The 72089-nt window shown below is 40.2% G+C and overlaps 1 long non-coding RNA gene across 3 annotated transcripts; it reads left to right on the top strand.

Moving 5' to 3' along the window:
• The first annotated feature begins 15169 nt into the window (after nucleotides 1-15169).
• Nucleotides 15170-59658, top strand: LOC120750704 (uncharacterized). 3 transcript variants are annotated; one of them, XR_005700110.1, is made up of 10 exons: nucleotides 15170-15343; nucleotides 16431-16547; nucleotides 17825-17952; nucleotides 30918-31016; nucleotides 33866-34032; nucleotides 37548-37705; nucleotides 47909-47992; nucleotides 56650-56739; nucleotides 56968-57027; nucleotides 59446-59658. It is a non-coding gene; the product is annotated as an uncharacterized LOC120750704 (long non-coding RNA). The 3 variants fall into 3 exon arrangements; XR_005700112.1 differs by lacking the exon at nucleotides 30918-31016; XR_005700111.1 differs by lacking the exons at nucleotides 47909-47992; nucleotides 56650-56739; nucleotides 56968-57027; nucleotides 59446-59658 and adding exons at nucleotides 46440-46531; nucleotides 46623-47187.
• The last annotated feature ends 12431 nt before the right edge of the window (nucleotides 59659-72089 follow it).

The following is a 72089-nucleotide window of genomic DNA, read 5'->3' as shown; positions in this document are numbered from 1 at the left end:
GAATATTTAGAGCATTTGGAAGAACCCTAGGTCCAAAACTGGACTCTTATGTTCTACCTTTAGTTTGCTGCTAATTTTCATCTCTCTGTTTAATGCCATTGTTTTCCTCAATGACATATCTGCATATAATTGCTATGTATATGTTTTTCAGTCTGCAGCACAACAGTATCAATGCTCAGAATGGCTTTTTTCCTCAGCAGTATCGCTCAGAGTCCTTAAATTTAAATCTTTCCTTTACTAGGTAAGTTCATTACTTTTCCTTAAAAAGAGATCTATTGCGCCTTTTTTTTTTTTTTTTTTTTGTCTCTAAGCTTCTTTCAGTTGCAGCTGACTTTAAAAGATGGAAAGCATTTATCTTTCTTTACATGGAAATCAACCATATGCTTTATTTGAACATAGATTATTTCAGTTTTTAAAACCCCCAACAAAACAACAACCAAATACCAAGTAAAAAAACCCATCCGAATCCCCAAACTTATGAAAACAAAAAGTGTCTGCAAGAGTAGATAATTTGTATCTCTTTTCTTGCTGTTGAACATACGATAAACATAAAGTGCCAACTGTCCTTATTACAAAAGAAGATTTCTAGGTTTTTACAAGCGTGAAGCATTGTGGTAAGAGTTACTTATTTTCCCTTGATGAGTTTTATAACTTATGAAATTTTCACTGAGATGCACAGAGTAAGCTTTCATATTATGGCTGAGTGCTGGTCAGCAGTCCAGGCAGAACTTCTGGAGACTGGTCACAGGAAAAGGTCATCCTCTCGCCCTTCAACCTTCCCAACTGGAGCAAAGGCTAGCCAAAATGCATTTGGAACAGCTGTTCTTTTGTAGCAGCAATTACTGTAGTTGTTGCAAGGAAGTTAGATGGTCACAAATGGGAGGAAGATCAGTTTAACAATTGTAAATCCTTGCTGCCACTCATTTCTGGGTATAGGAGCCTTGAATGAATGGAATTAACTTCTGTTTCTTTAGAAAATACAATTGATGGAATGTTTTACCACCAAGATGCAGAAGCTCTTGTTAGTAAAAAGAAAATCAACATAAATTCCTTCCTGTCAATTGCACAACAATTATATTCCAAGTTTTTCCCATCTCGTTTGATGATTTGCGTGTAGGTGCATAAAGGTTGGTTGGCCTGTTTAAACGGTAATGGAATGATCTGGGAAGTTTATTGCCTTATATAAAAGATTTTTTTGACAACTTCTGTAGCCTCTTTGGCCAGTAGTGAGCTTTGCTATATGATGTTAGTGGACCAAGACTTCACTAGCCAGCCTTGCTAGACACTGGAAATTTGCCAAAAAGTCACCGTGGATTTCTGGCTCAAGTCAGTTTGAGGTATCTGCGGCCCTTGGTAGAACAGGGGAAAAAAAAAAAAAAAAAAAGCTTGTGCTCGGACAGATCTCCCTGACTTTTGAAGAGCATCTCGTCTCCTTATCTTGTGCAGACTGTGCCGTAAACACTTCTTTAACTACTTCCAGAGCTCATTTCCACAAGCACAACAACATTTGGCTGCGTGGTTCGATATTACTGCCAGAAGAGAGGGCAGCAGCGCTGCCTTTGCTGCCTGCCTTGGGCTCTCTCACGGCGCAGGCAGTGTTTGCACAGTGCCACGGCTAACGCTGCCCAGGTGCTGTACCAGCGGCAAGGCCGGGAGCCGGGCACGGGGCGCCGATGTTTGGCAAGGCCGGGAGCCGGGCATGGGGCGCCGATGTTCGGCAAGGCCGGGAGCCGGGCATGGAGCGCCGATGTTTCCCAAGCCCGGGAGCCGGGCATGGGGCGCCGATGTTCGGGCAAGGCCGGGAGCCGGGCATGGAGCACCGATGTTTGGCAAGGCCGGGAGCCGGGCATGGGGCGCCAATGTTTGGCAAGGCCGGGAGCCGGGCATGGGGCGCCGATGTTTGGCAAGGCCGGGAGCCGGGCATGGGGCGCCGATGTTCGCAAGGCCGGGAGCCGGGCATGGGGCGCCGATGTTTCCCAAGCCCAGGAGCCGGGCATGGAGCACCGATGTTCGGCAAGGCCGCGAGCCGGGCATGGGGTGCCGATGTTTCCCAAGCCCGGGAGCCCGGCATGGGGCGCCGATGTTTGGCAAGGCGGGAGCTGGGCATGAGGCGCCGATGTTTCCCAAGCCGGAGCCGGGCATGGAGCACCGGGCGCGGCCGCCTCATGCAAGGCCTTGTCTGCGTGTGCGGGCGGGTGACCCCGCGGCCGGGCTGCGCCCGAGATGTTGGAGCTCGTGTTCTTTAGGCCGCTTGCAGCTTTTCAGCAACATTTAGAACAAAGTGAGGGTGTTTCTCTGGCAGCTTGTGGGACCTACGACCGTTTTTTTTCCACGTAAGGCTTTGGTAGGAATACTGCCTCTAACTACAAGATGGTTTTATGCGGTTGCTAACAAAGTATATGGACTTTGCGGGAGCTGCGTGGTTTCCAGGCTGAGTTTTGCTCTGACCATTACTTTTCACGTTTAGGCGTTCATCTTTTCCAGTTTTTCCATTTCCCACATATGTCGATGATTACTAGTCAGTCATATCATCTTTTAGACAATCAGCTTTCTTAGGATAGCTTGCTCTTCATGGAACACACAAAATAAGATCTGTTTGTTTTTGTGGCAGATTTTAGGTTGCGCATATTGCATGAATATGTCAACTAATCCTAGGATCTGGAGATGTAAAACTATTTTCAGCCATGCTGAGGGGATATTTGAAGCAAAATACACATCTTCCTCCATATCTGGAACATAAGAAAATATGAATAATTTGCAGCAACTTTATATGCGTCCCACTAAGTGTATACAAGGCACAGAAATCTCTGGTCTATACAACCATTCAAAATTATGTACCTGTTTTTGTGGCTTTTAAAAAGTATTTAAATTTCATAATGTGGTTTTTTAAAAACTTTTTTAAATGGGTTTCTTAGTGTTGCATGTTTCTATTTAAGAAATTTTTTTGTTTGTTGTTTGTTTGTTTCCTGAGGAACTAATTTTTTTTTCCTGAATACTTTTACCTTTTTATACAAGGAACTTTTGTCTACAACACACAAATGACCCTGCTACCTAAGGTACTACTATGATTTTTAAGTGTATGAATAAAGGGTTTTTTTTCCTTTAAGGGCTGGCGGTAGGGTTCTTTTAACTGCTTCATATCCACATTCCAAAACCTATTTAAAAACCTGAGTCTAAAGTCCAGCTGACAATGAACTCTATTTTCAGCTAAAACTCCCTCCTCCCCCACTTCGCCACACACTGTTTCTGCTGCTGGTCCACTTGTGATAAAGAGCAAAACTGTTGTTTGGCTGACATGCAGAAGGAGTTGTTTATCAAAAGGAGGCTATTCTAGGAGGATATGCTCTTTAAACAGAACAATGGGGATTTTGAAGATAACCAAATCAGTACTACATAGGTGTTAGATCTGTTTTAAATTGTTTCTGTGTTGGAAAGTAGGAGGGGGCCCTGGTATTTGGCTTTGAATCCCTGGCTTGCAAGTGTGAAATGGCTAAATCCAAATTAGCTGCCAACTGTGCTTTGTACTGCAGTTCATGCTGGTCTGTAGGGCTTGAGCACAGCACCTGAAGAGCACAGGCTGGGGGTGCAGGGAAAGAGGTCCCACAAAATCGAATTCCATTTTGTGATCCAAGTGTACCTTGCACTTCACCCAGGGTGGTTTTTTTTTTGGTTTTTTTTTTAAACCACCCTTGGTGCTGCCTAGTTGAAGCAGCATTACCTAAAAGCAGCCCTACTGGCAGACTCATCTTTGAGTAGTTAGATTAGGTTATAGACACACCCTCATCCTGTTGATATAAATTAATTGGTTTCTGGATGTGAGAGAAATATAAATAGCTGATAAGTGGGAAGAGAAACCACGGAAATTCATGGGAAACTTAGTGCAGTACAAAAGCTCAGCAGACACATATGAAGCGTTTTTGTTTGCTCACGCCTTCTGCAGAGAGAGAATCTCATCAAGAATAAAGGTGACCTTCAAAGGCAAGGGAGAAGAACATTACATGTTCTGTCAAGCTCGTGGATGACTGTTTCTATTCTTTCTGAGTTATGACAATCCCTAATTTTCTCTAATGAAAGCTTTTCTTCAAGTATTTTCTCATATATTTTTGTTATTTTGGAATGTCACCAGGTAGAACTGAAAATCCTCCTTTCTCCCTTACTTGTAGTGGTCTTTATGGTACTTTTAAAATCCTCGTCCCAAAGTTAAGACAGCGAGATTTCCTATAAATAATGCAGTATAAACTCCGCTCCCTGCCCCCCCTGCAATGCCTCCATACATGGAAAGAAAAGGAACAGAAAACTTTCTTCTTCTCTAGTGCTGACCATATGCAAGTGATTTATTCAAGGTCGCACAGTGAATTGTTTGCAAGACAGGGATGATTGTCTCTGCTGGGCATCTGATTAAAGCTCAGCCTAAATATGCTTGGAAATTTACAGGTGGTTCAGGAGAACATCTGGGAGTGCCCACTCTCCCTGAAATATCTATTTTGATTGATTACAAAAGGCAAGAAGTCTTTTTTATTCACCTGGTAGGCATTTCCTACCCTTAAAATTCAGAATTAAACTTTTTCTTTTCAGGTGTAAGTTTCCTGCTTTCTCCCTCCTTCAATACAAATGCAAGCTTAAATTCTTTCTAGTGTGAAAAGGACACCTCAGTGACCCCTGCCTAACATCACTGACAACTGTTTGGCATCCTCACCTGAAGCCTGGATTTGTTTTCTTAAAGATTCCCACTAGGTAAACCCCATGGAAAAACTAACCCTTGACAGTTCTTGCTGTTTTAACCATCACCTTTTAGAGGCAAGTGTGATGATGTGTAGATGAGGAGGGGCAGTTTGTTTATGCCAGAGCCAGCCTTGCTGTTTGTTTTTTGTTCTGTCATCAAGTGATGCATTTTCAGAAGCTTTATCACACAACCAGGAAGAAGAAGTGACCCTGTGGTTATTCAGAGACGCAGGGATGAGCTCTGTGCAGCAAGGTAATGGGTATAGCCTGATTATTGCAGTAAGTTTAGATAGAGACAGTGCTGTCAAGAGTGGCAAAAAATGAACCGTCTCCTATGCTTGCTCAGAGAAATTGCACTGCAGGGGGACACAAGGATATCTCAGCCAACAATGCACTTTCCTGTGTTGTTCAGTCCTCTTGGAACTATGTGTTGTGCTCTGCCGTTAAATTTGCAGACTGCTTTGTAAATATGTTGCTGGACACTTAAACTTATTAAACTAAAATGATCCTCTTTAACTGAAATGGATTCCTAAAGAGGGTTGGGGTTTAAATTAGAGTATCCCAGTACAGACTTAGAGGCATATTATTTACTTTTATGTTTGAAAATGCTGTCCTTGACTTTTTAATTTTTTAAATTTTATCTAAGTCAAGAAACCATACCTTTATTTGGCTGCATGTTTTTTTGGTTTTCTTCTAATAACTCTTCACCTGCCCATGTAGATTTAACTGGCTGGGAATGAGAGTTGTTCCTGGTTATCACAATAGCTCATATACTATAGCTATATTGACAGAAGTGTTGGAAACCATGTTTTATGACAACATAAAGGGTAGAAACCCAACTTAAGAGGAAATACATTCCCATACTTGAAATAACAAAAAATTTCGTGGAGGAAACTAAACTTGCAGTTTAAAACTGACTATAACTTAAAGTATAACTTGCAGTGCTGCAGAGTCCAGCGAAAAATTCTCTGTTTTGTGTGTACGCATATCTGAAACTTTCTCAGTGTTGAGCTCCAAGCATCAATTGCTGCTGCTTGAACTCTGGTCTTGCTTTAATGATTGGTTCTTTGCTTTCATTGCTGTGCTGGATGGAGTCTTTGGAGACTATCACAATGTAAATAAATACAATCTGTTTGTTTCTAGCCTGTTTAAAAAAAAGTAAGTCGTATGTGTCAAAAAAGGGGAAAATGGGATTCATTTGCATGCCTTTGAGATGCAGGAGGTACAGGAAGCAACGGGTTTAGGGGAGGGCTAGCAAAGTCATTCCAGAGGGGTATAACAATAGGGAAACATGTAGAGTGGTTAGACGCTGTTAGATTAGATTAGATTAGTGCAGATTTATTTGGCAAGTGTTGTTTATTTTTCTATTAATCATATAGAGGTATGAGTTTGCAGAAAAGGTCTTATTCCACAAATCAATCATTGTGGAGAATGGTTAGTTTTATGGGTGGTTTTTTCTTTTTTTTTTTTTTTTTTTTTTTTTTTTTTTTTTAAAATTGGAAATGCTAGATTAGAACTAAGCATGGAAATGGCAGTAAAGTAGTACAGTAGTTCAGGTACACTGAATTTCTCTTCTGCCACCGTTGTCCCTAGGCTGGATTTTTGTTTGATTTTTGCATTCGTGATTTTTTCATCCTGCCTTTGCCTATGTTATTATAATCTTAAACGTGGTGAAATATGCTGACTTGTACCAAATTTTATGTTTCAGCAAAGGAGAGCAAATAGAAAGAGCAAACAAATTCACAGTTGGCTAGAGCTAATTTTGTGTAGTTACTAGCTTACATCATAGATTTCTCTGTCAGCTGTTTGAAAGTAAAATAGGAGGCATAGCATGGCCTGAAAGGAACAGAAAGTTTGGAGTTTCAGAGGGACAACCTCTTCACACCATTGCCAAATCACCTCTCGTTTACTTTGCATTTGTAGTTATAAACTAGGACACAGGTCTGATGGCTGCTGACAATCCTCCTCAATATTTGTGGTTTCCCTTCAAAGCTTTTGTTTGCTGTAAACATTTTCTTGATGAAATTTGCCGTGAGGGAGAAAGCTGGTGCAAGACGTGGTCGTGGAGCACCCCAGAGCTGGACCAAGCGGCCCACGGTGAGGCTCCCCACCTCTGGAGTGCACCTCCTGCAGCTCGCCACGCTCCCAGGAGAGCCTGGCTCAAAGCAGCTACCCTGGCTGTAGGAGGCAATGCTTGTAGCCCTTGAGAACCTCTCTCAGAGGAACTTTCCTGGACTAGGCAACTGCTGCTCTGCACTCTTGACCCTCTTCCCCTGCTTCCTTCTTGTACCACACTCTTACTCCCGTTTTCTCCTGGTTTAGCTGCTTTTTTTTTCTCTGAAGACTATGTAGGCGCATAGTTCCCTCTTGTTTACAATCTCTCTTAATCCTCCTGTGAGGGAGAGCTTCTTCCAGAGCTTTTCTCCCTGGTAATGTAACTAGAGCCACCATTAACTTTACCTAAGAGCTGATGGCTGGCCATTGGAGCTTCTCCTGACCTCCAGCCCCCTCCTGCTCTATGCCCTCTGTCAGGAACCGTTCTGTAACATGCACCTTTAGCAGATAAAGAGAAAACAGGTTTTTACTCAAAATAGGTAGAAAGGGACTTGTATTATCTGTGGCAAATATTATTTAATTAGCATGGCCTTTTCCTGAGTCCCAAATACTGGCCTATTTGCCCATATTGGGTGACTGTTCTACTTTCTCTCTATTAATTTCCGGTGCAAATTTGAGCTATCTACTAAGTGCTACAATAACTGTGTGTAGACTAGTACTTTCTGACTTTAGTTAAACTGTAGGATGGATTTGTATCTTTCAGCATTTCCTTTGACCCACTTTTCTGAATTAGTTTCCACTGTCCCTGAAAAATACTGTCTTGCCTCCCTTCTGGTTTTGCTATTTCCTTTTGTTTGCTGAAATATTTAATAAAAAACTTGCAGCAAGTAAAAACTATGGATAAAAATGTAAGTGGAGGGAATTTCACTGTCTGGAGAATACAGAAGTTTGGATTTGGTAACCTTGATTTTCAGATGTATTTTACTTAATTCGTAACTGAATGCAATTGTAAAGATTTATTTTTCTTTGCTTTAGGCTAGCTGAAGATAAATCCTTTTCTTGTTCAGTTTTTGCTTTCTTGATGCTTGTGATGACGTAATTCACAGAGTGTTCCATACTAGAAGTGTTGCCTAGTCAGTCCCTCTCTTGGAATTGATTTTTTGAGGGCAGAAATGGTACACTCTAAATTATTTTACAGAAAGAAGAAAGGAAAACGAGATGAATACTCTCCCCGTCCCTTCATAATTATCTCTTAAACATGTGGTACAGTGTTGGAAACAGTGAGTAATCCTCACCTTCACAGCTCTGCCCGCCAAAGTGTTTCATGGGAGAGAGGGTGTTTTGCTGACGCAGGGCTCTGCTTACTCCAGTGGGTTTCTCTTTGTGCTTATTGAGATGCCAGAAAATCTACTGCATAGGTCATGCAGAGGGAAATTAATTTGGCGCCATCTCGTTTCAGCTCCTGCTTATCCTTATCATGTGCCTGTGCCCTCCTCCAGAGGCTGGCAGGGGCCCTGCAGAGTGGCCTGTGACAGGAATAGCTGGGAGAGTGTCTTCAGGAGTGGCCTGTGACACGAATAGCTGGCAGAGTGGCTTCCAGCACACTGCACTGCCCCGAGGCAGCTGGCTGGCACCATGCCTGCCCTTGCCACGTGTGCCAGCCTTGTTCTACTCCCTCTTCTCTTGTCTCATGCTCTCAGTGTTCATTTAAATAAGATGGTCTTGAAAATGTAACATGGAAGGTTTGGAGGATGACTTTAGGCAGGATTTACGTGGTAGACACCAGATCCTGCTTGTCTCTGTAAGATAACACCTGCTCTGAGTTTACCTTAGCTGCAGGGAAGTGCCTAGAATTACAAATGTGACCCAGAGGAACAGGGCTTGCCTGTGGTGTTTGGAAGGGAGGCATGAGAAGGGTGCATAGGATGGTTGTGTCAGGATTTGATGTCTTGGGGCTACCTAGAGCTGTGTCAGTACAAACCATATGTAGGAGGCTGGGACAAGTGTGGTGAAAGCCACAGGAGAAGATCCTCCCTTCTCAGTGAGATGCAGCTATACCAGGACTTTGCGGTATTGCAGCTAAGTAAATGTGGTTCGAGCATTGTAAAACAAACCCCTTCCAGATATCACAGATCATTCTCCTTTTGAAAGTTCTTCATTGTTCCAGTCTTCCCACACCTCGCAGCCTCAAATGCCTTACCTAATGCTCTAGACAAAGCATAATAAATCTCACCCTTATTTTAAAATCTTCTGTTGCACTCACTCCCTGCACTGTGGCATTCCTTTTGTATTATTTTCCTGCTTTCAAGGTATATCTACTGTTTAGCACTCTCCTCATTCACACCATTACTTAAAACTGACATCTTTCTCTGTTTTGTGAGAATTTGACAGTGTGAAATATGTGCACCAGAGACTTAACTGTAACCACCTGCTGTTTTCTCTATAATTACCAGTAAGCAAGTCCACTGTAAGTATGTGTGTCTCCACTTTGGATGCCAAAAAGACATTGATAGCTTCTGAGTCAATCATCTGTTGGTCTGACATGAAAAAAATACCTCTCACTTGAGTCGGAACTTTGTCCTTCTCTCGTCTCTTTGCTGTCTGAGATTTCATGCAGTAGCTATGATAGCTTGGGTATTGCAACACTTTTGGGGGCCATATGGAGATACCCAAACTTGTCCTAGTCCTAGGTTTGAAAATAGCTTAATTTCATAGGGCTAGCCAGCTTTGAAAATGGTCAAAGTCTACACATGCCTAGATAAACTTTAGAGGACCTCCTTTAGCTTATTTTAGCAGTATATTTCAATGGTTATGCTAGTGGTCTTTTTCAGTACAAGAATTCATGTCAATTCATGGAAACCTACAGCGTTATTATAAACCACTTGACTGTTCCATTTTTTTGGGCTTTGAAATGTAATAAAAGGTGGATTCTTCTGATACTAAGAGAAGAAACAGTTACCAGCCTTAGGTTTCCTCCCTTATTTTTGTAGGAGGTTACTGCCAGAGTAAACTGAAATTGGAGGTGGTTTATGATCATGCTGCAGCCTGTACACTGCATTTGCTCAGGAGTTTATCCAGGAGGATCAGCTGATCCTGCTGCAGGATGGTGACCTCTGGCAGAGGCACAGGACAGACAGCTGCTTCTGCTCTCCCAGCTAAACCTGCTTAAGGCGGTGGGTGGGAGTTGTTAATGCCATTATTTGTTTAATTGTAGGGCTAATAGGTTTGTGTGTGCATGCACTTTATTACAATAGAATACGTTAAATAGAAGCAGAGGGAAGATTGAGTGTGCTACTTTGGGAGCTGGTTTCCAATCATTATTCCTTTTTATTAATGAGACTCTAAAAGGAAAAGTAACCAGAAGCATAGTCTGCTTTAAACTCTCCAGTAAAAAGGCAGCTCACTCTGAAATGTCTGGTGCCATGGGGGTGTGCGATGCTTTTAGAAATACAGGGCAAGTGTGAATTTTTAATTAGCCTGGTCTTCTTATTTTCTTCTTAGTATAGATAGGCTTAGCTTTCTCAGCCTCAGTACTTGAAAATAGGCAGCCAAGGGTGCTTTGGGAATTATTTGCTCAGGAAGTCTGTTAGAAAAATGGGAATCTAAAAGTTATTTCCATTTTAATAAAGAGAGGATAAAGTTTTTAATGATTATAGCCTTATGGAAGTGCTGTTTTTTCCTTTTCCCACCCCCCATCTGTAATACCCTTAATAATAATAATAAAAAAATAGAGATAAAACAAATACTTAACAAGCTACTGCAGGGATCACAGTGGTATTTTGTGAGGTGCTGTGGGAGCTATCTCCTATGCTCAGGCCCACTGTGAATCTGCAAGTGATGGTTCTCTCAGGAAAGAAGCTGAGAGCACTTGGCAGTGGAAAGTATTTTGCCCATAGTGGAGATGGTGAGAGAATTGGCAATGAGGAGGTGACTGGTCTTTCTGCAAGGCCTGGTCTCTGGCCAGTTTTCATTTTCATCTTGTTCTCTTTCTGTTTTTCTTTCTCTCTCGCTTTTGTTATTTATACCAATGAGCAAATGTTGCTTATTTTTAGCAGCCTTTCCATTTTGCTCAGGCACTGATCCCAAGTAATAGAATGCCTATGGCCCTCCCTCAGGCACCATTCCACCTCTAATAAGACCAAACAAATGCAAGCTTTGGTGTAGGGAGTTATTGACTTGCTTCCAGGCAAGTAGGTGTGTGTGATATATATAAAAGATGCCCATGCATACCATGTGTTAGCACTCCAGCATCTTGTGAAATGGCCTGGCATAATCTGCCTTGGGCCCTTGGGGAGAAATTGTGTTGTGCACCTCCATAAAGAAGTCTTGCAACTTGCTTATTTTAGAGGATATAAATCTCCCCCTAAGAGTGCCAACACCCCCAAATATGCACGCCCATTTCCTCTACTAGAGCAAAAGGTTCTACCTCAAGTGCAGAAGTGCGGACAGTTTCAGTTCTGGGAAGCAGATGGATCAATTAATAGAAGAAGAGGTAAGAGTTGTATAGATAGGGGTCGATGCTGTAAACCCCATTATTTTCCTTTTCTAATTTGAATCTTATATCAGATCTTAATTTTATTGCAGAGATGCTAACACTAGGGTAGTAGAGTCCTGAGAGAAAGAGTTATGGGAGGGCTTCCACCGAGGTGTGGAGGTCCAGGGAGCCCCTGCCACATAGATTAGCAGCTGGCAAGCCACATCTTCCATTGAGTCTCCCAGCAGCTTTATGCCTTCTTTCCAACGACCTTAGAAATTACTACCCCTTGTCTAAACCCCTTTAGGCTGGGGAAAAAAAAAGGTAAGGAAGGTTGTATCCAATCCAAGACAACAAAGCTTATCCTTTCCTAGCTCTATTCAAAGCATATCCAAAATAACCAGAACAAAGAAGACACATCTACATATTTAAACTGCATGGTAGGAGATGCAGAGTTTTAGGTCTTTCCCATCCATGCTAGTGCTGCATCCCCCTCAGGTACATGGGATTTGTTGGGAGAGCAAGAGCCCTTGGTCACTGCTGCCTACTTTGCATCAACAGTGCTTTTCTCTCTCCTAGATACATTTGTATTGATGTTGATGAAGTGGTTTCCAGCTCATTCAGCTATTTCAGTTCTATCTGGAAGTTGAGGAGATTGTCCCACACCCTCAGTGTTCCTAAGATCCCACCTAGTCAATAAGTATGCTTGGTTCTCTCAGTAGGGTCTGGTTTAGTTAAAACACTTCCTGTATCTTTTTGTCTTCCCAGTTTTCAGGCCTGACTGGTTTTGATAGGGTTAGGAGCCTACTTATGCTGGCAGAGGAAACGAATTTTCTGCTAATGGAAGGAGAAGAGAGGCTGGGGAAACATTACTCAGGCACAGCCAGAGCAACCGGTGGTCCTGTGCTTAATTTACTGATGCCATTCACTTTTGCCACTGCTTGGGAGTTACCATTGACTGCAATTTAAACATATTGGAGATGGGGAGAAGAAACCTTGTTTAGGTAACAAAGTAATGCTGTCTTTGAGAGGGACCTAAATACCTTTTTTTACCATAGATCATTGTAGTCTTTCCACCTTTTCCACTGTTCCAGTTGCTGATGGTTTTATCTGTACTCTGGCGTATCTCTCAGCTGAAGCAAGTCCTCTCTGTGCCAAGTCCCTGTTTTGGTACTGTCATTCAAGATCCAGCTCTTATTAACTATCCTGGACCCAGTGGAAGGTGTCTATTCTGAAGCTACTCTTTTAAATTTAGCTGTATTTGTGTGCTATGATCTACGCGCCTCTGCCCCCAAATTACTAAAATTGCAGCACAGTTGTCCAGGGCTTATTTTTCATTAAATGACTGTTATAACTGGTATTCCCATTAATGACTATCTTAGTCTGAAATGCAGCAAGACATTTAACATGAGTGGGATATGATACCCACCTCAAATAAATACAGAGCTGCATCAGTAGATGGTTTCATATTTTCAGGTAAGCAGGCTGGTGTTGGGGAAAAAGGTTAGTCTATTAACACCTCTGCTCAAAGCAAGCCAACTTCCTTTCTACATGGAATAATTATTTTTTCACATAAGCCCTTAGTGCCTCTGCTATGTTTGCATTTGTAAGTCTCAAACATTGCAGTACACATAGCCCTTTATGAGTGAAATCTGAGGTCATGTGTCTGCATTTCAAATTTAAAATCACTGTGCATGGGCTACCGTGTACTGGCTGTGAATGCCATAGGTGTAAGGGCTATGGACCCATATTTCAGGTGTGAAGAAAGCGGGGTCTTTTTTAGCACTTAAAGCACCCGAGTGTGCAACTCACAGTTATGAGTGCCTTTGGCAAAACTTTGTAAATTCTGTTGATTCATTGCTGGCATCTCACCATCCGTATGGTCAGGATTGCACATAAATATGTATCTGTCCTACACATAACAGAACCATTTAGAGCATCCCTACAGAATAAAGAAGAAGTGAACTTGGGCACAAAATTCACTCTACCTTTGTGAAAGACTTGCTGGGGAGAATACTGAAAGGCCTTTTGTCTGCCCCAGTCCAGGGCTCACTGGAGATTTTAGGTGTCTGGCAATCCCCATATCTGTTTATATAATTCCAGCAAGGATTAAGGGTCTTTACCAATCACAATTCAGACATGGGTGGTGGTGGTGGTGGGAGCAGTGATTGTAACCAGCATGCCAAGGAAGTACAGAGATAGAAAGGCTTCTCTCCTGGATCTTGGATCCTGGGGCTTTCATGGATAAAATGTTGCAGCTGGAGTTGGAGAGGGTGTAATGACACACAAATTTTTGGTTTAATCATCTTCTAAAGTCATGCCCAGGGCTGGCTCACAAAAGATGAAAAAAGATAATGAACCCTGAGGAGGACTGATCTGCAGCTGTCTTCAATAGCTTCCTTGAAGGAGGTATTTTTTTCATTGCATATATAACCACTGCATGTTGCTGTTTCAAGCAGCTGTGTCTTGGCTGCTCTGATATGCTCATTGCTGGAGCTATCTGTTAAAACTCTGGCCAGCACCTGAAAAAATATTATTATTTAAGGTGACATTAACATCCAGGTTCTGGCCACAATTTTGAGCTGGGTACACCACAGTTGGAATAGGAGAGGCTGTCTGTGCCCTAGAAAGCTTATTTTTCTATCTGCAGACGCTTAACTTTGAAAGAGGAAATGGGTGAAGGTAAGCTAGCTTTTTTCATCCAATGTGAGCTGGCTAGATGAGTCAGGGGGCTTCTTAAGAGGTGTGAGATTGCAGTAAGATTGGAGCAACCTGGCAGAACTGCAAAAAAATCTGATTTAGAATTCCCAAACTTTTATCATTCCACACTCAGTAGCAGGGCTAGGAGAAGGAGCCCGGGAACGGAGCATAAAGACTGAATTTCAGCTTCTCTTGGTGCTGCTGCTACAAATTCTTGAGTATAGTTAAATTTCACTGCTGTGCTAGACCCAGAATTTATATGTTGTGCTGCTATATTCTGGAAACTTCTGGTCTTGCACCAATAGCACGATTTACAAGGAACATGCCCAAGTGATCTAGAGTGACTGTGACTATGCTGGTGCAAGAATTTGAATTCAGAAATTGAAAGGGCACATTCACAAAGAAAAAAGTTGCATTACCAACATTTGTTAACCAAAATATGATAACTAGCTTGGGGTAAGAGCTTAAGGCTGTCCTCTGTGCTAACAGGCCCATGGAGAGAAACTGGGGTGAAAACTGCAAGCAGCTGAAAGCAATGTTCAATACTATGGATATGTTTTTAAATTACTTCAAGTAAGGAGTCCTTTTGTCCTACCAAGTATGAGGTATTGAGATGCTTTACAAATATTATATATTTGTTTCTGTTAATATGTTACTGGCTAGTTGGTATTTTGAATAAAAGTAATCATTGCCAGAAGCTTTAGAAATGAACTCTTTACAGCTGATGATTTAATAATTAAAGGCAATGAAGGAAACCTGAAATATTCAGTAGTTTTAGCAGTAAAACTGAGGAGGGTATCTTCCGAAATTCTCTAATCTTTTTTTTTTTGCAAAAACTGAGGCAGGGAACTTATCTTAAGCAATTGCTTTTGGAAAAACATCCTTGCTAGTAATTTTTTTTTTATTCACGGAATATCCAAAAGAAGGGAGAAGTTCATGAGAGGAAAAAAAATTGCAACTCACTGCTAAAGGCGTTAATACGACGCTAACGAACCATAGCCTTTCCAAAGCATAGCTGGCAACATTACCACCCATCTGTGCCGAGTGGGATGTGCAAGCAGAAGTCAGGGCTGAAAACCCTCCACCTGTTTTCAGAAAGTAAGTGAGCACACGCTGAAGTTACTCAGCGTATTCTCTCTGTCTTCGGCAGTCTGGGTGATGTTGTTACTACTACTTTTCTGCTGTCTCATATCTCCCACCACCATGTGCCAGCTGATAGGGGAACTGTGACATATCACACCCCCGTGGCCAGGAAGGGGGTCACATGGACTGGTCTCATCCAGAGCACTTTAAAGAAACTGATAAGCTCTATCTCATTTAACTTGGCCTTTAGAAGACGCTTGTGGAAATTTCTGCAAAGGAGGTGACATCAGTTGTTGTCACAGCTGCTGTGTAAGTCTGCAAGCCTGCGTCTGTTCAGTATCTGCCTGGGGTGTGTATGCGTGTGCAAGGAGATATTGCTTGTAGATTGTATTTAAATCAAAACTCGTCCATATGAAGCTGGCAAGAATGTTCACTTGCTCAGAATAGGTGCATTACCATTGAGACTTAAGGCAAGGATGGAGCACGTAAACTTAATAAAGCACAAAGACGACCAGCTTTGGAGGGCTGGCGTGTACATTTGAAACAAATTCTCTCTGGGGAATTCCAAGTGTTAGTATGTGGGACATACTCCAGCTGCTAGCTGCTCAGACTTAAAATAAACTAGGCAAAATCCTGTATTCAGACTCTCCCAACTGAGGCAAGCTGCTATTGCAAATATTTCATCTCCCTTTTTCTTCCAGTAGGGTCAGAATGACAACAAATATTTTTGAAAGGGCATTTAAAACCTTAGTATTTCACACAGCTTTCCTTGTGCTTCTCTGTAGTGACATGTTTCTCAACACAGTTGTAAATTTAGCAAGGAATCTGGTTTGTACAGGTTGAAACACTGTCCCAGGAAGGCTGGAATTGAAAAACAGGGTGAGAAAGAGTGTTTCTAGCTTGTGTGACAATGACAGTGCTACCAATACTGCTTTTCTAATCCTAGGTGCTTTAAAAATCTCAGCATGACTTCATTTACAGAGAACTATTTGCCTCGTTGAACTGTGGAGACCCTTTTTCTTAAAGAGAAACACGTGTGACTTAAAGATGGTTGCTTCTTTCTTCTTTCTTAACATATTGAAGAGGAAATAATTTAATGCATCTGTGAAAGACTCCATAGCAGGATTTCAGGGAAAAAATAAGATGTCTGGGAGTTGTTTGATTGTTTCACAACTAGAATATGAATAACTTTGAGGATGTCTGAAAATAAACTACAGAACTCTTTGCTTTGTCTTGTGGTTAGACATTTACTTCAGGACTTTTAAAAAATGTTATTTTAATAACCCTCTGACTATAATTTGTTTCTAAGGTACGAGATACTTGGGAGGGGTGGGAAACAATCAGCTTAATGCAATCTATGCAAATAATCTCTAATTTTTTTTTTTTTTTTCAACAGTAACCTCTGTGGAACTTCATTCATCAAGACTACTCAGTTTTTCTGTGATAAAACCTGTTGTGCAACGTAATACACAACATTTGGAAATTCAACACTCTTATTACTGTCAAAGCATAGGTATTAAACTCTACCAGTCAGCTTGAAAAATTTATACAAGTGGCTGACATGACCAACCTTCCTGTTTCTTCTCTTCTTCCTTTAGACACAGACATACAAATTCTTGTTTAAACCAACAGGCTTATCCAGGATATATTTATAAGGGTGAACTGTGCCAGGCTTTGGTTAATCATATACACTGCTGGGAATATCTTTTGAAGGTATCCCAAACACTGTGACAGAAGTATTTGTCACTCAAACTATTTATAATTCTGGGAGTTTGGAGGGCAGATAGATGCTTATGTTTTTTCATATGAAACGGCACATTTGCCTTTTGCACAAAAGGCATTGGCCATGCCTGTATGGACACATCGTGCAGATCTGGACCATGCTGTTTTTTCAAAATGCCATGTTTACAGCCCGGACACACTTCTGGCTTCTTAATTGACCTTTCTGTCTCACAGATGACTTTGTAGCTCTATGAATGTCAGCTTGTTGTCAGCTGGACCTCTAGTTTCTGTGGATGACTGGAAGAGGTCAGTGCAGGGTACCTCAAAAACCATGAAACTGTTGCCCATCTAGCACGTCTATCAAAAAGCCTTTAAGGGCTCTCAAGCTGAATAAAATTATGAGCTCTAGAATTAACCACAATTTCTTTTATTTTATGATGTGTAAAACTATACTAAAGCCAGTCAGCCTTTGAGAAATAAGATTGATAAGCATCACAGGCTTTTTTTTTATTTTCATAATCACCTCAAGCAATTAGTTTTGAGGACTTCTTGTCAAAGTTTACGTGCAGGTTTTCCTTTCCTCCTAGTCCTTCTTATGTGTCTTGAATTATTCTTACCTCTGTGTTTCTGGGAATCGTGGGCAATGTATAGACACAACACCTTCAGCAGGCACGCGAGGAATGTTATGAGGGTAGCAGGCTTCTCATTTCCCTGGTCACTCAGAAGATTTATGTGCCAGTATAATGAGAATGAATGATTAGCTGTTGTTCATTGGCAGAGACCTTGTGGGTCTGTCTGTGTGCAAGAGGTTTTGGGAGTTGATAACCTTTGTGCTTCAGGTTTTGTTTTGAATAGATAGAAGTGGAGAAAATGCTTATTGGTAGATGTAAAACTGGACAAACAAACCTAAGAGTACTAGCCAAGTTCTGGCAGTAAAGCTGAAAACCTGAGTTATTTATACAGCTGGAAACAGAATTGGGTATTTTCATTATTTTGAGACACAGTATTGACTTTTATAGAGTTACGGGATGCTCCTGCCTAGGATTTCAGTCTCTTCTATTTTTTTAGGACTCTGTGACACACTGTGATGTATTACATCTTCGGTCTAAGCACTGGCCAAGTATAAAAGGAGGGGCCAATTTTGAACTCTGAAACTGAGATGTCTCTAGGTCACTCTAAATTTGCCGGGAGACAAGGTAAGTTAAAGTATCTTTTTTGACATTCGAAAGCAAGATAAAATGTCCATAAACAGAGCCACTATTACTACTATATAAGTTATTCACTTCAACACCTTTCTCATATCATATCAAGTTAATGACCATTTTGTGTCTGGTATACATCCAGAACCCCTGTTGTAAAGTCAAGTTGCGTGAGATAACCCAGTGTGCATTAGTAAATGCTATAGAACACTATATTGTTTTGACAATTATCATAAAGCTACATAAACCATACTTTTAAGATTTTTTTTCTAAAGGATAAGAAGTAAATGTTAAATAATGAACTCTGATTTTCAGATATGTTACATACACCTCCTTCACCTTCATATCATAATAGCAAATTATTGGGAACCTGAAAGATAAGAGCCAGATTTTTCTTTGCTTTTTTATACCTAAAATGTAGCAATCTTTAGAAGAACCCTAAGTTTTATCTCTACCGCAACCACATGAATTCCGAAAGAAACCTCTGCTTTTCCTAATATCCACTTCTTAAAAGTTTTGGTTTTCTCAATGGCTCCAGCAGCTTCACATTATAAGGTTTTGATGTTGATTTAAAATTTCAACATGCATTTTTGCATTTTGATCAAGAACTCAAACTGGGACTTAAGGGCTTATGTCCTATTCAGAAGTTACCCATGTGCAAAAACATTCTTCTGAAACATATGGGAAAGAAATGTGTGCCTTTACACACATGCCTGGAAGGTAATTGGAAATCACTGTTCTCCATTTTTCAAAAATAAGAACCATAAACCACCCTCCTGGCATGGCACAAAGCATGCACATTTTCTCTCTGAAAGGCATAAACTCAGCGTTTCTGCATGTACCTATGATATGGTGGTTGGAAAGGCATTTGGAAGCGTTCCCCTAACAATACTCACATCACCGTCCTCCTGTCTGTGCTGGCTGTAGCAGAGTTTACCCCTGTGCTGTTGTATAGCAACGCTGGGAGTCTGAGGCATAGCTGCGTGCGGTGCTCGGCGCTGGCGCGAGCTTTATGTGTGCCGTGCACAGCACAGGCAGTGATCCTTGGTGAGCTGGGGTCTGCCGCAGGCAGGAGGCAGGAGAACCAGCCAGAACAGCCCTGTCCTAATAATGCATGGTGCAACCAGGGCAGAAGGAAGGGGAAGAACTCCTGCCTGTCTTTCCTAGGTGTGTACTGGTGCCTAAATGATTTCATTCAGCCCTGAACTAGTAATGGAAAATCTTGCATGGCTACAACACAATATATCATAGTCTGTGTTTGTGACTGAGTTGGCTTGAGTTAACAGTACCTTTAGAGATACAGTGCTTGCAAAACATGCACCACTAGCCAAAGTATGCCTTTTATCAAGATGGGTTAGGAATATCCAGTGCTTCCCTACAGGCATGTTACTACCTGTAGATGAATTTAATAACACTAGATTATTGTAGTGTGGTTTTTACTGGCTTTTTTCCTCCATTCTTTTGAATCTATTTACTTAATTTTCCTACCTTCAAGAGAAAAACACAGCTATGAATGCTTGCAAAAGCAGGGTCAGATGGTGGGGCTGGATTGAAAGAAGGTATTTAGAGTCTTCGGATGGTGCTCAAGAAAGCTATGGGCTCAGCTATGCTACACGGCCAAGTACGCTATAGAGATCCCTGAGCTAATGCCATGATCGGAAGCTCTGTTAATGTTGTTCTGTTCTCTCTGGGCTAATTAACAGAGGTGCCTCTCAGCATAGCTAATTAGCTCCGTTCCTGCAGCATCCTCAGGGGCAGGGCTAATTAGCGTGGGTGCTTTGCTATACAGACATGGCTATATTGCCTCTGGGGTCTAAGCTAGCACCCGTGCACAGCATTGCAATGTGCCGTGTAGACAAGCCAGTTTCCTCAAAGCCGCCTCAGGAACTCTAACAGCCCTTTGCTGTGCAGACTTGCCTGGTGCATTAATGAGACCCCAAAAGCTTGTGCAGGGAGAAGGATAGCAACTTGGGATGTGAGCTAGAGGGTAACATTTTGGGACACAGATGTTACAGGATGAGTCCCAGATTTATTTGCTTTTACTTTGCATTGATTTCTTACCTTCACCTCTACATTCACTTCTTACCCTCTTATTAAAAACAGTATTAAAAGTAATCACCACCTGTGGTAGGGGCAAACAAGTAGGCCTATATTGAGGCAAATGAAGTCTGAACCTGCTACCTTTCAGCTTGCCGGTTTTAGCAACTAAAAGATAGTTATGAACTAATGAACTGAAGCATTTTTAAAGCATATTTCCCTATTGCTCTGGTCAAATAATGTTGATAACAAAGTATTCTTTATGGTTTTACAGACCCTGCTCTCTCTAATCTTTCAATGCTTTGCAAGCATGAGTAAGCACAGTTTCATATGAGCCCGTGATAAGGCAATACAATGATTCCCATAGGACCAGCAGTAAATCTGAGATGTGAAGACCAGCCAAAAGTAACTTGCATTTATTAGAAAGAATATGTCCTCCCTGGTTTACCTTATTCTTGCAGCGTGCTTCTCAGAATTTCCTTGTAAGATATTTTTCTTATCAGGGCTATTTTACCTCACTGATAGCAATTGATTGCAGGTTCGGTTTAGCTGAGCTGACTTGAAAATGTTGCATTGCACCATATGACAGTTGCAAAAAGGTGGCTCATTATTCACAAAGGGGATGTACACTGTAGAAGGCTGATAAACAAAAGATCCGCTGTTTCTGTCTTCTGCTTACAGTATCAGTAGCAACAGACTGCACGGATACTTTTCCTGATAGCTCAGCCTTGTACAGAAAAACTGCCATTTGTGGCTGCAAATTTTAGTCTCTTTGTGGAGTCCTCAGGGGCTCAGAACTTCCCAGGAGCTCAGTGGGAGACTTTCCAATAAGTGGAAAAGTTCTGTTGGAAATGGCCTAATGTGCCTCTTAATCTTGTTTCACTTTATTCTCTTCATTCTTAAAACCTCAGAGATGCATGACATGCAGCTGTCCAATTTTCTCTCCTTCCCACGAGGAAAGCCTGTCGCTACACCTGTGTCGTATCTGAAGTGAACTTGGGAGTGGTTTGCAGTGCTCACTGTGTTGTTGCTGGGCAGCATTCTTGTTGCTTATAAGCTCAGCCTCCTCTGGCAAATGATGGTGATGCCCATTTGTGAAAGAGTAATTCTTTACTGGGAGAACAGAGTGGGAAGCATGGAAGTGACCTGGCCAGGCAAAGGGAAGTGGCTGCAGGAACTCATTTGCAGCCATGTATGCTTGAAATGCACAGATCAGCCAAGAGTGCACACCAGCAGGTAAAAACATTACAGACAATCCCTAGTTTGTCTTTAAATGCAGCCTCAAGGATGGCCTCTGCTTCTCTCCCTTCCGATAGGGAGAAGTGCTGTGAGACACTGAGCCTTCTCAGCATTTCTCTAGAAATGCAGGAAGGAGAGGGGTCACTTGAAGCTAAATCACCCTGCAGCTGGTTCCACATCCACCTACTAAACCCTGCTGTGGTGCAAAAGGGGCCTGTCCTCCTGATCTTCCTGCTTGAGTCAGTTGTAGCTAGGTGGGATGTCTGAGTTTTCAAACAAGAGGTGAGCAAGATCTCCTAGTCAGGGCTCTGTACAACACCTTCTTCAAAGAAATGACTTCTGGCTCTAATGGATGGTTGGCTGCCATGAGTGAACAGCATTATCTACATGTAAGGATCCTCCTTCTCAGAAATCCCAGAAACATTCCTTCTTGAGCTATATGCAAAAGAAATGTGACATTAAAAAAAAAAAAAAAAAGGCCTTCCGAGCAGAGAGGAGCAAGAGACAAAGAGATTTGTGTCTTAGCAAGACTTCCACAGAGAAGCCTCAACATGTGTGCAAGGTGAAAAAGAATAACAGGATGACGTCAGCGTTGGCTGGCGACGGGCAAGGGAGGGCCCTTTTCATCACAGTCTGGCAGAGAAACACACGGCTTCAGCAGAGGGAGGAAGTACGGATCCTTACTTCAGAAATATAAATCCTTTTTTAATAAGTGACTGAAATTGTAGGAGTTCCTAAAGAAAGACAGCTTTCCTGCGCCTTGTAGATTTAACTCTTTCCCTGCCTGATGGAATGTTGCTATGGCTTTCGCTTTCCTGCTTTACTCTTCTGTGTATTTTGGGGGAAGCAAGTGAGCTGTGTTAGCTAACACAAAGAGGTCAAAAATCAATGCCAAGACCTGCCCCAGAAATAACTGGAAGCCAGGGCAATTGCAGAATGCCCTGCAGATGTATGATCCCATGGGATCCACATGGTAGGGCTTTCAAAGGAGAAGGCACCCATGTTCTTATTAAACATCTTCCTTCCTTCCTTCCTTCCTTCCTTCCTTCCTTCCTTCCTTCCTTCCTTCCTTCCTTCCTTCCTTCCTTCCTTCCTTCCTTCCTTCCTTCCTTCCTTCCTTCCTTCCTTCCTTCCTTCCTTCCTTCCTTCCTTCCTTCCTTCCTTCCTTCCTTCCTTCCTTCCTTCCTTCCTTCCTTCCTTCCTTCCTTCCTTCCTTCCTTCCTTCCTTCCTTCCTTCCTTCCTTCCTTCCTTCCGTCCTTCCTTCCTTCCTTCCTTCCTTCCTTCCTTCCTTCCTTCCTTCCTTCCTTCCTTCCTTCCTTCCTTCCTTCCTTCCTTCCTCCTTCCTCCCTCCCTCCCTCCTCCCTCCTCCCTCCCTCCCTTCCTCCCTCCCTCCCTCCTCCCTCCTCCCTTCCTCCCTTCCTCCCTTCCTCCCTTCCTCCCTCCTCCTCCCTTCCTCCCTCCCTCCCTCCCTCCCTCCCTCCCTCCCTCCCTCCCTCCCTCCCTCCCTTTTCCCTGAGGCTTAGGTTCCAGTAAAAGATTCATCTCGCCTATTTTGAGAAATGCATTTAGTCACCTAAGCCCCGTCTATAGTCAATGAGGCTAAATAGGCATGTTTAGAGGACAGTTCATCCCATGTGAGTTACTCGGGAGTGGTGATGGCAAAAATAAGAGCCCCTGGGAAGGGTCTGCCTGCTCCAGCTGACCACACAGGGAGGCCAGGGAACTTTCTGGGGCTGTCTTTTGCCTGGCAAAAATTTGAGTATTTTGCGGCGCTGCCTATGGTTGTGATTTGGGTGAAGCAAGGAAGTGCTGGAAAATGCAAGAAAGAGGTTGAAGACCTGAACATTAATCAGGCATCACAAAGATGATGGTGAGGGTCCATGCCTCGGAATAAAGGATGCAGATAAGGCAAACACTCATAAATCTAATATACTTGTACTTGAACAACTGCTAGCAAGACCTCAACGTAAGATAGGAAATCAGTACTTGCATACTGGTTTTGGTCTGTTTCTGTTGAAATTGTGATCAGGTTTAGAATCTATAACAATTTACAGAGAATATGAAAATTACTTTGTAGCACAGATAAAACGTGAGTGACCTAGTGCTATAATGCAAAAATTTCCACTCCCATGCTTACGTTTTATTCTGATATCTGCAATTCAACACTTTAAACAAAACAATTAGTTTTTTATTTACTTTGTGCAACAAAAGCCAAGGCTAGTTTTCATAGGAATATTTAATTTTAATATAGAGATAAGAGTGACCAACCCAGATCCTGACACAGTTTTATCAGTGCAGTCTAACATATAAATCTTGTTCCAATGACATTTGCCCTGACTAAAAAGCAGGTATGCTAGCACAGATGAGAGATTTCCCAGTCTAATGCATCCCAGATGATTCCAGTCTGGGCATATCTGTGCAATCTGAGACTGGCAACTGTGCCTTGCGCTCTCCCGCTTTTGTTGGAGCCAGTGGCCAGACGAGGTGCTCAGCGTCAGGCAAGGATGAGTCTGCTGGGCTCAGATAGTGCAGAATTCTGCCTAAAAGAGAAAGACTCATGAGAACAACTCAATTCTGTGCTTTTTCCACCCGTGGCTAATTTTAGCAAAACTGTCCTTAGCATGTGTGTGTGGGAGGGCAGACATTTCCTTCTTTGCATGGCCTTTTTCAGAGCAGTGATTTTTCTCTCTCTCCCTTATTTTCAAATTTCTGGAGACTCACTGATGGGAATTAAAAAAAAAAAAAAAGAAAAAAACTCCACAACTTATAGAAATCTGTGGTTTGTGCAAAGGAACAAATTTAAATAGGAAGCAATTTAGCAGAAAGTTTCTTGCTGCAACTTGAAGCCATACCAAAACATTTGGTCTAATGTCCCAGAGCTGTTTTCCTGCTGTTCTGTTCATGACTTGATTTGAGTTTATGTGTGCCTAAAAGGTAGAAGTCTGGGCTGGGACATATATTTTGAATCAGGCTATAAATCCTTCCTGTACCCTCTCTCTGCTTCTCCAGCTTCCCATGGCATCAGGAAAATTAGGGCATGTGTGTAAAGGTGCTGTTTTCTTCCTCGGCCCATTGTGCTGGCTGAATTACTCATAAACCAAACATTGATAATATCAACTGACAGTTATTTAAACCTGAGGTTTCAGGTTAAGGAGTAACAATGAATGCAAATATAGCTGGTGAGAGGCTGTTTGCAGTGCATGCGCTTGTGTGTTAGATCTCGAGAGTTTTTAAAGGTTGTTACACAAAGTTCCATAAAGCAAAATTGTAAGATGATATAGGGATTCCATGTTAAGGTGTCTGTCTTTGTGATGCTATTGAAGTGTACCTGCTTCTTAGGTACCCCCCAAAAACTTGCAGCTCATCCCTGAGCTCAGCAGTGTGAACTCCTATAGTTCTTGCAAGCACCTTTTGTTAGTAACAGGATTGCTTGTCACTTGCGACTGCCTCCTGAAAAAGGAAGGTACAGAATACCAGTTTAAAAAGACATTACCATTATGTAAGTACCAGCAATAAGTTAAGCTGTGGCTAGGAATGTTCCCATTTGGCCATGGTGTTGTCTGCCCCAACCCTTTAGAGCATTCTGGTCATTTTGGAAATTTTGGTCATTGTAGAGGCCACTCTAACAGGCAGGCTGCGCACAGCCACCCGCTTCCACCAGCTGAAGGAGGCAGCTAATGCAGGCATGGGCCATTTGCAAGAGAGTTCTCAGATATGGCCGCAGGCAGATTTCATAGTCTCATTCTTTCAACAAAGCTGTATGAACTATGATGCTGTCAGAAGTGTTTAAATTTAGAAAATCTGCTTATTCTGTTAGGCTGTTCTGCCCCTTGCACAGGGGTGGATGGACAGGTGGCTTAAGGGTTTTTGTGTGGCCTTTTTTTTTTAAGGTTTTTTTATTATTATTATTTGATTCTATTCCACATCTTCTTTCCTGTAGAGAGGAGAGAGTTGCCTTGCTGCTGCTGAGTTATCTCTCTCTGATCTTACTGCTAATAACTGATACAGATACCTGGGTGAGAAAACTCTTGCTGTGACCCCAAGGCTGAAGCAGTGAAACACCATACAAAACCAGCTGGCAGCAGACAGCAACCTTGTCAGTTCTTGTCCTTTCCTATAGTGGCAACAGGAAATGGAAGAGGCTTTGGGATACATCCTTACTTTTTCTCTTCTTACCTTTAGGTCAGTGTATCTTTTTCCAGCAGTTCTTCACCCCTAAGCCCTTCCCTGCTCCCAGAAATTTAAATATGTATATTTTTTCTAGGAAAATCAGAGAGATTATAATTTCATGATAGTATATTTTATTAATACAGGCAGCAAGATGGCTTACTTTAAATGTTGAAATAGGTTTTTTTTTTTACATTTGCTTTCTGATTTGTGGAGTTTTTTGCCCCTAGAAAATCCATCCAAAATCTTTACATTAAAGATGCCACTCTGGACAAGAAAAAAAGTCATGTTCTGCTTAGTCTGTGGGTGTTCTAATGATAGATGGATAACTACATTCATGTCATCCTCCTGTAGTGATTTTGACTAATTTTTCTCATTTTGGGTGAAAGGTAGATTGGAGATTTTTTTTTTTTTTTTTGGGAAATTCTTGTCAGAAGTGTGAGATGACATTGAGAGGAATGGTTGGGTCTTCTGCCTATAGACCTTCTGTCAGGCTGTGATCTGTTTGCCTATATCAATTGACAGCACTGATTTCATTGTGTTAGCTACATTGCACTGAATTGTATATTCATTTAGGAAGAGAGAGACTTTGATCACACTGATGTGTGACCTTTAGGCTTAGTCTTTACTGGGGTTATTAAGTTAAATTGCTTAAAACCCTGGAAACATTTGTAAACAAGGCATATGAACACATTGAAATGTCCTAGAAGAACAATTTAGAAATAATATAATTAGTGCTTGGAGTAGCATACTCTCAGTACATTTACAATTCAGTGTTTGAAACCTAGCTCATTAAATTCCAAACTGGACACAAGGATTAATTTCAATCACCTAATCTCCCATTATGTGTTCACAGTTCAGCAGAGGACTCATGAAAAATTCATAATTTCCAGGAATAGAAAATTCTCAGAAAAAGCTGCAGCTGAACATTGGAAACTGTCAGACAAAACTTCAGCTTTATCAGGTCTTGTTTGTACAAGTCCCGTTCAGTTGATTCAATTACAAAATGTTCATTCCTGTTGTGTAAGCATGACCCAACTGAGATATGAAACTGGAGTTATTTTTCTGAAACCCCATCCCAGTGTACTTCACAGCTGTGTCTTTTTATCTTCTAGTGTTTTTTGGACAACAACCTAATAGGAACCATACCAACCTCCGTCTCTGGTTGTTAGCTGTAACACAGCGATGCCTGTAAAGTGATGCAGAATCCTGAGCGCCGCTCAATCTCCTGACTTCCTCCATGTGACCTCTCTTATGTTTCATACCGAATCTTAGTCAGCAGTGTCCTGGCAGCCAGGAGGGACACCTGCATCCTGGGGGCGCCAGGCACAGCATGGCCAGCCGGGCAAGGGAGGGGATTGTCCCAGCCCACTCTGCTCTGCTCTGGGGCGGCCTCCCCTCAAGTGCTGGGGGTAGTTCTTCTCACTGCAGTATAAAAAAGACATTATTTGGGAGTGTCCAAAGGAGGGACAAGAGAATGGTGAAAGTCCTTGAGGGGAAGCCATATGAAGATTGGCTGAGGGCACTTGTTCTGTTCAGCCTGGAGAAGACTGAGGACACACCTCATTGCAGTTACAATTTCCTTGTGAGCGGAAGAGGAGGGGCAGTGCTGATAGGACTCAAGGAAACGGCGCAAAGTTGTGTCAGGAGAGGTTTAGATTGGATATCAGGAAAAAAATTTCACCCAGAGAGTGGCTGGGTACCGGGACAGGCTCCCCAGGGAAGTGGTCGCAGCACCAAACCTGACAGAGCTCAAGGAGTGTTTGGACAATGTTCTCAGACACAGGGTGTGATTCTTGGAGTGTCCTGTGCAGGGCCAGGAATTGGATTCAATGATCCTGATGGGTTCCTTTGAACTCAGTTATCCTATTATTCTGTGATCCTATTATTCTGTGATCCTATTCACAGTGTTTTCAGGTGTTTTTCAGATGCTGATCTTGCTTGCATTACATTGCAGAAAATAAAAAGCCACAACTCTGGAAAGTAGACAAAATCTTAATGAAAATTCTCTGCACCTTCTTTGAATGATGAAATTCTTCGGGTTTTATTTAAATCTTGTAAGGAAAACCCCTTCCCAAGGACTTCATAAAACTCTGTAATCCTCAGTCTGTATAATGACAGATAGAAGAGAAAAACACTTTAATGACCCGGAGGTCATCAAAGTTACTTATCCAAATAAAGATCAATTGGATGAGGTCTGTTACATGGGATAAGTGATAAGAATAAGGTACTCAGTCCAAGTGCTTTGAACAAGTTAAGTTATGCCTTCCGCCTTCTTCCCCCTGCAGCATCAGATAATTATGATGTGTAAAACTGCGGCTTCCTCCTCCAAAGTGTTTTGTTCTGGTTTTGTGCAGTATGAATTTCACAGGCCATTCTCTCTTAGTTGTAGGAAGGGAATTTTTTGTGAAGTGGTATATTGATAGTGGATTGTAGCGATGCTGAGTACGTGTGTCCAGATAAAAGGATTTCCCCAAATTGGGACATATTTACTCCCAAGAATTGTAAAAACATAGTAATAACTTTCTATTCATTTATAACCTAGCACTGAAATAAAGGAAAAGAGCAGGAGTCAAGATGGAGTGAGAGAGTTTGGTGGTTATGCCTGGTTTGATAGATAGTACATTAGTTCTCGTAAGCCTAGTTTCTAAACCAAACAAAACTTTGGATAAACAACAGAAGATATCTAAATTTTCATCTTGCTCATTAATCTCTGTTTCTGTGCTCAACTACCTTTGCATACTTCTCTAAAATATGTCTGTTGTCTCCTTTTCAGGGGCTCTTTCTGACAGAAATGCCCTGAAGAAGTGAGTCAGTAAAATATTTACCAAAACTTCCCTAAATACCAACCATCTCGTGGGGAGTAAATACTGATGTAAATCAGTGTGACATATGATAACTTGCTTTATTTCATTATTTCAAACTTTTTCTCAACATTTCATTACAGTTCATTTGGAATCAGATTATAAAACCTTTCTAACAAGATTGTCATGTGAATTTTCTGTGTAATCAGTAATCAGTGATGGTGATATCTGAAGCAAAGCTTTCAAATTCTTTAGTATTTTCTAATCATATTTAGTTCTAAGTTTTCTGGTTGGTGTTTCCTGCAAGATGCCGCAATTTCTTGCATTTACTACTACATGTTGCAAGTCACACAGGGCTTGGATCTGTTCACTAGCAAATAATATCATCACCAGGATTGTAGTTTTTCCTTATTCCAGTTTTCGGAAAGGACGGCTCTTCTTGTGTGGCTTTGAACCTCTTATGTCAATTTTGTTATTTTTGTTGAAGGCCGCTCCTGGACAGCTTTCTGTTTGTTCTCCTGCCTTGGCTAGCAGGGATGTTAAAACAGGGGTGCAGCTGTTCATATGTATAAATAGGAAAAAATATTTCATTTTGAACGCAGCTAAATCCCTTCAAAGACTGCTGCTTCTCTGCTGAGCCAATGCGTTACATGAGCAGTAGGTATTCCCCAGAAATGGGTAGGACCTCCAAATTAATGCTAACGATATTGTGGTAGTGTGGGACCAGACTTGGAGCATACTCTGGACAGGCTCTGGCCACGTCCAGTGTGAGCAGCTCTTTTTTTTTGCTCTGGAAGGTGGGGCGGTTGAGGAGAAGAAGGGAAGAGCATGCTATCAAGGGGAAAACAGGAGGAGCTGAGTAGCACATGACAGGACTGAACTTGGCATGGTAGCAGAAATGTGAACCAGAAGAATCTCCTCAACACTCTGCCAATGTTGGTTATGTGGGCGGGAGCCCAGGTGCAGGTGCAGTGTCCATTCTCTACAAGGGACTGACACACAATTGCCCGTTATACTTTAAACAGAAAGGAAACTGTAACTTGCCCAGTTCAGTGCTAAAAGGACTCTGCAAGTGAGGAATCAGGTGGGCAAAGATGACCAGGATGAAAAATTGATTAGGGAAATTCTGGGATACTAGTAGAACAGAATGTTATGTAGAAAATGAACGAATTGAAAAACACTAGAAAGAGTGCAATTTTAATAACAGAATACAACTGCATTACGTTTAGCAGATATCTGCTGGAGTGTTCACTCTCCCACCTCCAAAATTTGCCACCAATATAAAATCTGAGAAGAGATGAAAAGATGCTGCGAGTAAATGTTCTTTTTAGCAAAATAAGACTAATAGTATATTTTTATCTCTAATGTAGTGTCCAAAATGTATTTGGTGTGTGAAAGATCTGAGACAAAATAATTAATCCTGCTGTTGAGCCTAAGAGATTAAAATCTTGTTGTTTCTGACCTTTTCTCCCTTCTCAGTGTGCGTTTAACAACACTGAGCCCCAGGCTTTGGCCAAATCCTATTCATGTTGGTGGGATGATTTCTGTTGCCTTCAGTCAGGTTTCTTAGGAATGCACCTCATCATATTCTCTCATAACATTTAATGTCAGATTTTAAGGTCAACTTCAGTAGCATGGCCTGAAAAAAACAACAGGAATCAAGTCCTTATGAACCAATTTTTAAATATTCAGGTATCAATACTGAATTTTGACCATTGTTTCTAGTTTCTTGTGTCACCTACAGGAATGCCAAGTAACTTTATACTACAACTGCAAATGCTGTACTTTGCTTCTAATAGTTCTTCAAGGCTGTGAAGTGATTTATTAGACAGGATCTGTATCAAAGAGATTACAGATCAAAAGTACTCTGATCAAAATATTTGGCATTTTGTGTTTGTTTCAAGATATGTTAAGAGACTAAAAGAATGATCTAGAAAAAAAAGAAGTTACTGTAATGAGTAAAATATTTTTCTTCTTAAGTGTTTCTAAGAACTTTTTCTAAATTATACATTTCATTTCTTCAAAGAATTAAGGAATTACATAAACACCTGCGTATTTTCCCTTGCAGAAAATTCTACAGTATTGCCAAATGAATTCCAGATAAATCTTTCCTGGTTTTCTGTCACATTGTGTATCAAGGTGATAGCTAGCATCCTATCCAGACCTTTGCTTCAACCAGATAGTTTATTTTCTGGGTAGCTTAGACCTAAGAGACATGTCATGAAACTGAAACATCAGCAAAAACATATAACCTAGATGTAAATTACTGGTCTTTGAAAAATTACTAAAGTTGTCCTTAACCTAGTATGTATAATTTTTTCAGGTCTCACAGACCCACCTATGTTTAGGTATCACAAAGGCCACCTAAATTTATAAAAGGCTCTGAGTTATCTCAAGGTATTTATATAAGTGTACCTAAACTTGTGTTGCCTAGATTCAATACAACAAACTTTGGAACGTGTGGTCACACTTTAAAGGACTTCTGCAGTTCATCAAGAAGCCAAGGCTTTGACCATGAGTCCTCAGGTGACTGGTTAGGTAATATTTGTACACCTCTACAGAAAAACAATAGGTTTGTATAGAGAAGTGTGTAAATATTAGATATTATGAGTATTATTTGTCTTTTTGCAACTGACATAATCTGTTTTATTGTTGAACATATTTATCCGTCTCTAAATCTACACTTCTGCGGTCTGCTCTTCTGTTGTCTGCAGACCTCACATTTCCTGTGAAGGAGGAACTCTGTGCTGTGCCCATATAATGGGAAGGACTTGGATGCTGCACTAGGAAGACTCTCCACCCTTAATGAGCGGGTGTGCTACACAGGGCCATGTTCCTGCAGCCATGCCAGGGCCCCCATACCGTGCCCTTATGCAGAAGGGCTGCGTGGTACAAACTGCATGTGGGCGCATGGGGGGCACTGGGTTTTCTAAGGGGAAGCTTCTGTGAGGAAGCTTTGGTCCATCCATCTTCTCTTCTAAGGTGCTCAGTGCAGTTAACCCAGAACTAATATGGGCATCCACCACGCCTGGGGAAGAATCTGCCATGTCATGCAGGACACAGAAGTGGGTTTTGTCCAGGCTTGCAGCAAGGCTGGGACAGTGCAGGGCTTTGCAAGCTGTGTGCCCCTGTTGGCTGAGGGGTGTTTGCTGGCCAGCATTCCTCCAGCCCAGCTGCCCGTGGCTCCAGGGAGTGACATTCCTGCCGGTGCCCTCACACCCTCATGTTGCCCTGGGCTGGATTCCTCTAGAAGGCAGCACTGGGCTGTCTGCAGCCATTGGGCCTGCCTCCTAAAATGAGGCATTTCTCATCCATCTCAACAGATCTTGGTTTTATTTGGGTGGCAAGTGTTTACAGATTATACCCTCTACTTAATAATGCTTCTGTGACAGCTGTTTTGTCCAGCTTTCATCGTGATGTAAATGTTTTTAACCAAGGAGCCTTGGATACCTACTAACATGGTGCACTTTTTCATGTGTTTGCCTATTTCCTCATTATTTGTCGAGGAAACTAGCTGAATTCATAAGGTATAGTTTTTGCCCAAGAAACTAGCTGAATTCATTATTTATATTTTTTCTCTATAGTTCTGTTTCAGGGTAATGTTTAATCCACTATTTGAAGCAGGTTTTTCATTCTCTTCTCTTCTCTGTAATAAATTCTGAAAGAAATGGAACTAAGATCCTGTAGCTTAAGTTTGCTGAGCTTTTGTTTTGAGGTTGAACAGTGAATCTTAGAAAGCTTGTTTTTCATTTGTCCTGAAACCTTGCCCCTCCTGCCTCCCTCTTTTCATGCCAATAAAAGGTAACCAGAGACAGCTGGGGGCTCCCTTTCTGCCTCCCCTGAATGGGAGTGTCTTCTGAATGCCTCTTTCATGTACCTGCACAAACCCTGCTCTGCTAGACTGCTACGGCCGGGGTTCTCAAAGGTTGAGTAGGTTTTCATTGCCTGCATTTCTGGTCTGAAGCAGACTGAGAGAAATGACTGTTAAGTAAACGCAGTGGCAGCCCTGCCAGCGTCAGCATTCCAGCCTGCAGTGTTGCTCCGGACCAGGCCACTGCAGGCACAGACTTTTACACATCCAGCTGTCAGGGGGTTGTTTTACTTGCTAGCAGTTGAAAAAAGCAGGGATGCACAGCAGAGCAAAGATTGGCAAGTCTAGTTTTTATGAGGCTGTTTATTTTTTCTATAACAAGTGTGGGGTGCCTCATGGATGTTGAATAGGAATTTAATACAGTGATAAAGTAAAATTGTAAACTTACCAAGCCTGTTTTCAGCTGCCTTTGTTCTGCACCTCTAAGCATCTGCAGAGAACATGTTCAGCAGCACTCAGACACTTCTGTGAATTTATATATGATTTTATTCAGCACCTTCTGCAGAGAACCACTCACCTCACTGCAGCTGATTGAAGTTAATGGAAAATGAAGGTGTCTGTCTTGTCTTTCCACAGCAAGCCTTTTGCATGTGAAGTCAATGCTCACAGGCTTTTAAGTGAAAACAGAGGCTTATTTTCAGCTTTATATCAAGAGCATTTTACAAATCTTGTGTTTTAGTTAAAAGATCAAGATTTAGGAAACACTGATATCAGTGTGGACAATGGAGGTGTGTATATCTGGCGATTTTAGCAGTCAGGGCAAATTTCAAACACCCTAATGTCCAGCTAGCAGTGGAATTTACACAGACGGATTGTGTATTCATAACTTACTAATAACAGTGTCAGGGTATTGTCTGTTGTAGCAGGCAAAAGAACCTGGATGAATTAGGCCTTTGTTTGCACAAACACCTAGCCGTTGTGTAGGCAGGAAAATTTTCCCCCTTCTACCAAAATAACCATATTCCTTTACCACATGTAGGCACTCACATCAATTCAAGACCTTCTCAAGTAAAGACAGTTTTATTCAGGAGTGAGAATGTGTATGCTCAGGTAGTTATCTTTAAATAAATAATAGTGCAGCTTATGCGGATCCTTCCTTTTTACTTTCTTCCAGTCACTGCTGCATGACCAAGAGAGATTACTCCTGTCCCAGCTGATTGTTCAAAGACTTTTGCTGGGTGATGCTATTCCCATAGCTCTGTCATGCCACTGAGGTATTGCCCTTCCTATTTCACTTCCCCTGAGCTGGTGGCTGTAGCTGCAATGAAGGAATCTTGAGCCATGTCAGGATTATTTAGTTAGGGTACCTAACACAGATGTGCTAATGATGACCAGAGCAGTGCAGTGGTGAAGTTAGTGTTGACTTCTCAGCCTAATATCTGTTGTATTAGGAAGGAAATGACAGGTGGAAAGGATTATCAGTGTAGATGTAACTGTAGAAGTATTAATGCAGCGCTGTATTGCTGTGTATTGCTGTGCCGCTGTCCTGTGTCACCCAGGACCCGTGGCAGACACAACGGGCGGGCACGCACTGATGTCCTGCAGAGGTGGGCAGGAGGGCTGGTTGAGCAGAGGCAGCAGGTGTGTGGCAAAGAGCCCCTCCAAACCCAGCCAGGCCCTCCATCGTGCCCTGCAGCACTGTGACTCCTGTGTCTCCAGCCGCACGTCAGCACCATTCTGGATGCTCCGAAACATAAGAAACATAAGCTAGAGCAGAGTAGCTCACCCTAATAATTTCCAGTGTGAGTTCTTGGAGCATCTGAAGTAATGCTTACAAAAATGTTTGTGTAGGGCTACGAGTCTTCAACTGCTGGTCCCAGAGGAAAATTCACATGCAGACTTCAGAGTGACCACTGATGAAGAGTGCAACGGCTTCTTGGAAATGGGATGTACAATACCTTTAGAAGGGCAACTGCTCTGTATACTCAGATCCAGGCCTGATACACCTTGGATTTAAGGTAATGGCAACTATAATTTCCCCTTTCCCCTTTTTTATTCTTACAAGTATATGTTACCACATCATTAGGATGTCTTTTTTGTTCTTTTTACTCCTGATCGATGTTGCTGTTATTTGTCTAGTCATTATTTTTAGTTTTGTATGTAGCTGTTTTTCTCTTTATTGAAATGAACTGCTATCCGGGCACCCTGATCAAAGCAAAAAGCATGAAATCCCACGTGTTGCACTTTTGAGAGCAACAACAATGAAGCTAACCTTTCACCCTTGACTTTCTTTTAACCCTAATTTTGAAAGACAGTGGCAAGTAATTCAGCTAACTTCTTAAGAAAAAGAATATTCAAACTAGCTCGATTGTAATGCAGTGTTCTTTTCAAGTGAATGGAAAGTCTCGGAGTAATGCATACAAATACAGAGGCTGGGTAAGTTCATTACTTTGGAGTTTCTGGTGTAGTAATAGCAGTGAAATGGTTAAAAGGCTGACTTTAAAGTGGTCGCAATTAGGCTTCAAAGTTAACACCCCACCCCACTGAGATGAATGGGAGCAGTTGACATTTCTTAGTGCTATTGTTTCAGTCTGGCTTGCTATAGCTTCTAAAATAAGACAACAGTACATCTGTTTACATTCTGCTTCCGCAAACCCAGATGGGCTAGAAACTTCATTGTTTTTTAAGTGGAAGCTTGGATTCTGAAGAATACAGTAATATCCACAGGGTATCTGTAGGAAGAAGAGCTGAAAGCCGCCTTAATCACAGACGTCTCCCCCTCCTCTGTAAACTTCTATTGTCCCAGGACAAATCTGTAAACCACAGGGGGAAAAATAAAGTAATATATATTTGAAGTACTTTTTACGTACAACATGACATGCCCACAATAACTTCTCATCAAGTCCTTAGCATACAAATTTTCATAAATGGATGCAGTGTTTTGAACTTTTTTCTCTATTAGAAGTTTGTAGAAGGCAAAGGTCCTGCTTTTACTGAATATGGTAGCCTCTCCTAAGAGAAAATTCTTCTGTCTCTAGAAAAGCTAGAGTTTCACCCAGGAGAGTTTGAGACCAGGTGTTACTTTGTGTTCACGTGGGTAGAATCCTTCAATTTACTTCTGAGAGCTTTACAAGAAGTAAGATTTTTGAGAGGAATATTTTGCATTTTTCTGATACTTTCATACAGGCAGCTACATTAGCTGGAGCAAGATCTTAGGAGCCAGAATGGATTAATAAAGGTGCAAGTGGGGCCAGAATTTGGAACAGATGGCCTCTATCACCCCATGCCTCGTGTAGGGAGTACACAGTGTCCTCTCAGACTTTTGTTGAGGGGTCTGCACAGTGGCAAACTGCCCTCAGTAGCAGCCAGAACCCTATGAGAGCTTCTCTGATAAAAGCGACCCATTAGATATGCTTAGGCTGTGGATTGGAACCAGCTGTGAATCTGTCGGAAAGATTTTCCTCATTGTGCTTTCATCAGGGTGGAAAGTTTGTGGCTTGTTTTGCATATATATGTATTTTGGGCTTCATTGCTCTGACTTTGCAAGTCCTGGAGCCTGCCAGTGATAAGAGCTCTCATGCATACAGGCTCCTTTTGTATCCTGGCACTCAGAGATCCTGCCTTCCATTTGCCCATGGACAACACAGCTTGTGCTTTGGAAGTGCCATTGTGGGCTCTCCCAAATGGTGTCTCCCAGATTTCAACCCTGGGTGAGCTGGATGGTGAAGGCAGGCATGCAATCTGTGGTTTGGGCTCGTGACACTTGTTTCCTGCCCAACTTCGAGCTGCATTTTCATCTGACTATAAAATACAGTGGCCCTGAGGCCTGGACAGGCCTCCAGGTTGTCTGAGACAACTGCGGGCATTTCAGGAGTGTAAATTGTTTCCTCTAGTTCTTCTCCTCAGTTCCTGTGTTATGTGGAAGCATGCAGCAATCTGCCCTGGATGAAGAAAATACCTGACAAAACCCAACAGTGTTTGCTTTTTGCTCAAATTTGCTTTGAAAGTTTCTCTCATGAGATTGTTTTATCTTTTTGTTAAAAAAAAAAAAAGCTTTAAAAATGAAATAATGTTAAATCATGCTGGGAAAACCAATTCTAATGTGACAAAACTCCTACAGTGTGAAGCAAGAACCACTCAATTCAACTGCATGGGGAAGGGCATGTTACTTTGTCAAACAGAGGGCTAGAGAACAGCATCAAATATGCATTTTTTATATTTGTTTCCATTTTTTTTAGTCCATTTCTGACTGGATTTCCTTGGTATTACACAGACTTGTGGGAGAAAATAGGCATCCTAGTAGACCTTTTAAATATCATTAAAATGACTTCAGCAAGGCTACAGTAGGTCAGTGGCAAAGCTCAGAAAAGAAGTTAGGGGATGTTTTTCCCAGTCCTGTGTATTTTAATTAGCAAACTGGCCTGCCTCTCTGAATTACAATGGCATTGTGATACCTAAATGTTCAGAAGCCTAAGCTTTATATATTAACCCTAACACAGAGAATTTCTTGAGTAGACTTTAAGAAAATCTTGCTAGCTTCTTTACCAGTTGTGCCCTAACCTGCTTTTTGCGTGGTATTCAAGGATGATTTTGACAACAGAATTATCTTTTAGGGAATATAAAATACCAGGGATTAAAAGAGACAGATCTGGACAGGGCAGGAATTTGCCAGAAGGATGACGTTCTAAAAAAACATTCTGAAAAATTAACACAAATTCTTATGAAAAGAATTTTTTTTAAACATTGTGCTCTTTTAGTTTTGTTTTAGAAAAGAAAATGAAACCTTCCATTATTAGACCATTTAGTTTTGAGTAAATTGTTTTTTCCCTTTTGTGGTGCATTTCTTTAGTCAATTTATATTTTGCGTACCTACTGCTCCCTGTCTCTGCTGGTCTGAGCTTGCTTGCCAACTGGTATTTGCCACTAAGAATCAGAATCATATTTTCCTTTGAGGAGCTTGGTACATTATGGCAGTCATTGTCCCAGAGAAGAGTATGAAGGATGCAGACGGTCACTCCTGTGGGCCTCATGAAAAACGAATTAGGGAAAGAGCCCAGCAAATTGAAACAATATTTTTCAGTTCATGAATACTAAAAATTGGAATGTCTTTCCAAAATAACCCTGAAGTTTTATTTCTTATTGAAAATTCTTTTAAAGAATCCCAACAAACCCAAAGAGCTGATATTTACTTAATCGTCCTAAGTTAGAAAAAAAATGTTGAATAAAAATGTATTTCATAGGATTAAATTTCTAAATTTTTTTCAGCTCTAATTATGATAAGATTGTACAAAGATTAATTTTATTCTTTATTTGCCTCATTCTTTTTCCATCCTAGACAATGAAAATAGTTTAATCTAGCAGTTTTTACATTGTGGTCTGCGCACCAGAGCTGGCTTGTAAAACTTTTTCTTTCAGTGGTTTTATTGTTCGAGAACTGATGCTTCCTGTTACTTCTGGCCATGCATTTTTATTTTGTGAATGAGTATGTTTAGACAAGAGAATAATACTAATCAAGTATATACCTTTTGTACAGCTTTAAGTTCTCATCAAATATAAATGATACCAGAACTGCTGAGGTAACAACTCTTCTGAAAGGCTGAGTGAACAGGAAAAAGAAAAGTCAGCAGTGAATAAGAGAAATCTGGGATTCCTTCACTTCAGGTATTAAGTAAGGAAGAGGAAACAGCACAGGTAAAACATAACATGGAGTGTTGCTCTTACTGCACATAGTTTAATCTTGATGCTATAAGAACTGTTCTTTGGGCTGCTTTTCAAGGAAAAGAAAACTGATGGGGTGTTGGTTCATGGCAGGGACTAGCAAACCAAGTAGGATCAATTACAATTTAAATAGATAAGTGAAAGCTGCACGATCTTAGTTTCTGTGTTGTACTGTTTTTTGTTTCCATATTGCCTTTTGCAGTTTTATTGTTCTAATGCTTCATACTTGTGGAGTTTGAAGGTTGTTGTTTACATGACTAGATTCACTCCCTACTGGGATACAGGCCAAAATATTCAAACTGATTGTCTGAGCACCCCCATTTTTAAGGGTCCAAACTGGAGAAGTTTTGGAGAAGGGAAACTCAGTTGTTTGTGTGGTTTGTCAACATGGCAAGGAAACACAAAAGAGGAAAAAATGGTGCAATCAAAATCCTTGTTCACTTTTCATTGTCTCAGTGTCTGATCTTAGGTTTTCTGAATCGAGGTGACAGGATTTGGGTACTGCTGTCCTGGAAACTGGAATGTGGACCTGGCCGTGGTCCAGGCAGAAGGAAGTAAAGCTGAGCAGTGACATCACTCTGTCTCTCCATTTCTCTTCCCTAACCTCCTAATTGCCCTAGAGTTTTACCTAAGATTTAGATGTGGTCTCTTGGTAAGACGGTGGTGAGATCAGTGCTGACTGTACCATAGGTGGAATAGGTGTAACAGTTATAGTGTATATGTATTATTAAGCATAAATAACCCATTATTACATATCTCTGTCTGTTGTGTGGGTGAATCTACCCAATGCAGGGGTAGCAAGAGGACATGCCTTCTAAAAGGACAACTTGAGTACGGTTGCTGTCAGGATACTTGGCTTAGGATTCACTTTCCCTTCAAATTCTTTCCTGTTAATACAGAGAAGTACAGTTTGTGTTGCTGAAGTAACTGCATTTACGAGAAACACTGGAGTTGAAGTAAAAAAAAAAAAAAAAAAAAAAAAAAAGTCCTGGAAGCATTTCATTAGGTTCTAGCTTTTTGATTGCCTATTTTTAGGACAAGATGTCAGCTGATATAGCTCCTTTAAAAATGCAATTTGGATTAAGGGGGGAGGGGGGGAAGCAGCATAAACTGTGAAGTCTTAATTGTTAGAAGCGCAACAATAACTTAAAAACAGACTGTAAAGCCTGGTCTGACAGCTGGAGGAAGGGATACTTTATTAATAGTTGTAAGGAATGGGTGGATAGGGCCTGAAAAAGGCAGCAGGGGATATTAAAAGAAGCCTTGTAATATGAAACCATTGCCAAAACCCGTTATTGAACTATTTATGAAAGAGCCTGCATCGCATAAGCACTAAGTTAATACACTTGAATGGGATAAACAGCTTCTGGCTGGTGTGCCTCACCAAAAGTGAAGGTGCAGCAGTGCTGCAGCCCAGCTCTACTGTGGCAGATCGTTTTATCTCGGGCTGGACACGGGCACACAGGGCTCACTGGCCAGCAGGCCCTGCTTTCGTGACTCAGAGTTTCTGTGTGGCAAGCCACAGATCACTAATCACTATACTTGCTGTATAGTCATCACATTTCAGTATTTTACAATCTGATAAGTCCCCTAAATATCCTTGCAAGCGACAGCCAAATCACTCTGCTAATATGACATGAGACATATAGCTCCAAACATTTGTTTCCTGCGGGAGGTGACAGGGAAGATCCCTCACTACAGAGATTTTGTGTTGCTAAAATCTCTTCAAATTAAATCCCCAATTAAAGCACCCACTGCATGTTTTCTGTGGCCAGGAGCTGACTGCATAGGAGATAACAGAAATGCAAAATCCCTCTTGTTGCTCCAGCCTCAGCTGCAGGGCTTTTCTGATTCCAGGCTGCCTGGGTATCCAACAGAGCAATGTCCCATATTAGACTATGATTGTCTGTTTGTGACAGACCCAGAACACTTTGATTTTCTAGTTATTTAAAAATAGAAGTCCTTAGGTAAATGTCAATAACCCCCAAAATTTGGGAAACTCTTGGAAGCAGAAGGGCTGCAGTCATGGGGAAGTTTTGATGTCATTTGAAATCATATATCCATAAAATCGCTTTAGTGCAGACTTCCTGTGTCATGCCGTGCTGACTCTGTGTGAGATCTGACATTGTTCTTCACTCTTTAATAACGAGTGCTCAGGAGGGCGGGGAGAGGGGAAACATAAACAAAAATGTCAGCCTGATTTTTAGCATTGTACAAATTTAGCCCAAGTTGCCTGTGCCAATCCTAATCCCTCCTTTCAGGTTTGTCCTTTCCATGTGGGTCAATGGCAACTCAATTCCTGATACATCAAATCCAGAAACTTGCTGAGACCATCAGTATCTCTGGCAGCAGCACATGGTGCAGATGACATTTATTATGTCTGTGGTACGCGGCAGATTTGTTCTCAGGATCAGAATTTTCTGTGGATGTGGTATCAGCGTGGTTTCCCTTCTCTGCTGCTCCCCTCAGCTACAAGTGTGTTGCATTGATAGGAAGTGTTATTTCTCTTCACTTTAGCTTTAACCATGTTAGGTTTGTTTGCTGTTCTGCTTTCCCTAGAAGATTGTTTTCCTTTTTCATCAGTGATTTTAGCCAGTTCACAGTGTTGATGGGAATTTCTGCTCCTGCTACTCTGCAGCGCATGTCCTTACTAAAGTGTTTCTTTTTGTGCATTGTACAAAGCAGGTTTCACCTTTGATAGCTATTTTTTGTTTGTAAGGGGAACTGGCAAGCTAGGTATTTTCTTGAAGCTTTTCCTGCACAATTGTTTTGTTCATCTTTTTGCCTTCTCTGGGTGGCACCAGTACTGGGAACAGCAGAGCCGCCAGATGAGCTTTTGTGTTGTGTTTGAGCTTTACTTTGGGTGAGTATTTAGAAGACCAGCCCTGCATTCATGAGAAATTTCTGGGCTTATAGGTGAAGTAAAAATGCAAAGGTAGATATTGCTTGTGGCACTGATGAGGAGAATTGGTGTTGCTAAGATGGGAGAGGAATTGCAATTCCATGAGATGTTTGGGATCTTTTTCTGCTGGATTCTTTCCTTTTCCATACAAGAAAAATGTTTAAGGGCCTACCTGTTCAATTGCTGCATAGGAACTTGTCCAGCCTACTTGCAGAAAGAGGGTGACTGCATCTGCACTCATTGATAATTTCCAGGGTGAGAATCCATTATGGTAGACTTTGTAGAATGTGGTCAGGAGGAAAGGCAGAGACAAATTCTCTTTTGTGTAACCATGGGTAAGATAGATACCCACAGTTCTGTTATCAAAGCTGTGCTGGTGTGTGACAGAAGGAGGGAGAACACCCCTCCTCCTCCCGTGTCAAGGGCCATATACTTATTATTTCTGCTGGCACAGTGTGAAGTCTGGTTGGATTGGCTCCCCCTTTTTGCTCAGGTATGCTTTTGGTAATCATACCCCCTTACACATGAATCATGGTTTGATTCCACCTGTCAGCTGCTCCATAGTGAAATTGCTCATTAGAATTTCCAGTTTGGTGTCAGGGAGGCCGTCCTTACAGTTCTCTATAGGATGAAAAAAAAAGTTGCTGCTGTTGTTGTTAGAAGAGTTGCTAACCATGCTTCTGATCCACAGTTACATTAAAGGAAATAAGTCAACCTTATTTGTTCTTTTTATTCAGTTTACGTTTGAAGGGTGTTGAGCGTCCTAGCTATAAGCGAGCATGTTATCACTTTTTTATGTTATTGCCATTGTAATCCAGGAGAAACACATCAGGACCCACTCACTATTTAGCAGACTAGAAAAATTTAAAATATAAGACATCACATGAGGCTGATACTGCAGTCTATCTGTAGGGAGACTTCTTGCTGCTGTAAGAGGGGCAAGGTGATGCTGTGCTTTGCGAAACAGCAGGACCATTACTTGCAGTGGCTGAGGCACAGTCCCAGTATACAGGGGCCAACACCCTAATTTTTTGGAGGTAGGCAGCTCCTAAAGTTATCTCTCTCTCTTTCCTTTGTTGGCCTTTTTACTACTTTTAGACATCAATTGCCTTTGTGAATCTTTTCTATGGTTATAATTGCTAAAAAATGCAACTGGTTTGGATTCCCCACCTAAACAACTTGACTGAGAACCTACAATACTTGCTGTTCTCCCTCTTCTTCAAAGGTAGACTACAATTACTGAAAACTTGAAGTGGTTTGTTTAATACAGTATTATTTTTTTGAGATTTTTTTTCTCTTCTCCCTCTCATCATTGCAACCTATGCAGCTTCCTTGTACTGTCTTTCTTTAAATATTATGCAGAATAAAATATAATTTCATTCCTTACTTAGACTTTGAACCTTTTGAAATGAAATCAAGTGAGTTTGCCTGTACTTAGCTGGTTGGAATCTTAATAGCTTCTACTGTTTTGCTGTATAGGGAGTGCCATAGCTGATTAAGATAGATTTGATCCTTTGTCTCTAGATCAGCAGATTAATTTTTGATTTTTAATGTACAGGAGTATCACAAATTTGTAAGGTAGCACTGCACACTTCCATCGAAAAAAAAAGTAATCACATCTATTTAGCCTGATTTAGGTTTGTAATCCTAGTGATTAATGCAGAACATATTTTAAGTGGGTCTATGAGTGCAGCTGGGCTGTTGACTTTCCTCAATTCTACATAAGTGAAGAAGATAGAAAAATACAAAGTACTAACAATTTCATCACTGTCTCTAAACCCAGGACTAAATATCAGAAGTGTATATGTAAATATATATGGATAGATGCAATTCTGTTCATGTTCTCCATTGGTTCTTACATCATAAGTTACTAATACGAATTTGAATTATACTGCTTATATTTACACATGATAAACATATGATAAAAATTAGACACAGGCAAAAATGCCTTGCAGAATTTATGGTTTGAATGACAAGGTTTACCCCATATGAATGCCTACAGTGTGGTAACTTAAGTTCATTCTTCATCAAATGGTTTAAGTTCATTCATGTCCTAATAAGTGCTAGCTGGTCTAGGAAGATCTCTAAGTTTGCTATAACCAGACGTGCCCCTAGTAATCTTTCCAAAATATGATGTCAATGGAGCTGCAGCTGGTTAAAGGGCTATGCAGGGCAAAAAGTTGTATTGGTGGCTACTAAAGGTTAATTCTTTTGCAAGCAAAATTAGCTTGCTTCACTAGCTTGTTATGACTTGAAGTGTCTGGCCGTTGAACTATGCATCTGGCTCATTTGTTGCTCTCAAAGAGATCCCACCCTGACTGACAGCTGTACCGGACTGGAAAAAAGTAGCCCAAATGAGTGAGAACAAGAGGACTTCAGTTTGTGGGACTTTAGGACAGTAGCAGTCCTTACAAACAATCTCCATAAGAGGAAGAGATGAACCCAACAAGGAATGTTTGTGATATAGGTCCTGGCTCTGTGCACTAAATTTCCTTAACTAACCTGTTACTACTGCAGAACTTTGTGCTCACAGATGCTGTAATCGATTCACATCACATGCAACTACCTGAAGGACACAAATGTCCAGTAATTGGTTGCACCAATCCTAAATAATCACTGGAAACTTAACTTCCAGTACATTCCAGATATTGTGATGCTCTAAAGTGATTAAAACAGCACCCGAATAGCCTAAGCTCTGTGGATGTGTATTTATTTTTACTCACTGGTATTTTGGGGTAAATGCCACATCAGAGTGTTTCTATTACAAAGTTCCCTTTCCTGCTCAATGCAGCTGTACCTATTCTGAACTCCTTCATCAAAGGCAACCATTTCCTTTTTTTTCTTAATCTCAGATCAGTTTACCAAGAGCAGTTGTCCCTGACTTCCTTAAGCTTGCCCTGCAGAAAAGCTTTCTTAAAATCTTCCCTAAGTCCATTCGTTCCTTTGCACATGCTTAGAAATGTGTGTGCATGTGCCCATGCATATTTTAGTCAGTTTGTGCTTCAGTCTTACAGCTTTGTGCATGGTCAGACTGGGAAAGGACTCATGGAAAAGGTTGCTGCCAAAGAGCAGCGAAACACTTGCTTCCTCGTGTACTTCCAAATGATTTTAACACCTTCTTTATTTATGAGATGTTTCAAATTTCTGATAACATTACTCAGACAAATGTGCACTGAGGTCAAGATTGATTATTTTTTCACTGTGGTATTGTTTTTGTGGGTGATTTGACACCCAGTGTTAATACAGGTCATCCAGAGTGACAGGTTGGTGATGTTGCCTTTTGAGCAATTAAGCCTTTGAATGTTGATCCTGGATTGAGAGTTTATAGAAACCACATGGAAATATTGGTTTATGCTGTTAAGTAAATTTTGGTTCCCAAACTTTTATTCATTATGAAACAATATTTGAGTTATAAGGAGACCTTGAACTAATGAATGAATTTGGCTTCTGTAGCATGCCTATGACATTGCTTTCTTTGCACCAGAGACACCTGTGGAACACTGGCTCCCTGTTTTGGTGACACTGGAAAGGGAAATCTCTCAAGAGAAGACCCATGAGTCCAACTTATCATGGCAAAAATGACAAAGGAGAACTTATATAGAAATTGAGGCTTCAAATTGGACTTTTCCATCTGTATTGGTTTTGTTCCTTGTGAAATTATTTTTGGATTATCTGTAGTTAGGTACAGCTTGGATGCCCAGCCTTATGAGAGGCTGAGAGTTGGTGAGAGACAGTAATATAAATGATCTTTGCTTACTGAGGATCTCAGGAAATCATGCAAGAGGAAAGTCCTACTATTTTCTTTTCCCACCAAAAGGGATTTTTCTCACACATTAAAGAAAAAGAAAAAGAAGGAAAGGCTATTTCATCCAGACACAGAGATATACTCAGGAATCTTGCAGAGGATAGTCTAACTTATGCTGTTTAATGATGACTTTTCACACTGAAATTATAATGAGAAATAATAGAAAAGAGATCTTGTAACAACAGGGATGATAGACAGGGGAACTGGAGCTAACATTGGACTCAGAACAAAACTACCCAGTCATTTGAAGATGCATTTGAGGAGGTAAGTTGCTTGCCATGGTACATGAGAGATTGGTGCTGAATTGTCCCCCTCTGCTTTGATGCCATCACAATTAGAATATGGCAGGAACATGCTAATGCTACAGACCACGCTCAGGCTGCAGGAGACAGTCACTCCTCTGAATCTTAAGTATAGAAGTATTAGTACCATGTATTACCAGTAAAGATCTGTAGAGAATTTCTAAGGCTACCTTGACTGAAAAGTCAGAATGGCCTGTTTCTTGCTGAATCAGACAGTTTCTCTGTAAGGAAACAAACAAGTGCTGAAATAATGTAGGACATGACATCTTCCTGTGATTGGCAGTGTTCTTTCTGTCAGTTTGGGTCCTCTAGTAGACGAAATCTCAGGTTCACTAAGCGGAGTGGTAGGTTGGGATGCTTTTCATCCTTTACACATTATCGTCACTGTGGCCAGTGTAGTTACCTGTCTTTTTCCTTTACCTGCTGAGGAAATTCAGCTCTATATGAATATTCTTGATGGTGTTCTGCTATTATCACTCTGTCTCCATGGTTTCAGTTCTTCTTGTTACCCCTGTTATCAAAAGTAAAAGTGCTGTTCAAACTTTGTTTTTGCTTCTTCAGTCTCCCTCGTTTCTTCTACTATAATGCCACATCTGTACTTTTTGTTTATGCTTTTCTGTCTTTAAGTCTGTGAAGCTTGTTTTGTGCAAAAACACCATGCCACAGCAACAGCCAGCAGTTGTTCCAGTGCTAAGCTGATAACACAGAGAAAGCTGAAGCATTTCTACTTTTGCGCTTTGGACTCATTCTCGGGGCTGGTTTCCTGATTTGTCTCGTTAGCACTGATTTGCTTTGTTCTCTGAATACAATTGCTCATTTGGTAAGAGTTAGAGCAACTACATCTCCATTTTTCCCTAGCTTAAGCAAAGCAGCAGTAATGGCCACCTCTCCCTGGTTTTTCCTTGGCAAACTTCCCAGAAAGATGTGTACTTAATTGTAATTTGCTCTCTGCGGTCAGAAGCAATATGTCATCTTTTAGTACCTCAACAGCACCACTGTTTTTAACTCTGTGTGTGTCTGAGGCCTCACCTGATCTCTTACAGAGTAACTCTGTATTTCAATTAGGCTGAATATATGCAACAGAGATGTTCACATTTATTGTATGTACAATTATTTCCTCTGTCATTTGCGGCTTCATCTGCTTTTCATGACTTAAAAACAAACAAACAAAAAAAAAAACAAAAACCCATCACTTTCTTTTGGGCAAATAATATCATATTTGTCTGTGCATCTAGTGTATCCTAACTAAAGCCGGTTTTGAACTTTAGGTAGACAAGCAATTTTCTGTCAAAACTCTTCAAAAGGAACCATGAAATGACCAGGCCATAAACCCAGGTGTGGCACAAAAGTGGGACTATCAGACCTGCAATATGTTATATGGGTCTTTTCGTCCAACCTCCCCTATTTTCACCCAGGTTCTAAATATACTGCTGACACCCTTGAAAGAAAAGAAACACGCTGGGCTTGGACATCTGTGTTTTTGGCAGAGCAACAGGCACCCTTAGTTTAGGCTTAGCTTCATTTCTGTAAATTTCCTTGATAATACGTGAAAAAGAACTGCCAAGTTATTGCATTTGTGACTTTGGTGGTGAAGTTTGGCAAATATCAGATCGTCTTAATAAAATGTTGAATTTTAAATCTTACACTTCAATTTAAAAATGTCTTTCATATAAATAAAACTGACAACTTTCATTCCAGGTATATGTCATTATCTTCAGGAACTCCTGTCCTGCTTAAGAACAATAAAACTTTCATCTGAAGTGCATTAATAACTGTTGCAAAGAAAGAAGGTATTTCCAAAATGTCTAACTTGCCTGCAGTATTTGCATCAGCTAAGTCAGTAATACTTTGCTAGCCACTGTTGTGTTGTATTTTTTGCAGGAGACAGATAGTCAACCCTGGAATGGGCCTTGCCCTGCTGTTGGTCGCGTGTAATTTGTTTTTTCATATCACTAACCTCACAGAATGTAAGCAAAAGTGATACCGTTGAAAAAAGCCAAAGAAACAAATTCAGGTTGAAATTCAATTAAAAACTTGAGGGTTTTTTTGTGGGTGTATAAATAGAATATTGATATTGAAACATTATTATTAGTCTTTTCCAGATTTCATCTTTCACCTATCCCTATCTTTTTCATCTAGTTTCATAATTGTGCATGGTCATCCCCAAACTAAATTTTTGGGGAAATGTGTAACTAGCCACTTTGAACAGAAAATCCATCCAGTTTTGTAAACAGGACCTTATTAGGAGTTTGTGGCAGTTTCTGAGATATTTCTGTGTTAATGACAGGACTTCTGGTTTTGAACTTTTCCACGTAACTCTACTTTGTTTGGTAGTACTTGGGATGATTCTAGAGATAACTAGGGATGATTCCTGATAAAAACATTGATTTAGCTTTACAGCAAGCTTTCCAAGATGTCTTTTAGAATATCTTTCTGTTGCCGTTCAATGAATAGTTCGTCTCTTTTACAGTCTTTTGTCTTAATATTCTAGTTAATTAATTTAAAACTCATCTTTAATGAGTTTTAAAATATTCGATATTGGATATAAGTTGCTTGTGAAATCAAATAGGTTTTGTTAACATGATTTATTTCAACCTGTTTTGTATAAACAGTATGTTTCAATAAATAATTATGAATGTATCACAGAGGAGTAATGTATTTTATACTTTTTTTTTTAATAAGACTCAACATGCTGCCCCAAAGCAAGTGGATTCCTAGCATCTGAATGTGATGCACATCCTGGGGGTAAGGACTGGCATGTGCCACAAGTCAGACACGGTGGGTCATGGCTCTGGTGTGGGCGTGCCCACATCTGATTGAGCACTGCTGCACCTCTTCTTCTCCAACAGCAGAGCCTCATGTGGGAGGATCACAGCCTTGGCTTTTCCTTCTCCCTAGCCTCTGTGGGGGACACTCAGGACACCCCATGAGGCTGTCACCTCCGAGAGGATTGTACAGCTGTGCACTCGGGTGTCTGTCTGTGTCTGTTGGGTTGAGACCCCAACTTCAGGGTGAGGAGGTAATGTTGCCCTGGAGAGGCATGTGGGCAGCATCGCTTGGAGCAAATCATGGCAGGGTGATGAGAATTGTAAGTCTTCTCTGTATTACACCAGGTAGGCTTTATAAAGTTTGTGAAGTTCTGCTTTTGGTTTTTTTTTCCATTCTAGGCCCTACAGTGACCTTACTGTTGGCCGATTCCAGAGAGCCACCTCATTATTCTGAGTTGAAATTTCTCCATCTCCAAATCAGAGGTAAGGATCAAAGTATCTTGAGACAGTACAATGAAATGTACCATGTTTATTATGAATATACTGCTCACTGTTAATATCAGAAAGGGAAATAATCTGTTCTTACATTCAGAAAGAATCAAATGCCATGAAACTAGTGGAATTGTAACAATAGCGTGAGGAATGCTGCTAAAATACCAGCATGACATGGCTTGAGTTAGAAGTATTATATTTTTTGCCACATGTTAGGAACCACTAACTCTGGTGGCTACTGTAACTTATTAAGAATTGTATAGGAATCTGTTTTCAATATCTGCAAATTAAAAATATCTTGGAATGTAACACTGGAAAATAAAAAGAAAATATATTTTCTGAAATCTGCCTCAATGCCAGTTTTTCACTGTCTAATTTCTGCTGTTCTTGTTTTTTGGCTTTTTTGGGGGGTTGTTGTTTTTCTTTTTTTCTTTTTCCTTTTTTTCCCCCTTTTTCTTTTTCCTTTTTTCTTTTCTTTTTAATTTTTTTCTTCCCTCCCTTTTTTCTTAATTTTTTCTTTTTTCGTTTTTTTCTTTTTTTTTTTGTTTTTCTTTTTTTTTTCTTCCTTCTTCCTTCTTCCTTCTTCCTTCTTCCTTCTTCCTTCTTCCTTCTTCATTATGATTTTGTATACAATTTCATGATTTTTCCAAAGAACCAACATTTATCAGAGGTCACATTTTGAAAATCATCTCTGTAGTTATACACACTTTGTTTTATTTTCAGAGAGACTATTAAGCATTTCAAGGAGAAGAATTCATCTTTCTGATTTCTGTAGTACAAAATAGTAATGAAGCTTGAAGTGTTTTCTCTGAGCTTCTGTCATGTCTATGGATTATTTTTTCTTATAAGTATTTGAACATTACAGCTGAAAGGATCTGATTAAACATGCTAGGCTTTTTACAGTTTCTATGGCCTCTACTTAAAGTGCATTAAACACTTAAAACTCAGCCTAACTAAACTGGAATGGATGCTTTAAAATAAGGATTATCTTCCATTTTGTAATAAGGAAAACTGTAGAGCTAAAAGTGTCATAATGGTCACTTTTCTTCATGAAGAAGGGAAATAGCTTTAACTCATGGACACCAACGTTTCTGCCCTGTGATCTTGAAAGCTCAGTGAGAAGAACAGGATATCACTACTGAGTCCAATTTTTAGCTTGGATACAGATTTCTTCTGTGGCTTAAAACAAATTATTTCTTCCTCATATGTTTTAGTTTACCAGCTATATAAAACCTTTGAGGTTCATGTGCTTGCAAAAATGCTTTAAAGAGATGAGGTGAAAGTTTAGAATTTCTTTTAAAGAAGCTTCTGTGAGGTCTCAGCCTGCTTCCATATTTGTCAGTGGAAGTTCTGCCATAGACTTAAGTGGCCAGACTTGGGTTAGAATAAATTTCATTTACATTAGTGACTTTGTGTAGGTATTTGTATTAACAAGGCTTTTAGTTTCCCTGACGCCTCATTCAAATTAGAACTTGACTCTCCTGAGCTGTACTAAGAAGCATTCAGGCAATTAATTAATTAGCCTGATTTTTCTCCTTTCACCCATCTAAGAATATATGTTCTGTTGTCCTCAAATCATATGTAAGAAAACTGCTCTGCCTGAAATGTCATAATTTTTAACTGGTTTGGTTTGGTCTAAAGATGGCAAGATCCAGAGTTTCTGAACCTCAAAAGAGCATTGACAGTATTCCCTTTTTTTGATAAGGGATTCTAGCCTCAAAAGCATCACTGCCCTTAAACGCGATATGGAAGTAGGAGTGAGTCTGTTTACAGTCTGTATATGATTCAGTAGGACTTGAAGGTTAGTTATCCCATCCTGAGAGCACTTTAAGCCTTCCAGCAAGGTGTTCTGGTCAGGAGGTGAGGAACAGCAGGTTGTACTAGCACCCATGTCTGCCTCTGAAATTGATACTGCCAGACTGTCCAAGGGCCTGACAGGTTCAGTAACTACATGTGTCTATGTGCCGTGGTGAGCTGATTATCATCTCCTGCTGACTGATCCTGGGTGTCCCATACAGCTGTTGGCTTTCTAAGGTGTGTGGTGGGGTACCTTGTTGCTTTGCAAGGCTCAGGTGGATAGCTTGTATGGCCAGAGGTTTGGCCACATACACATTGTCCTTAGTTGCTTCCTCAAGGTTGCCGTGCTCAACTTCTCATTGAGCTTATTATGGTCTGTGCTTCAGTCTTCTGGAGCTGGTTGAACCAGATAGGACCTGAATGATTACAGGCAGCAGCTCAGGAACACGAGGTTTCCTGCTGTCCTAACGGCCATGCAAATATTTCATGCAGGAGTGACCTCAAAGTGGCTTTTCTCTAGACTGCACATCAGTGCAGCTCTACCTGAGTTCCATCAGAGAGCAGGCTTGTCTGTCTACTTCCCTTAAAGCCTGCAGTTACATGTTCCAGGTGGACATTTAAGTATGTGGCATCCTACAGCATCCTCCAGTTATGATCTAGTGGGAGACACAAATCTAAATGCAAAACCAGGTATTCCAGCAAGTCCAAACTTTTCTCAAAGTCAGGTGGTATCTAGTGGCTCTTCAACAGAGGAGCAATATTGCTGGGTGGTTTGTATGCAGTAGTAGTGCTTAGCAGCAAATTATCAAGTAGACAGATTGAGGTACAATAAGAAAACTTGCAAGTACAGTATTCTAATTTGGGAAATTTTATCCTCAATTTCAGGAAAATAATTTTCCTAGATGGACTTGATAGCATAAAAGCCCTGCAATTTTAGTAATGTTATTTTGGACATCAGAACTTCAAAACCTAAAATAATGTGAGGTGTTGGAACAAATGTGTATGCAGAGTTTGGTCTTCGTGGCTTCACAGGATTACTCACACTTCCTTTATTTAAAAAAAGAACCCACATTTTTTCACATCTTAAAAGTGACAGTCCTATAGTGAAAAGAAGAACTAAGTGTTCCTTGAACACACTGCTCCTGATGCATGTGCAGAAGTTAAAGGGTTCAGAGCTCAGAGGAAATGTAATAGTGGCTAAAAGCTACCTGGGAAAGGTCAGCTCTGAGGCAAGTGTGAGTTTTCTATTCAGTGGTCATAACACTCCTACTCTAAAACAACTTATTTAATTGTCACTACAAGAGATGAATTTCCAGATGAAGCAGTTCTTTTATAATTGGAATTGGTTGAATTACTTTTCATGGTTGGAACTGAACTAGAGAAAATGGTCAAAAACTTTTGAATGGTCTTGGCACATTTGGTGCTGTGTAACTACTGACAAAATGTAAACAATTACATGGTAACTAGAAAGATGCATGCCAGTTTAGTAGTGTGAGAATGCCTTAACAAATTAGACTAGTGACTGCATGGGACACATTCTGGTACAGCTCCCACTAGTCATATGAGCATGTTTGATGGGAATGTGATGTGTCCGGAAACTTGAGCAAACACAGTCTGAACCAAGTGCTCATCCTGTTAGTAGAAAAGACTCCCAGAATTGTACAATCCTTATCCACCTTTCTGTGTGTCCATGCATCCTGTTTTCTGAACCACGAAGCTGCAATGACCAATCTCTTGCAGTCAGTTGTTCAAAGACAGGATAAACTTAGAGGAATTTGCAGAAGCTATCAGGTGCTCAGTACTTTTGATTTAATGATCATCTTGTGAAAATCCAACCCAGGGCTAAGTCTACCAAAGAATCTCTGTGTTCTAATGCACCCTGTAGAATTTAGCTGGAAAAGATGTACTATATTGTGCCAAGGACCATAACTGGGTACCTTGGGAGGGAATGTACAAAACTCTGCACATACCAAGGAAGAAATTGTTAGTGGGTAGGAATTGTTTGGAGGAAAGATGGGACTTAGCTCACTTTACCATTTTCTGCATTCAGGTTGCAGTTCAGCCTCCTTTATCTCAGGGTCCTCAGCCATGAACTGAGTGACGCAGCTTGGGGCTGCATGACTAACTGTCTGCTGTAGTTTTCCAATGTAGAAACAGCTTCCCAAAGCATTTTAGCCAGTTTTAGACCACCCCCCGCCCATCAACTCCTATAAGTACCTCCTTTTCAAAAATGGCAGTTCATAGCCTTCTGTCCTTTTTTCCAAGTTGTCTTTATGATCTATAAAATAAATCTCTCCATCCTCATCTTTACTTAAACGTCTTGGAGTGGTTACAAAGACACCAGCCTCCCAATTCAGTGACATTACTGATTCTGATGTACTATGTAGTTTCTTTACTCTATAGAGTCAGGCCCCAACTGTTGTCTCAACAACCAGAATAATTCCTTTTTGCAGCACTGATCTTTTTCAGCTCTGCAAACTCTTATACTTTCTAGAATGATGGAAGGTCCACATAATCAGCTAGTATAACAATTTATACAACATAATCCATGGCAATATACATAATGAGAAGGGAAAACTTTACTCTTGTTTATGGTCTTTTATGGTTATGTGCTGAAGTACTGTAACTGGTTTTAGATACTTGCTTTAAAAAGTTGTCTAAATCTTGAGCTATGTAAGAAAATTGATGGCAGGCTTGCAAAATAACGCCCATGATATGATGTTGAAATTAATTCAATCATGTTAATTCCAGGAAGTTTAAAGTGACCTCCTATTGTCTGCAATAGAGAGAAAATGAAAAAGAGACTATGTTTTATTATTCTTATTGGTTAAGAAAGCAAGCAAGCAAACAAGTGGTGGCTTGAAGGACTATGAGGAAAAATTTAGAGTTATATATCTGGGAAAAGTTTATAAACATAAGAACTCATAGCCAAGGAAACCAGCTGCCAAATGAAGCTTTGAATCAGCACTGTTGAAGATATTCAGGGCTCAGCTAGACATCCGTCTATCAAAAAAGGATAAAGAAATCGGTCCAGCCACAATGTAGGGATTAATACAAGAGAGTTTTCTGCCAAATTTCTACCCCAAATAGTGTATTATTTGGTTGGAATGGAAAAGGAAAGCACTTGGACTTGCTAGATCTTTCATGGGTATTATCTTAAAAGCACAATTTTTCTGCCTTTTAAAAATATTGCTAGTAACTTAAAAAAAATTCTTTAGTGTAACTGGAGTATGTAGGTATTCCTCTAGTTTCAGACAGTGACTCTAGCTTAGAATGTTTTTAATTTTGTTAATTTAAAATATTAGTATCTTTAGAATAATAATAATAATAAAAAAATCTCTTGGAATGATAAATTGTTTCACAACATCTTTTTTTTCACAGTAATTTTCCAGATGTAGTCAGATTACTCATACCAAGCCTGAGGAAAAACTGTCAGTAAGGTATTTATTTTTTGCAGGCTTAATTAGAGGTATGAAGGCTGGTAAGACTGGAGGGTTAGGATAATAAGGGTATAAAGGCTTGGCTAGCTTTTTACCTCTATGTCACAACTTCAAATACAGGCCAAGAGGGATATTTCCCATCCACTACTTCTGAGTTCGGATGGGTGGCAATGATCTACTTCTAGTGGGTAGGCAGGCAACAGTGGAGAGTTCAAGACTGAACTGAGCTGGCAGACTGATACTACTGCTCATCAAAAGTTTGGGTTCAGATTTTTAAGCATATCTTAACATTCAAGTAGTTGCCTCTTGCAGTATTGAGGAGTTTGAAAGCAGTCACCTTGAGCTGAAGTAAGCAAAGATACTTAAGCTTTTTACAGAAAGCTAAGTACACGTTTATCTGGACCACTGAACACCTTCAAAACCATAACCTAGCACCCTCACCAAGCTTTCTGTGAACCTCTGGTTCACCACTTTTCTGTGCAGCCTGAGTAAGTGTCTGATTTCCCCATTGTTTATCCTAGCACATGCCATAAAGGAGAAGATGGATGGCTGTTCGCTGGCTTTCAAGTGCTCTGCTGAAAGCGTAGTCTCCTTTCAGGGCAATGTCTTCCAAAGCATCAGTCATATCAGAGAGACCAGCCTGGCACAGAGATGAAGCAGATACAGTTTTAAAGAGGCTGTTTCAGAAATAGAATTGGATTTAAATAACAAATGAATCCTCAGACTGCTTACTGAGTTTCTACAGCTGTAACACATAATTCAATATTTTAAAGCCATAAATACCTTTCATTCCCTAATTTATACTGTAAAAAATAGTGCTAATTTCTAAGATATGCTGTAGAGTTGATCAAGGCTAGTTCTCAAAAGCAAGTCTGCCATGTTATCTCTGCATTATGAAAATGTGTCACATGACGTAGGGAAGTATGAATATCTATTATCTGATGTATATGATTGAAAAGGAAAATCACAGAGTGAAATCATCAAGCCACATTAGCCAAAGAGAACAGATAAGTAAGGGTATAACACTGGAACTGTAAGCAATCAACTGGAGATTACACCTGTGTGGAATTGTGCATGTTTTTTAGAAGTAAAATGCTGACAGTAAAAAATTAAAAAAAAAAAAAAAAAAAAAAAAAAAAAAAAAAAAAAAAAATCTAGCACTGCTTATCACAGAAAATTTTCAAAATGCTATATAGATAGGATAATAGTCATTGATGTGTATTAAAAGAATGCTATTTTTGTGTGTCACACGAAACTTCTCTACAAATGGCACAACTTGGAAGCAAGGAAATGAATTGCCCTGGGCTCTGATTTGGCTCAGGTACATGTGTGCATTTTCTGCCCTTCCACCCAGCTTCTTGCCACAGCCGTGATGGCATCTCCAGCTGTGTGCTACAGCTGTCACTGCTGCCCTACCAGCCTGGCCTGGCACCCAGCACACCTTTCTCAACCAACACAGGAAGCAGCTCATGCATGTGCTGATCATCTCTCTCTTCTCTTTTGAATGTTTCTGTGGAACCGCATATGCTCGAGTTTGTAAATATGGAATTCAGATAAAACTCTGGAAACGCTGACCGTCAGAAAACTTGCCTTTAAATGTATCGGAGTCTCTATTTGCTGTGTTCCTTCCCTGTCCACCATTGAGAAACCATGATCACAGGAAGAGTGCACCATTTCCTCCAAAGAGCCTCATTGCTGCTCTCAGTATCTCATATTAACCTAGAATCTGCTCTTTCAGTGTGCATGCACTTTCAGCTGCACAAAATGTGAGTCTGACCTGTATGTTTTAAGTCACTGAAATAGGACATTTTGGTAGAGGAAATAGTCAAATCAGGTTATCACAAAACAAGAGCTTTTATAGTTGACTATTCAGGCAGTGATGCTGACTGCTGAGCTAGCTCTTAGTAAGAATGTGCAAGTTGTGCTATTTTTACTTGCTATTTTTCTAGTACTGGACTCATTTGGAATAATTTATTCTTGTATATAGAAGTATATACCTAGCAACAAGAATTAAGAGGAATTTTCTAATTCCTAACAGAATTTTCTAATTCAGTTAGGAATTAGAAAATTCTGTTAGGAATTGTCACAAGAATCCATTGAGGAGGAAGAAAAAATACCTTGTTGAAGGAAGCTTTGAATGGACTTTAGAAAAAAGGCCCAAATACATTTGACATTCTCCTCAAAATACTTACATTTTTGCCTGTGAAGAACACACTTCATTACCCTTGTCATGCCACTTCATAACTTCTTGTTAACTTGTACTTTGCCCACTCATCTAGTTCAGTGGTTTTTATTCCCTGGTTTTCAGTCACTACCCTTTCCCCATTTTCAATCTTTGCAGTTTGCACACAGACACCATCTGGCTTCACCCCCGGGGTTTCCTAGACAAGGGCAATCTAGTTAGCCTTGTGAAATCTAAACCCCAGGCAAAGCAAAAACTGTAAAAAACTTCCACAAGACAGGCTTTGTCGCTACTCTGTGAGGGGAAACTCCATTACCCAGAGAAGCTGTTAGAACTGAAGTCACATCTTAAGCACTAAGTTATCTTCTCAACCATCCTACTCTTTCCCCCAAACTCTTCCTTTCAATTTGCTACAATTACTGCCAGTCTTTTCTGGTCAAGAGAAAGTTTGACCACTGTGTGTGTAATTACAGAACTTCAGAGTAGAACATCATGTAAGAAACTGTCTGTAAAATGCTTGGAGTAAAGTAGATTAAGAACAGATTTACTAAAGAAATTAGGAAGTCATTCCAGTATTCTTTTCTGTTCTAAATAACATAGTGAAAATAAATCTCTGAGGCAAGATTCTGGACAAAGAAATTCCTTTGAAAAGAGACCACAGAATTCCTGGTCTTCTTAATGGAGAAAACAGAAAGAATTGGTCTTGGTTTGGGACTCTCAAGACACTGATCATTTTGAACAATGTGGACAAGTACAGAATGTTGTCCAATGAATTCATCCTTGAACAGAAAGAAACCAAATTTCTGTGTTCTCTGACTGTCTCACAGGAGCGGAAGGAGAACCCCTCCCTTTTTTTTTTTTTTTTTTTTTTTTTTTTTAATGTTTGCTATGTTCCAAAGTTTCTAAAGGAATTTATTTGGGCAAGACATTTTGATGCGTACATCTGTTTTGCCCTGAGAAATAATGATCCAGTTGCACAGTTCAGTGGTTTTGAGCCAGATATTCTTTTATTTCAGGCTTGGGAATCTAAAGTCAGTAGGCAAATGCACATTTCTCTAGGTGCATTTCACTAGTGATGGCCATAGACTGAGGTGAGTTCTCCATAATAATACAGCCACTCCAACTTCTAACCTCCGTCTTGTAACTGCCCAACTTCTAGCTCTCTGTTTTTCATTGTTGCATTCTGTTGCTTCTCCTGACTTGATAGTTACTCCTGTGTGTCTTCACAGGAAGAATGCACACCACGGTCCTGCTCTGACAACACAGGCCCAGGGAAAAGAGGAAGAGCAATTTTTCCACTATTGTAAACTGCAAAAAAGGTAAAAATGCAATCAGCTCTTTCTCCGGTAGTCAGAGGATTGAAGTGTAACAGTGGCTGGTTCCCAGTGATACAGATGTTAACTTCCAATCTTGTTAAATGTCCTGGGAAAAGCAGCACATATTGCTATCTGCCCTCATTAGGACCAAGGCTGCATGATATTTAGACAATAAAATACTCTAATGTAAGAAGAAGGTAGCATATTAAATATGCTCTTTTTGCTTTACAGTGTTCCCCAGTGAAAACCACAACTACACTTTGGTTTGATGAGCATGCTGTGATGGCATTGGTAAGTTTACCTTTTGATATGATTGAAGAGTAGAAGTAGACTGTGCACTGATAGCAGGGAGCAATGTCTGATACCAATTATTTCAAAATTTGCAGTCTAGAACTGGGTTTTTTGCTATATTTTGAGGTTTCTTCTAAAATGGTGGCATTTTCAGTCAACAGAGAAAAGTCTTGCCAGTGTTCTTGTGTCAGCTAACATAGTTATTTATAAACAATCTTAGAAGGGTGACTTTTAAAGGATATGAGATATAAATCAGCAATCTCTGTTTCTAATCACAGTGGGTGCACAGGTTCCTTTTGAGCTGTCATGAAGAAGTTTGGAGATGGAGACTGCAAATATTTGAAGCAATTTTGATGTTAATTTTTAAAATTTCCAAGGTATCTAAGATGTGGCTGATAATAATAGCAGGCATTGTCTGTTTCTCCCAGCATGTGTCATGAAAGTAGTGTGGTCACAGCGCTATGCATTATTTACACGGTGTCAACATGCCAGAAAGTGGTATGGCAGAGAGCCAGATTAAATCACTTCTGATTTTTAAATAACACTGAAAAATAACGTTGTGTCACACTTGAGGACACTGGAATCTGGCAAATCAGCAGTAGCTCAGCGTGTCAAGCTCATTTGGATGGCTTCTTCCCTTCCTGAATGATCACAGAATCAAAATCAAGGTGTAAGGAAGCTGTATAATGTTGGCATTTTTTTATTTCCTTCCAAAGCAAAACATTGTACCCAGGAAACAGACACTTTTTGTTTGCTTTCTATAAAGATGTGTCATGAGGTCACTGCCCTCATGCAGAATGTTTGCCCCTGAGAATGGGCAACCACCCCATTGTGTATGTTTGCCATTAATCTTTGTTTTCTCTGTAAGTGGCAAATCTGGTAAGATTACTTTCATCCATTAGTTTTTTTGCAGAATCTACTGCAACAGGTCCACCATCTCAAGAAGGAAGCGTATTTTTAAGAGGCAATCACATTATTTAGAATAGGTGCTTTAAGGGTTTGAGGTCTTCCAAGAAAACCTCGAGTGCTGTTCTCAACCATTGCTTCTGCACCAGCTCTGATTTCTGTATAACCCCTAGAGCTGGTTCACCTTGCCAGCTGGTAGGGAACCAAATCAGCAAAATAAAAACAAGGATAGCTTTCTGTTGGTTTAGTAATCCAATTACATTCATCGAGGAACCATGTGAAAATCAGAAAGTGGAAGGAGAGGAATGGGCCTACGTGTCAGGGAAGAAAGGATGCAGGGGAAATGGAGGGAGCAGAACTGTTAGATGAATTTTACCATATTGTGAAAGCTCACCCTAGAATATTTAATGGACAGGGAGGGTGCTTTTAGAAAGTTAAAAGGAGCATCCAGAATACTGGGATTCATTTTGCCTTGTCGCCATAATATCCTTTTTATGAAGCTAGAACTATGTATGCTCATAAAAACCCTTTGCTTTTTTAATTTTAAAGTATAATGCAACCATTGGAGTCTGTGCACAGTTCTTTCAAGTTAAATGCTTAGTTCAACATTCCACTTCCATTTCCTGGTAGAAAATATTTTATATGAAAGCAACTTTAACCTTCCAGAAGGGTTCATTTACTGTTACATTTGGTATCAGCTTTCCAAAAAATGCAGTCTGTGTTTGGCATATTATAGATTCTGGTTTTAATATTGGTTTAGGGAAAAAAAGTCATATGGCATCAGAAATAAAATATTGCAACAGAATTCTCTCTATACATGAATGCACCCCATGAGCAAGTGGTTTAAAGTCAGTTTGATCATATAAAGCCAAGACATGGGCTCAAGCTATCCATGAACCAGCTGGTAACAAATAACACATTCAACTCTCAGTCACAGGAAACTGTTAGGTTGCCTTTTTATAGACAACTACAGTTCTACAGCTCCTGAAGCACAAGGGAATATCATACGGACTTGGAAAGAATTGAACACCTACCATATGCACATAAAGAAGGGTAATAAAGATGAAAGGCCAGAACTGAGCTTTAATTTCTATTTTTCTTCTTTTGATTTATCATCTGCTTCTGGACTGCTACAATTTTCTTTGGCCTAAAATTAGGGAGAAGATGCTTGAATTGCTTAATTTGATCAAATCAGTTAAACTTAGGCTTTCCTCTCAGCCAGTGTAACAGATGCTAAATATGAAATTTTAAAGTACATTCTTGCTTTCTTTACATCTTTCTTGTGCATTCATTTCTGAAGCACTGTTTGCTTGACAATACCCTGCATCCCCTGGCCATGGGTTGCTGTAGTCATGGTGAGATGGGCATTGAGCTGGCAGAGCTGTATCGAGGTGACTCCGAACTAGAGCGAGGGCTGACTGCTTGGGTGCAGGGCCATAGAAACCTGCCTGAGTCTCCTTTGGGACCTTAGCAGCTTCTCTGCAAGTGCTTCAGGGCTATCTCTTTTGTCAGGTTTGCTCAGGAGTCACGGCACCGTGTTCATTGCCAGGTACAGATGTATTCTGGGAGTCATCCTCCACAGGAATTCTGCTGTCAATAACCACTTGTTACAGAAGAAAAGGACCTTCAGACAGGCCTGGCCATGAGTGATACAATAAAGGCTAATCCCCTGTGCTGCTGAGCCTCAGCTTCTAATAAAGGACTCAGAAGAGTAAGAGTAAAGCTTCAAAGTAAGTACAGATATGCAGAGGGAGGGCAGATAAGGCGGCTGTGGCCCACCCATCAAGACCACCTGGTCTTAATATATGGTAGCAGTCAGCCTTTGTGCCACTCACTCTTTCCGTATCCTACCCGTCTTCCAGGGAGTGAGATTTCCAAGAGGGCTGCTGGCAATGTATGTGTCAAAGTTGGGTGCACTGCAGAGTCTGTCAGTCATGCACAACAGTTTTTATGACCCCTGGAACTGCAGATGCTGAACTGAGCATCTGACAGTGATGGCCAGAACCTGAACCTTAGTCAAATAACACATATGATATTTAATATCTGATGATGAATGCATGTCCAATGCTTTGAAGATTGAAAGATCTGCAAAAATGCAGACTATTATTTTATCTGGAAATGTGTTCTGCGGCACCCCAAAGAGTATTCACATTTCTTATTCCTTTTTTGTGCATGTTCAGTTCTCATGAACTTTCAGCTATGGATCTGTATGGGAATAATTTCATTGTGAGAAGGTGGCTTCCATTCTATCCTGAAAAAACGCTGCATGAAAATCACAGAAAGCTACAGAAGAAAGTACCAGTCATTGTTTGAAAGCATTGTGGTCTATAGAGATGGAAAACAGAACATGGGTGTTTTGGTGGTTTGTTTTTTTTTTTAAATTTTTTTTTTGAAATTTTATAGGCTTCTGGAAACATGAATGAATGAGAAACAAATGCAAAAATTTGCTTAAAAATATAAAATCATAACCCTTGTTGCTTTTACAATGAATAGACCTGGCAAAAAGGATGTTAAATATCTTGAATATCAGTGTTTGAGCAGGTAGTGCTATTCCCATTCCTATTTTTTGGTTGCCACCTAGATTAGTGTTACTCCTCAGTTGCTAACAATGAAGTTATCAGCCACTGGAACAAATTATGAAGAGGACCAGGGAGCTTACCATTTCTTGAAGTCTGCAAAATGAGAGGGGATTTTATGCCTTAGCAAACAATGCACACACAGCTGGGTGAAATTATGTTGTACTACATGAAATATCCTATGTGGTCCTCCCTAGCTTTAAGAGCCATATTCTATAATTTCACAAATACCTTGCAAAGAACTCTAAGAAGCAGTGATAACCAGAGCAGTAATCTGAATGCATCTGCTGAATTTGGGTTGATTATGCCAAAGTACGAAAAAAATTACAGACTCTAATATTTCTACATGTTTCTGCCACAATGACTCATATTACTATCATTATTTTACAATATTGAAAATTTGTTTTTGGGGACTAAAGAGACCCTTCCTCTTCTTCAAAGAGCAGAATGTGCTTTAGCTTGTGAAAGAGTGTATAAACAAGTAAGCATGTAGGCGGCTGCTTCCTGACCTGATCTATTGCAGTCAATAAAGTCAATAAACTAGACTCACTCAGTGAAATAAAAGACATCCTGTGAAGAAAATCTGAGATCTGAGGATATTTCTCATTATTGCAGACGGTTTTTTAAATCTAAATTTTAATTTTCCTCTCCTTGTAGGATAATATAGCACACTGTTTAAAAGAAGATTTTTTTTCCTATAGCAGCTTTTTTTTACCCCCTCCAGATTTCCAGGCTTTTGGGACATCAGGCAATACAGAAACCTAAATTCAGTAGGACAGTTGATAGTTTGGTAAAGATGTGCCTGGTTCAACAGCTGGACATGAGAAGAAATAGTTCTTCAATGCTGAGTGGTTTTGGCAGCACAGCTAGGACCGCACAGTTGGGATGTCCTAGAAAATCCTAGAAGAACTGAAAAAAACATCATAGTATAGCTTTTCGACCGTTTCAGAAAAGTTGATGATTTTGTATCCAAAATGGATATGCATCATTCCAGAGGGAGTTTTTTAAGTTTTATATTGTAGTCAGTGGCTAGTTACCTTTGTGTCAGTGTCTCAACTCCCTCAGGCCATCTTCTCCTATATAAGTATATTGTGCCTAAATACATCTCTCAGCTGTCCCTCAGGTGGAGGGCTGTTGTCAAGGCTTGCTTTAGACAAACACACAGTCTCAGTCAGATACAGTGATGGGAGCACAATATGAAAGAACACAGAGGAAATTTGATCGTTTGTTATATAGAAGCACTCAGATTGCTTTATCAAGCAGTCTTTTCTGGTTTTAAGTTTCATACATTTATAACCTGAACTGATTCAAATAAGTTCAACTTTCTCTTGTTGCAGTGTTTTGTGCTTTTCTGAGATGATCGGAAAAGATGGATGCTGAAAAAAAGGAGTGACCTCTAACTTATCTTAAAATTTTCAAATATATTATCCTTTAAAAAAACCCCACAACCTAGTTTGCCATAATCATTCCAGCATCAACAGTCACTAATCTATTTTCCGTGCAATGGCCATGGTAAAATATAGATGTGTATATTTAATGCTTTGATTCCATTAATCTAAAAGAACATTCTGGGGTTATTTTTGTTGGAGTAACTCCTTCATTTTAGGCCCCTAAGGACTAGCTGTGTCGTTTTCTTCCAAAAAGTATAATAATATAAAAGTAATTTAAAAAGTCTGTAAACATTTAAAAGGCTGGAGTACTAGACTATGTTTCCTATTTATCAGGGGGATTCTCAAAAGTAATTTTTGATCTGCACTGCAAGGAAACTAGGAAGAGCTTGGACTGTTAATGTTCCTTTTGCTGCGTGGATATACAGAACAGTTTTCTTGTCCCACAAGTATTCTGTTGATTTTGAAATTTTAGGCCTGGCATGAGACTTAGTGAATATATGAGTGACTTAAGAAACAAACAAATGTATTTCATTTTAATGGTGACCTCTTTTTTCTTTTTTTAACCTTTTAATATAAACTAAATTAAGTTTCATCAGGAGAAGATGCTTTCAACCACAAACCCAAGAGTTTTTGTTTTAAAAATGTTGAAATGGCATATTTCTAGAATTTCAAATCCTGAGGTTTGTCCTTTTTTTTTTTTTTTTTTTTTTTTTTTTTTTTTTTTTTTTTTAAGGACAGGATGTTCTTCTGGGAATAATTTCAGTTTTGATGAATTGTCAGTTGTGACCATGTCTCTTATGAAAACCCTGTGTTTACTCCAAACTCTAAACCCAGGCTCCCAATACTTTCCAGAAGTCTAAGGTACGATGGCCTTAGTTCCTTTACTGATGCATTATAATGAAACATAGATTTTGAGCAACTATCTTTATTCACTGGTGCAATAAAACAACAGCAAGAGTGCTCTGATATTAATTAAGATTATTCTTTCTCTAAATCTACTTGAGATAGGAATAGTTCTGTGCTTTGTGTTCCTAACTTCCATATACATAGTGTTTCACATCAATTTTTGGTTTACAATTTGTAAACAAGAAGATACAAGTTACATGTGTGCTAGAAATTCATTTCTTCAACAGGCTCCCCAGGGAATGGTCACAGCACCAGGCCCAACAGAATTCAAGAAGCATTTGGACAACACTCTAAGGCACATGCTGACTCTTGGGGGTGGTCCTGTGCAGGGCTAAGAGCTGGATTTGATGATCCTTTGTGGGTCCCTTCTAATCCAGCTTATTCTGTGACTCCTCAAGGAAGATGTGCTGTCCTGTGTTCTCAGGGATGAATCACACTTCTGATGAAAGCAGTTATTGAAAGCTGCCCATTTAAGTACAGGTTTATAGATTTTCAGGCTTGAAAACATCTCTGCTCTGTTGTTTCAGTCTTAGATGAGAAAGAATGAAAAATAACTAAAGCAGATCTGAAATTTAGCTAGTAAGCCTTATCACAAGTTTTCCATCAAAAATGGTGAAGGCAGTGTGTAGGAATTCCTGTTATCTGTGGAGTTTCTGGGCCATTACTCAGTAACAGTAAGTTCCAGCACAAACCATTCTGAAGCTCCAACCGTGTCAAGGATGCACTTGTAGATATATTTGCATTCTCAGGTTTCTCTTTACTTTCTCTTTTCATTTCTTTTATTTCAAGCAAAGTTTTGAAATTATAACAAGTAGGCTGAGGTCCTTTTGGAGTCTGATTCACACTGCCTCTGAGATCAAGATGTCTTCATTGCTAGACAGCTGAAAGGAAATACATTGTCTCCACTGGAGTGTCTCTGTATATCCTGAGGAGGATATATTTACTATGAGAAGAACTCTTCTGAGCTGGAGGAATTAACAGTGGTCTCTGCAAACCATCAGCACTTCTCTGTGGTCCCAGAGAGGAATGATGCCTCACGATGCATCTTTTTCCAATAGGTTTGGAAGATCTAATCCATGATCCTTCCAGCCTTGGAAACCAGAGGTCTTTTCTATTTTCTTTGCCAAGACTTCCTTCTAGCCATATTGCAAACTGGCAACGCACAAAGAGCAGCTAGTGGAATATCCCATTAGCTAATATATTGCCAGATTAAACACCCTGCTCCTATGCTAGCCTTCATTGTCACAGAGCATTCTGCGTTTCACCCCTCACTGTCTCTGCTAATCAGTAGCACTCTTTTGCTAACCAGTTCATTTTGCATTGTTTCAAATCCCAAATTTGGAGCATAACCCCAGTGTTATTTTTGGGCTGACTGAGCACCAGGCATTGTAGAAGATCAATGGAGAGATTTTGGCAGTGGCGTAGGGACCAACGGGGGTGTGTGGTGCTTGCTGCCCTTTGCACTTGGAGTTTTCACGGGAGGCAGGGCTGTGTTCCTTTCTGTCAGGCACAAACAACTTGTGTTTGAGGGCACAGGAGATTTTGTTTTCCTGCTCCTGTCATGAACCATGAAAGTGATTAACTGCACTTTCATTTTGAAACTGAAAAGGAAGCATATCAGCTTGTGGTTCTGCTGCTAAAATTTTGTTCAATGGAAATACTTGTTTCTCAGTCCTGATGATCATTTGATTTTGCTGATGTGTGATTTTGTATCTGCACACTCAGGATAATTTCAGCAGCTATTATCTGACACCAGTTTTACGCTCTCTCTTTATGTCAATGGAATAAATACTTCTCTATAAAAAGAAGAATGCTTCTTGTACACAGTTGTGTGGAAATTTAAAAAAGGCAATTAGTCGGAGGCTAATGGTAATGTCATTTAACTGCATTATCTACTTGGCTGGATTACAGCTGAGTTCTGACATGTCCCTAACCTACAGCTACATAAAATAAGTGACAGAAGTCATAGAAACTTTGTTGAAAATAATATTGTCTCTGAACATCAAATAACCTCTCATAAGCCTAGTCTTAGTACCAAACTTTTATTCTGATCTTATATAGGTCTAACTGTTCAAAACCTCAACAGTGAATTCTCACTGTCATTTCAGAATTAGGTTTTGTTGTTGCAACCTCATCCTGTCATTGCCTTCCTCAAGTAGTATATTAAATATTGCACAAATACTTATGCATGATTGTCGACAATAGATAACCTGCATCCCACAAATTGGAATAGTATCCTACAATCATAGGATGGCTTGGGTTGGAAGAGACCTTAAGGATCATTTAGTTGTATTTTAGAATACAATTAAAAGACTTTATAAGTCTAGAAGGCATATACTATTTTGCAATGTTGATCCAAGTACCAGCTAGAAGAAGGGGCAATGCTGATAAATACTATGAATAGTTAGGCTTAATTCTTTATTAGCAGAAGCACTTGATTCCAAATAACTTTATATTCGTTACATTCACTAAGAAGTTATGCTCTTGACTGTTTCAGCTATTTGAACAATCTTTGAATTTATTTGAACAATAGTACAAGCTGAATACAAGCCCTTTCTGTTATTAGGAAATCACATACTTGACACTTGAAGAAAGACCTAGTCTTTATGCTGGGACACTCCCCAACCCCCTAACCCCCCCCCCCCCCCACCCCACCTCTGACAGCACACCTTCTAGACTTCCTTACTCAGCTCTGTTGTTATCCAAACTAAGATACCTACTACCAGCCGATACTGCTCCTAACCTGACTTAATCCTATCTCAGATCCTGCCTTCCTCTTAAACCCTTGCAGGGCAGATTAGGATTTTGACTGAAGAAACCTGTTTGTAATGCAGGTATGAAGGGCAGCATTTCACAGTGACTCACAAGAAGAGAAGATTTATTACGCACTTAGGAGATGTTACTTCTATGCATATATTGCAAAACTGTAGGGAAATAAATAGCCTCTTGTCCCCTTCCCCTGTGGCAAAGAAATATGACAGCTGTGAATGGAAAAGACTGGAGTCGTTTTAGAGATGGATGTTTAAGTTTTACAGGATTATTTAATAAGTATAATAATAAATAATAAAGTATTCTCTCTTTTTCTTTCATTACATGAGGTTTTGCTTTTCTTGGATCCCACAGATTCTTGTAAAAATGTAACAAGCTACTATTCTGAATATGCCAAATAAGAAACAGATGGATATCTTTAAAGAATTGTCTATCAGTAATATTAATGGGATCTCATGTTGAGGAACCAGGCACCTCCCTTTCCTCATGCCAGCCTTCTTGGCCTGAACAAAGAGGCTCTTCTAACAATGACTTGCACATAACAAAGGAGAAGAAAGTTTTGATAGCTACAATATAAAACATTATATTTTTTTTCTCCTCAGAATGTCTTTTTATGTTGGCTATTATGCACAAGCTTTCCTGTGGTGGGCTGATTTGAACACAAGGCTTGTCAATGTCTCTCTCACACCACTGGTGTACTGGAGATCCTCTGACATAATTGTCATCCTCTCTGTTAATACCATGTGGGGCTATATTCACCTAACTGAGCAAGAACCTTCTGAATACAGAAAATTCCAGTTGGTGTAGCAAACAATGGGATGTATGTAATACTCCTTGGACATCAACTTATACATGTGATATTACAACTCCAGGTTTTACACTACCTTTTTGCTTTAGCAGAAGTGGCCCTGACTCTCCCGTTCTCTTGCCTTGTGTCACTTTTCTCAAGAAAGCAAGCTTAGTGGTATCAAAGGCTGAGTTCCTCTTCATGAGCAACAGCTTTTCATAACACATAACATACATTTCTGTGCTATGAACTATCAAAACCAGACTTACCTGCTGTGCTGAAAGCCACAATAGCAATTTTAGATATAAATATGCTTATTATATCCTCATGATACACTTGGTTTGTCAACCTCTGGTTTGTCTGTGAGACAGCCAAGTGGATAAAGGCAAGTGTGAGACAAACTCAGCCATGCCTGTAGCCGCCCCAGCTGTTAAATGGGTGTCATAAGCAAAGCATGTGAGTCACAAAAAAGATGTACTTCAGAAAAGTAAAATAATAAATTTGAGGTGTTTCTTTACAGCTATTATTTTCTTTTATTTGGGCTATTTCCAAAGTTGGGCGGATGGGCTGTGCAGAACTTGTTTGTTGATGAAATGATAACTTAATCTAGATAAAGCACATACATACTGTTATTTTAATAAAAGAAACAAGGCCCACATTTAAAAGGGAAATATAATACAGTAAACATCCTTTTGTACTGGCCTGGTTATTTTTCTAAACTTGTGCCAGGCTGAGGTATTTTCCTTCCAAAGTAGAATTTTTGCAAGAGTCTGCAAGTCCTGTAATACCTTTTTCAGTAGCTGTTTAGTGAGCCAATGATCTGTGGTCAAGTGGGCATTTTTCAAGACAATTTTTTTTTTCATCAGTTATTGGAGTCTTTTAAAGATGTCCTAGTCAGATTTAATGACCTTTGTGTGCATCTCATGTTTAAAACATTTTAGAATCTTTTTAATATATTTTAGAATAATTTCTGAGTAGATTCATCCAGTCTTGTTCTGTAGATATTATTACCCCTTCTGTCAAACTGTAGAAAGATTATTTGTTGTAAACAAGGTAGAGATCTGAATAGAGGTAGATGTGAATGCTGCCACTCATGGTACTGAAAACAGTTATGACAGGTCTGGGGTGCTCTGACTCGGTGATAACTCTGATCCAGTGATTTGGTTTCTAGAATTTCCATATTAAAATGAAAATGTTCACCTTGTTACCTTGTGACCTATAGGAGGACTCCAGATAGAAACACCCATTTTAGAGAGGAGAGATTAGATTAAGGAGTGAGAACTGGTGTGAAAACAAATCATATTTTCTTCATAAAGATGTTTGTGTTCAGGATCAGTCTGATGCAAAGGCAGTGGAAACCACCTGTACTTAGACCTGCCATAACCACAACCATTGCAACCTACTCCAGGCCTTCTGTGCTTTTGTCTCCAGCATTTCTGGGGTACTTCCAGGTGTCTTAGCTGATGTTCATCAGGGACATTAAGATGGGCTCTCTGTAGGAGAAGTAACGTTTCCTTCCTTTGTAGCTGGAGCAAATAAAGGAAACCCAGCAACTACTTTGGTGCTCAGTTGTGATAATGGTGGGCTGGAGGAAGCTTTGATGTCAGTAGGGTGGAGAGCAGAAGCATTTTTCATGTCTTGAAGGGAAAAATAAGGCACACATGGAATATTGCCTGAGTGTTTTGTATTTGGCATTTTTTTCCCAGTAACACTATGTGTCCTGGTAGCACAAGCTAGCTTGTGTTTTAGAAAACTTCCTAGAAAGGTTCAAAATGGTTTTTCTTTACAGAAGATAAAGATTGCTTAGAAAACTGAACTCCTGCCTGATGGGCTGTTCGAGGTTTCAGAGCAAATGTAGTTTATTATTGTCTTGAATTAGAACTGAGTCAAAAGTGTTTGCAGAAAAAAAATTGAAATGTTTCTCTTTGGTACTGTCAGATCAAAGATAGGAAAAAAAAATCCTCTCCTTTCAGAGAAGAAATGTGGAATATTTGATGATGACAATATTAATGACCTTCGAAAATGCATTATAAATCCAGGGCAATGTCAACATTGGTATTAGTGGTGGATAAGTTTGTTGAAATAGAATTTAAGGCAGCTTATTCATGAAACACAATCTTTTGGATGTTTAGAAATGTCTTATTATATTATTATGCTTAGAGCTTATAGTTATTATACTTAGAGCTGACCTGTTGCTAATTTAGCTGGAATTGAACAGTTGTTCTTGTAGTCCACTATACTTGCTTTGAAGGAAGAAAGACTGGCAGAAATTGGCATTTCCGATATATTAGTTTCCAGTGAGGAGGTACCAACAATGTTCAGGTAGATATCCAAAGCATTAGGCCTTCTTCCTCAGAATGATATTATGATGACATGTTGGACTGTGAATTGTAGCCAGAAGAATCCTCGTTCAGTCTCCCTGAACAATGCTGGTACATATTTTGCAAAGAACAATGCTGGCCATGCTTGTTCATGGGATAGTCATTAGTAGCTTGATTAGCTTTGTTCTGAAATAGAATTTTCTAGCCAAAACCCAAAAGTCTTCCCCTCAATCCCCCTCTGTGAAAACTATTCTAAAACTCTGTAAGGCACAATGAAGTTTTACAACCATTTACTGGGCACACTTTTGTTTGTGTACAATAAGGGGAGATATGCAAAGCGGTGAGCAACCTCGTCCTCTACTAAGTTCAAGAAGAAGAACCAATGTTTAAATAGTCTTTAATATCTCTTTCCAAGAACTTTTAATTCAGAATTACCAATGTAACTGTATCAAAATGCTCTTTTTCAGCAACAAGGGAGCTGAAATATTTTGTTTAAACATTTTAAATAAAGACACTATGCCATATTGGCAAAAGCCCAGGTGGCTCCATGGTTCTAGCTCCCAAGCTGAAGAGGCCTGGTACTGCAACAAGAGCTTGGTACCAAGACATGTCTGAATCTATGCTTCAGCAGTGCCTGGTGGAAGAAATGTTCTTTTGCTTTGTGAGTTTGGGGTTACTTAGTGAGTGACTGCCTCTGCAGCCAATTTTTTGTGTCCAGGATCAGCAAAAGAGGTAAACCATAAAGTGAATGGACTAAACCCTTCTGCAGATTATGCAGCACATTAGAATTGAGACTTCTCTGCTTTTGGTCTGTTACAGTAGTCCTAACCATCATTAACAGGAGTAGACCTGAGAATTATAGTAAAGTTCTCACCATTTCTGTAACACTTATGTTTCTCCAGAAAATTAATCTACCTGCAATGGTGGATAACAACATAGGTATGGATCTATTATATTCTGAATTTTTAATCATGTCAGGTGAAGAAGAATAGGAAAGGTATAAAGAAAATTTCACTTTGCTTCTGTGTTTCAATGCTGGAACAAACACTGAAAGATGTAAATGGCACAGGTGTCATGGTGGAGTGTGTGTTTTGCTGGTAATTGCTACAGTTTTTCATCCCCAGGATTTTTGTCATGTGTTGCCACCAACCTGATATTGGCTGAAGACTGAGAATGGTGGATGTTGAAGATCACCTCAGTGATCTCACAGAGCTGCTTTTTCTCTCTTCTCTGGCACAGCTTTGTGACACTTCCTGCCAGTATCCCTGGCATCACTTCTTGCCTTTACACCTCTATTCTTACTAGAGACTCTGCCACAGTGGATGCCTCAGAAGGACATTTTTCAGCAGATATGAAGGACAGAGTTGTCCTAGCACATCTCAGATTCGAGTCCTGACCCTTTTCCAACATGCAGTCCTCACAAGTATCTTTAAGGCTTAGGAAGACCTACAGGTGAGAAAAATATTTTTCTCTCAGTTTGGAAAGATTCAGCATAAGGATCAGGATTTAAAGTGTTATCCCAAACTCACAGCAATGCCAGACACTTTAGACTGAGTGTTGCAAGGAGATGCTAAGATTTTGGTCTAAACCAAATAGTGGTGTTGGACACGGCCTTCTTAGAATCAGTTTCAAAGGTAATCGAAAGGTAGCAAAAAGTGTAGCTATAATTAGCTAAAGTTGTCAGTGACCAGAGGATGGGCAACAAAGAAGCGAAAGAGAGGGACTGGGCACTTCTATATTTGATTACATCCAGACAGCACTGCTAGAATGCTGTACGTGACCTCTTGTGTAAGCCTGAAAAGCTCTCTCTTCATGAAATTAAAGAGGCTTGTTTCTGCTGAAATCCTGCACAGACAGAAAATGATGGTTGCCTTTTCTGTTGCTAAGAAAAGCTTGCAAACCCTGATAACTGATCTTGCAGTTTTCACTTCAGTGCCAATGTCTTACTCATGTGTCCTGTGTTGGCAGACATAAGACAATTATTTGAGCTGGAAAGCTAGAGCAGCACGCATGAGGTGTCTGTTTTTCTGGTTAGAACCTGGGTTTGGCTTGCTGCAATGTTAAATTGTGAACATTAGCAATGTTTTAAATCTGCTAAATTGGAAACTTAACCAGCTAAGATCCGTGTGTGAAAGACCACGCACTGCTGAGCTTTTACTGTGTTGCTGCATGGGGCAGGTGAAATGGAATTTGCAAAGTGTTAGACTGGCTGCAGAGTGGGGAGGAAAGTTACAATCATTTATGGAGCAATCTATAAATGAGTATCATCCATGACTAAAAGACAACATTAAATAAGAGTGATATGCAGGGTCACAACCCTGAAAATATGTCTCCTTCCTTGTTTCTGCCTGGACAGATTACTTTAACATATCTAGATTATAATGAGTGCTCAACTGCCTTTGTTTTTAAGTGTACTTGATCTCTCTAGAGTTAATAGGGCCTAGATATCCGGACCAGTGGTCCTTCATGCCAGCTTGATTCCTTCAAGTTCCCATATACTGAGAGATTTATACGACCGTGTTCCTGGATCACACATGACGAAGTTCCAAATCCTCTAAGTAATGACGTTGTTCTGGGTGCTGTCTTGCCTGTGATCTTCAGTGCCTGTGATTTGATCTGATAATGGCTCAGGATCCCAATGGTCCCCTATAGCATATACTGTATGTAAGTGGCCCATATAGACATGATTTTCTCTTTCAAATCCTTGATTCAAGGGATAAGGAGGTTCCTCAGGGACCACTCTCACACTGAGACAGATCAGACAGTATAGTATGGATGTGACCCTATAGTGGCCACAGAGATGAAGGAATAAATATGGCCTTAAATAGGTAAAAACTAGAAGAGTTCTGTGAATAGTTGTGTCCTAGGTTACAATGTAAAATGTGCCCAAAGTATGTATTCTATCACCATCTACATGAAATGTTGTTGTGCACCACTGTTTCCCGTGCCCCCTCCCTCCAGACTATCTTCTGTTAATGGCCCATCAATACCGTCCTGCATGACTCATAGATAACTCTCCCCAGGAGCTATCTCTGTTTAATAGGCAATCAAGGACCCATTGCAAAACTGATAAAATGATATCAGTCCATTGTGAGATGCTCCGCCCAGGGGGAGGAGCCAAGCATTCCCACCTGGATATAATCGGGGCCTTGGGACAGCACAGGCAGCCTTACCCACTGGACTCCCAGAGGACAAGAGCTACCAGACCTTTCTGCAAGAACACTGCTTCAACAAGACCACTTCATCTGGACTGCCACCACCACGGTTTCAGGTTGTATTCTGACTCTGTCAGTGATCTTTTGTACCATTGCATGTGTTTTATTTTATTTTACTTTTTTTTTCCTCTCCTATTAAATTGTTTTTTCTGACTTGGAGTCTCTCGCTGGTTTTGCCTTCAAGCCAGCAC

This window comes from Hirundo rustica, chromosome 3, assembly GCF_015227805.2.
Source record: "Hirundo rustica isolate bHirRus1 chromosome 3, bHirRus1.pri.v3, whole genome shotgun sequence".
Taxonomy (NCBI): domain Eukaryota; kingdom Metazoa; phylum Chordata; class Aves; order Passeriformes; family Hirundinidae; genus Hirundo; species Hirundo rustica.
The sequence above is the reverse complement of the archived record's forward strand: the minus strand, read 5'-3'. Positions and strand labels throughout refer to the sequence as shown.